Source organism: Cynocephalus volans, chromosome X, assembly GCF_027409185.1.
Source record: "Cynocephalus volans isolate mCynVol1 chromosome X, mCynVol1.pri, whole genome shotgun sequence".
NCBI classification, from domain to species: Eukaryota; Metazoa; Chordata; class Mammalia; order Dermoptera; family Cynocephalidae; genus Cynocephalus; species Cynocephalus volans.
Genome location: NC_084478.1, coordinates 109,055,056 through 109,127,107, shown reverse-complemented (window position 1 = coordinate 109,127,107; position 72,052 = coordinate 109,055,056). Strand labels below are relative to the sequence as shown.

Sequence of the window (72,052 nt, the reverse complement as noted above, 5' to 3'; positions counted from 1 at the left end):
AAATGATTCTAAATATATATCAGTTGTTAGTAGAACAACACAAAGAAGAATTAATCCAGGTTACTTTAAAGCACAGTAATTTCAGTAAACTGGTGGGATATACCCCAAAGACAAAAAGAATCACAAAGAAATCTCAAATTGCATTCAATATCCATACTTGTTAGTAAGAATACTGGAACTGTTATTTTAAAACTATTAGAAATATATTGTAGGATAAAGTAAATAATTATGTTAATGTCATTAGCAACCAAGATTTTCAGCATAAAAGAGACAGGAATGTAAAATCAAAGCTGAGTAAAAATTCTATAATCTTAATTTTGAACTGGAAGTAAACTGATTTATTTTCATGTTTCTGAAAGTTATATTTTTAATACTTATACAGTTGAATAGGTCTATCTCTTATATAAGTTTGGATCTTCAGTTTTTGTTAGAAAGATTTCCTTTGCCACAGACTTTCTATTTTTACCATTTTACTTTCCATTTTTACCACAGACTTTCCATTTTTACCATTTTACTTTTATAGCAAGTATTAATCCATCTGGAATTTATTTTTCTAAATTGTGTAAGAAAGGAATGCATTTTTATTTCTTCCAAATGGATAGCCAATTGTGCCAGAATCAATAATTAAATGATCTATCCTTTTCCTGATGAACTGACCTACTGCCTTTGTCACACATTAACTTTTCACATATCCTGGAATCTCATTCTAGATTTGCTCTTCTGTTCCACTGATCTATTTGTCTAATCTTATCTTAATATTATGTTGGTTTGATCATACTGTCCTAATCGTTTTTCTAACACCTGTCAAGGCAAATCCTCCTTCAGTGTTCTTACTTTTCAGACTTTTCTTGGCCACTCATTTTAATCCAATCACAAAAAAAAAAAAGAAGAAGAAGAAAGAAAAAGAAAGAAAGAAAGAGAGAGAGAGAAAAGAAAGGAAGGAAGGAAGGAAGGAAGGAAGGAAGGAAGGAAGGAAGGAAGGAAGGAAGGAAGGAAGGAAGGAAGGAAGGAAGAAAGAAAGAAAGAAAGAAAAGGGAAAAAACCCCTGCTGGGATTTCAATTGAAATTGCATTGCATTTATATATTAATTTGGGGAGATTTGAATTTTTATTATAAACTCTCCTCATTCAAGAACACTGCTTGTGCCTTTTCATGAGCTCAGAGATTGTTTTATATTTATAAAATATTTATAAGATTCTATAGTTTTCTTTATAAAATCCTGTGCCTTTCTGGTTAAATTTATTCCAAAATATTTAATAAGTTCTTTTTTTCTGCTATTGTAAATGTAATATTTTTTTCCATTTCCATTTCTAGGCATGTACAACTATAATATAGAACATTATTGTTGTGTATTTATTGTGAATCCAAATTCTCTTATTAATTATAGATTTCTTTTTACTAAAGCCCCTTGGGTTTTCTATGTATACAAGCTTACATTAGTGAAAAGATACATCATTTAATCTCATCTTTCTCACTAAGTATACAGATTTTCTTGTCTTAATTTATTCTCTAGAACAGCATTGTCCAATATAATTTTCTGTGACGATGGAAATGCTCTATAGCTGTGCTGTCTTTTTGGTAACCACTAGATACATGGGGCTATTCAGCATTCTAAATGTGGCTAGTGAGACTGAAGAACTAATTTTTAAATTTAATTTTGATTAATTTAAATGTAGATATCCACATGTGGCTAGTAGCTACTGTATTGAACAGCACAGGTCTAGAATATCCAAAATTAAATAATAATGACAATAATATGTCTATATAGTCTTTGCTTCTAATAATAAAAATGATTTTAGTCTTTTGCTACTTAGTCTTTTGGTACTACTTGCTGTTGCATTTTGGTAAATAGACTATTATATTTAGGTAGTTTATTATTTCTATTTTACTTAGAGTTCTTATTAGGAATTCCTGCTGAATTTTATCAAATTCCTTTTCATTATTTATTTATGTGATCACAGGGTTTTCTCCTTTAATTCAATTTTAATCCATTAGGATTATAATGACAAATTTTCTTATGTGTAACTACCCTTGCATTCCTGGAATAAGCTGTGCTCAGTTATAGTCTAACTCGTTATTAAGTGATTTTAAAATAAAAATTAAAAAGCGATTTTAAAATAAAGATTATGCCCTAGTTTCTTCATCAGTACCTGGATCTTTCAGTTTCTCAGCTATCCGTGACAAGGTAAATATTTATGCCCCCTGTTGGGCATAGATCATTACAGTAGAGCCCAGAACACTTTGGACTCATTTCAAATCTTCTCATACATACTCAAGTGGTTATTCAAAAGGTGAGAAGATAAAATTGAACTGTGGGAACTGAGGTTGCCAGGGATGGGAAAGGGGGAGAGGGAAGGGAGAAAGGGAGGAATCAGTAAAGGGCCACGAAAATCAATTACACTGTATAATGATAAAAAAATGATAATAAAAAACACAATAAAAAAATTGAACTGTGGGAAAACAGATAAAAGGTTCATAAGCCTAGAATTCCTTTTCCAGACTTAGACTAAGCAATTCTCAGAAAAACAGCAAAAATGACCAAGTTCACTACAGTGTCCTTGTACCACATAAAATTTTTCTAGTGTTTCAATAGGAATGAAAATGTCTGTTAGTTTAATCTTACTGGGCAGCTCCCAGGAACAAAGAAGTAACAGAGGGCACATAAGATAGATAAATTAAACTAAAGAGAAATGATAGCAGAAGCAACAATTCAAGCAGTGTTACAGCTGATGGGCTTTATACATGGAAAAATATTCACTGAAATATATAGTATCTTCCAAACACCCTTAAAATTAAAATTTCGCCTAAATAAAGAAATAAGGGAAACTAAAGACCATTCTCAGCAGAAGTAAAATATTATTGGTTAGGACTAATTTGGGGGGATAAGAATTAAAAATAATAATGAAGAAAAATAAGGTAAAATGATGGTGATATTAACAGAAGGGCCAAATAAAGCATCTTAATTCTGCTCATACACTTGGTGCACCCAGCGGAGTTACCGGCATTGCTGAGGCAAAGGCACAGGCTGCAAAATGAGCAGCTTCTCTAATTTCCACGCAAAGGAGACACAACGTTCCTGGTCAAGCTAGGTAATATGACTATAAACAGAACTTAGCATATCTATATTAATTTTTACATATGCTACAATTCTTTAAGCCCAGCCCATGTAAAGAATCAAAAGCTCTTAAACATAGACTTGGTGCTGTATAAACTCTGAACTTCCACCAAATTCCAGTTTAGCCCTACATTTTTCTAATTAAATAAATCCCACTGCAGCTATAAAACATGATAGTTCTTACTGATGTCCTAGTAGTTTGTATCATTATTCCAGTGAGCAAAGATTAATAGCATTTTTAGGTTGATAGTTTCTAATATGTTATGACCCACTAATCAAAACATCAGGAGATGTGTACAAATGACTGGTAAATAAGGACCAAGTGTATCACATTTCCCCAAGATGAGTATCAGATGCATTTAATTTCTATCTCACTATGATTAGGAAAGTACTACTTCTGTCAGAACAGAAGACCAAACTGGCAGGACTTTACTGAAAGGCTTGCAGACAGTCCCAATTTCTAGATCTGACATCAACTTTATCCTTATCTCTTTCTGTTGTTTGTTCCCAGGATGCTCCCTCATTTGTATCACTTTCTTAGGAAAGTTGCTTCCCTACAGTATAAGCCTTGAGCAGTGAGATTCACCTGTAACTCTAGGCCAAGCAATAGCAGATGAGGTTAAATTTTCTTTTGACTTAGCCACATAGAAAGTGATCAGAATATAGGGTAGAAACAGAAATATATTTTTGAGATCATTTTTATTATAGAAAAGTAAGTAAATATATACTTATGCTTATGTGAGTGACTATAGCTCTGTATGGGATTATTCATGTAATTATGGGGAGAAATGAAGTTTTACTGAAAATATCTGGGAAAATGAGAAACCCTGAATGCGTGTTGGCTTATTCTAAAGCTGAAAACGATTTTTGAGTAAACAAACATGTTTTTTACATGAGCATTGGGTTAAACATAATTCCAAAGGTTCCAAAGTGAATACTTACTGAATATTAGTCCAGCCTACCGGGACCATTTCTTCAATGTTACTTTATTATATTGCAGTGTTATAGAATTGATGTTTTTATGCTTTTCTTTAGTTAATAGTGGCCTTGTGGGGTGGACTAGGTCAACAGTTAAGTATTGTATATTACATAATATCTAGAAGAGAGGCTTTTGAATATTTTTACCACAGAGAAATGATAAATACATGAGGTGATGGATACATTAACTACCCTAACCTGATTACTATACAACATATATATGTATCAAAACATCATATTGTACCCCATAAATATGTATAATTACAAGGTGTCAATTAAAATTTTTTCAAAAAAAGAAAAGAAACTGTCCCTGAAGAAGCTGAGACATTGGATTTACTAGACAAAAACTTTATTTATTTATTTATTAATATTTTATCATTTTATTAGGAATAATTCCAAATGGGTTATGAAGAAAACTTATTCATTGAATCTGATGAGTTTTGCAAAAAGTTTTAATGAAAATATGTTCATCATAAACAATAAAACATTAGCAGAATTATCATATACTGGGCAAAGAGGCCGATACCAAATGCAAAATGCAACATAAAAAAGATACACTATAAAGGAAGACAACCTGCTATTAAAAACCAACTCAATATGAACTCTTTGCAACCAGCACAGAATTAATTAGGTTTAAATCCAAGCCACGCCAAGGTTAAGTTTGGCTGATGAAAGCCAGGAGTCAATAATGGGGGAAAAATAAGTCCCTCAGTGCAAGACAGCTGAATAGGGTTTTGGAGTATTTCCCTGGCTGGTACAAGCAGTACTAAAAAATACTTTTGGCAAGGGAGAGAAATAAATACAAACGGAACACTACATTTTTAAATCAGCAGACTGTCCCAGGAATGATAAAAGTATCAGTAAAGTAGCAAGGGGATAACTTTAAAACCTTGTTTGTTGTGGGCTCAAAAAACATTCAAAACAGATTTATTTAAAGGTATCACAATAACTATGTCCAGGCATTTAGGTTTAAGGGAAGTAAAATTAAAAGAGAATACTTTTTTCCCCAAGGAGAATTTCTTTAAAACCAAGTGTATTGCTAAATAGCAACATTATACTTGGTAAACAATAATTGGCACCAAAATAAGTTTAAACGCTGTAATGTGCCGTCCAAACCAGTCCCAGATAGTTTAATAACCAAGATACAAACCAATTTTGTTGTAACAAGCCTAGATCAATTCTATCAAATGTGTCCTTGGTTAGATATCCAGTTTCATTTAACGTTCTGAAAGCTCATTTGACAGCCCCTCACACAGACCATTTCCTGATATAGCACAAGTGGCTTGAACATACCATGTTCTGTGATGAAGAGACTGAAGACCTAATTTATCTGTCATTTCACTGATGGCCATAGCATTTGGCAAATCCTGTTTGTTTGCAAAAGCAACAGCACTGCATCTCGCAACTCATCTTGCTCAAACATTTTCTGCAGCACTTCTTCTCCTTCCTGAATTCTTTCATGATCATTGTTATCTACCACAAAAATAAGACTCTGGGTATTCTGGAAAGAATGCCTCCAGAGAGGCTGAAATTTATCTTGACCACCAACATCCCATACTGTGAAACAAAGGTGCTTATATTCTACTGTTTCCACGTTAAAACCAATGGTAGGTATGGTGGTGACTATCTTCCCTAACTTCAGTTTATAAAGAATGGTCCTCTGGCCAGCAGCATCCAATCCTACCATCAAAATACGCATCTGCTTCTTGCCGAAGAGGCAGGAGAAGAGAGATGAGATGGTGAGGCCCATGGCAGTAGTGGCACTTGCGATGGGCAGAAGGGGTTTGGGGCATCCCCAGGCCTCCGCCTTTCGAGCTCACCACAGACTGAGCTAGACGGAAGAGAAAGAGCGGAGGAAAGAAGAGGGTGGCAGGGACGGCTTGCTGGCAGGCGTGTCCGATGAAGCTCTGGGACAGGGATTAGTTGGGTGAGGACCTGCTGGGCAACTGGCGCGGCAGCTCCAGCTCTAGCGTTAAGGCTGCAGCTGTGCCTACTAGACAAAAACTTTAAGTTAACTGTCTTAAAAATAGTCAAAGAGCTAAAGAAAACCAAGGGCAAAGAACTAAAGGAAACCAGGAGAATGATGTGACACCAAATAGAGAATGTTAATAAAGAGACAGAATTTATAAAAAGGAACCAAATAGAAATTCTGAAGTTGAAAAGTACAATAATGGCAATAATAAATTTACTAGAGGAGTTCAACAGCAGATTTGTGCAAGCAGAAGAAAGAATCAGTGAAATTGAAGGTAGATTAATTCAGATTATCCAGTCTGTGGTGCAGGAAGAAAAAAAAAAAGAAGAAGAAAAATTAATATAGCCTAAGAGGCTTGTGGGATGCTATCAAGAATATTAACATAAATATAATGAGATTCCCAGAGACAGAGGAGAAAGAGAAAGGGGTGTAAATGGATGATAATTTCCTAAATTTGATAAAAGACATAACAGATCAAAAAATCTCAACAAATTCCAAGCAGGATAAACTCAACAGATCCATACTGAGACACATTATAGTTAAATGGTTGGAAGCCAAAGATAAAGAGAGAATTTTGAAAGCATGAAGGAAGAAGTGACTCATGATGTACATAGAATCCTTAATAAAATTAATGGCTGATTTCTCCTCAGGAACTATGGTGGCCAGAAGGCAATGGGATCACATATTCAAAATGCTGAAAGAAAAAACTATCAACCAAGAATTCTACATTTGGTCAAACTATCTTTCAAAAATAAAGGAGAAGGGGCCAGCCTGTGGCTCACTCGGGAGAGTGTGGTGCTGATAACACCAAGGCCGCGGGAAAGTTTACAGCTGTAAATAGTTGTAAATGGTTACATTAAAAAAGAAGAAACAAGGGCCAGCCCGTGGCTCACTCGGGAGAGTGCGGTGCTGATACCACCAAGGCCACGGGTTTGGATCCCATATAGGGATGGCTGGTTAGCTCACTTGGAGAGCGTGGTGCTGACAACACCAAGCCAAGGGTTAAGATCCCCTTACCGGTCATCTTTAAAAAAAAAAGAAGAAGAAGAAACATCTCAAACAAACACCTAACTTTACACCTTAAAAAAGTAGAAAAAGGAGCCGCTGCCGCCGCCACCAGAGGTGCAGCCGTCTATTCTCTTTCTCCACGGCGAAAGTGCGGAGCTGCTCCGGCTCGGCCCATGGGGGAGCCCCTGGAGCTGCAGGATTTCTCTGTGACTTTCATTTTGCGCCCTGAAACCAGAGCCTTCCCTTTGCTCAACACTACAGTGGAGGTCAAGATGGCGGAAGAGGAGAGCTGCCTGCCGCTTTTCTGCCACGAATAGAAGCAGCCTGAGGCCTGCACCAGAAGCAGCTGTAGCAGAATTGGCGCAAAGGAACGGCTTGGAAAGGCTGTCTTTACCCTGCTGAGAACTGGGAATCTTCCCCCAACCCGTGCGTGCGACCCACTGGTGCGGCACGGCCGGCATCGAAGCCACAGCTGCAGACTGGAAAGTGGAGGCCTGAGCCAGCGTGTGTCAACCCGGGCTGCAGCGGTGACTGCGGCTTCTGGCCCCCCGCCCCCACCCGCCTGTCCCTGGAGCTGGAAGCGAATCAACCTGCAGCGGAGACAGGGAGACGTCCAGCGGGAGAGGCAGAAGCTCCACGGAGACCACACGCCCTGCGGGCCGCCACTGCGTGATCCAACAGGTAGGCTTCACCGCAGCCACCCGGCTTCATTCCCAGCCCAGCCCAGTGCACACAGAGCGGGGAGACATCCGGCAGGGGAGGCAGGAACTCCACAGGGTCCACGCTGCTGCTGCGCAATCCAGCAGCAGATAGGCTTCACCGCCCACCCGGCCCCATCCCAAGCTCGGCCTAGTGCGCACAGAGCAGGGAGACATCCTGCAGGGGAAGGGGAAGCTCTACAGAGACCACACACTCTGCGGTGCCTCGGCACATCCCAGCAGCCCGGGCCAGAGCGCAGGGAACAGGGAGTCACTGAGGTAGCCATACGAAATTGGCAACCACAGCAACATCTTAGTCAGTCAATAGGGTCAAACCTGTGGACTGTGAAACCCCCTGCCACAATGAATAAACATCAAAGAAAAGGTACCAGAAATACGAAAAATCAAAAAAGTACACCACCAAAAGAATAAATCTCAAGCTCTAGATCCTAAAGAACAAGAAGCCCTTGAAATGACTGACAAGGAATTTCGAGTGATAATTCTAAGGAAACTGAATGAGATACAAGAAAACTCAGCTAGACATCATGAAGAAACGAGGAAAAGTATACAGGACCTGAAAGAGGAAATGTACAAGGAAATCAATGCCCTGAAAAAAAATGTAGCAGAACTTGCCGAACTGAAGAAGTTATTCAGCGAAATAAAAAACACAATGGAGAGTTTAACCAGCAGGCTTGTGGAAGTTGAAGAGAGAACCTCTGAACTTGAAGATGGGCTGTTTGAAATAACACAAGCAGATTTTAAAAAAAAGAAAAAAGAATCAAAGGCATTGAAGAAAATCTGAGAGAGATATCAGACAACCTTAAGCGCTCAAATATCCGAGTCATAGGTATTCCAGAAGGGGAGGAAAAAGGTGATTGCATTGAAAAACATATTCAACAAAATAGTGGCAGAAAACTTCCCAGGGTTAGGAAAAATCACAGATCTTCAGATCCAGGAAGCTCAACGATCTCCAAACGTATTCAACCCAAAAAGGCCTTCTCCAAGACATGTTATAGTCAAATTGGCAAAACTCAAAGACAAAGAGAGAATCTTAAAAGCTGCAAGAGAGAAGCGTCAAATCACCTGTAAGGGAGCCCCAATCAGGCTAACATCAGACTTTTCATCACAAACCCTAAAAGCCAGAAAGGACTGGAATGATATATTCAAAATACTAAAAGACAGAGATTGTCAGCCAAGAATACTCTACCCTGCAAGGCTATCCTTCCGAAATGAAGGGCAAATAGTATATTTCTCAGACAAACAAAAACTGCGGGAGTTCACCACCACACGACCACTCTTACAAGAAATTCTCAAGGGAGTACTGGGTTTGGTTCCTGAAAAATAATTACCACTGCCATAAAAACCCAAGAAAAATCTAAACCCACTAATATAATAAAAAAGGCATTCATGAAGAGAAAACAAACAAACAAAAAGGCTATCTACAACCTAAGGAACCAACAAACACAGAAACCAAACAGTAAATCAGAAAGAAAGGAACAAAAGACACCTAAGACAACCAAACAACAATCAACAAAATGCTAGGAATAAATCAACACTATTCAATAACAACTCTTAATGTAAAAGGCTTAAATTCCCCAATCAAAAGACACAGACTGGCTGACTGGATCAAAAAGGAGGACCCAACTATATGCTGCCTTCAAGAGACCCACCTCACCCATAAAGACTCACATAGACTTAGAGTGAAAGGATGGAAAAAGATTTACCATGCAAACAGAAAAGAAAAACGAGCTGGAGTAGCTATTCTTATATCTGACAAAATAGACTTTAAACTAAAAACCATAAAAAGAGACAATGAGGGACACTACTTAATGATAAAAGGACTGATCCATCAAGAAGACCTAACAATCATAAATTTGTACGCACCCAATGTTGGAGCAGCCAGATTGATAAAACAAACTCTATTAGACCTAAAGAAGGAAATAGACACTAATACCATAATAGCAGGGGACCTGAACACCCCACTCTCAATATTAGACAGATGATCTAGGCAAAGAATCAGTACAGAAACAAGATCTAAACAAGACTCTAGACCAATTGGACTTGGCAGATATCTACAGAACATTCCATCCAACAACCTCAGAATATTCATTCTTCTCATCAGCACATGGATCATTCTCCAGGATAGATCACATATTAGGTCACAAATCAAGTCTCAATAAATTCAAAAAAATTGGAATTATCCCATGTATTTTTTTAGACCATAATGGATTAAAATTAGAAATCAATAACAAAAGAAACTCTGGAAACTATACAAACACATGGAAATTAAACAGCATTCTACTTAATGACATATGGGTCCAAGAAGAAATCAAGCAGGAAATCAAAAAATTTATTGAAACTAATGAAAATAATGATACATCATACCAAAACCTGTGGGATACTGCAAAAGCAGTATTAAGGGGGAAATTTATTGCATTAAATGCTCACCTCAGAAGAATGGAAAGATGGCAAGTGAACAACCTAACACTTCACCTTAAAGATCTAGAAAAACAAAACAATCCAAACCTAAAGTTAGCAGACGGAAAGAAATCATTAAGATCAGAGCAGAACTTAATGAAATTGAAACCCAAAAAACAACACAAAAGATCAATGAATCAAAAAGTTGGTTTTTTGAAAAGATAAATAAAATTGACAAACCATTAGCATGGCTAACAAAAAAAAGAAGAGAGAAGATTCAAATAACCAAAATTAGAAATGAAAAAGGCGATATTACAACTGATTCATCTGAAATACAAGGAATAATTCAAGACTACTATGAATAACTATACGCCAAAAAGTTTGAAAATCTGGAGGAAATGGATAAATTTCTGGACACACACAAGCTCCCAAAACTGAGCCATGAAGATGTAGAAAATCTGAACTGACCAATAACAATAAAGGAGATTGAAGCTGTTATCAGAAAGCTCGCAACAAAGAAAAGCCCAGGACCAGATGGATTCACAGCAGAATTTTACCAAACATTCAAACAGGAATTGACACCGATTCTTTACAAACTATTCCAAAAGATTGAAACAGACGCAAATCTCCCGAACTCTTTCTATGAAGCAAACATCATCCTGATACCAAAACCAGGTAAAGATATGACCAAAAAAGAAAACTACAGGCCGATATCCTTGATGAATATAGATGCAAAAATCCTCACTAAAATACTAGCAAACAGAATACAGCAACACATACGTAAAATTATTCACCATGATCAAGTGGGATTCATCCCAGGGATGCAAAGTTGGTTTAACATACGCAAATCAATAAATGTGATACACTATATTAATAAAGTCAAACACAAGGACCATATGATCATCTCTATAGATGCTGAAAAAGCATTTGATAAAATTTAGCACTCATTCATGACAAAGACCTATACCTATAAGTTAGGTATAGAGGGAAAGTATCTCAACATAATTAAAGCCATATATGACAAACCCACTGCCAATATCATCCTGAATGGGGAAAAGCTGAAAGCTTTTCCTTTAAGAACAGGAACTAGACAAGGATGCCCACTCTCACCACTCCTATTCAACATAGTGTTGGAAGTACTAGCCAGACCAATCAGAGAAGAGAAGGAAATAAAGGGCATCCAGATTGGAAAAGAGGAAGTCAAGCTGTCCCTGTTTGCAGATGACATGATCCTATATATCGAACAGCCTAAAACCTCTACAAAAAAACTGTTGGAATTGATAAATGATTTCAGCACAGTAGCAGGATACAAAATCAACACACAAAAATCAGTAGCATTTCTTTTCTCCAATAGTGAACATGCAGAACGAGAAATCAAGAAAGCCTGCCCATTTACAATAGCCACCAAAAAAATAAAATACTTAGGAATTGAGTTAACCAAGGAGGTGAAAAATCTCTATAATGAGAACTACAAACCACTGCTGAGAGAAATTAGAGAGGATACAAGAAGATGGAAAGATATCCCATGCTCTTGGATTGGAAGAATCAACATAGTGAAAATGTCCATACTACCCAAAGTGATATACAAATTTAATGCAATCCCCATCAAAATTCCAAAGACATTTTTCTCAGAAATGGAAAGAACTATCCAGACATTAATATGGAATAACAAAAGATCACGCATAGCCAAAGCAATGCTGAGCAAAAAAAATAAAGCTGGAGGCATGACACTACCTGACTTTAAACTATACTACAAAGCTATAATAACCAAAACAGTATGGTACTGGCATAGAAACAGACACACTGATCAATGGAATAGAATAGAGAATCCAGAAATCAACCCACACACCTACAGCCATCTGATCTTTGACAAAGGCACCAAGCCTATACACTGGGGAAGAGACTGCCTCTTTAGCAAATGGTGCTGGGAGAACTGGATATCAATATGCAGGAGAATGAAACTAGACCCACACCTTTCACGATACACTAAACTCAACTCAAAATGGATTAAGGATTTAAATATACACCCTGAAACAATAAAACTTCTTAAAGAAAACATAGGAGAAACACTTCAGGAAATAGGACTGGGCACAGACTTCATGAATATGACCCCAAAAGCACAGGCAACCAAAGGAAAAATAAACAAATGGGATTATATCAAACTAAAAAGCTTCTGCACAGCAAAAGAAACAATTAACAGAGTTAAAAGACAACCAACAGAGTGGGAGAAAATATTTGCAAAATATACATCTGACAGAGGATTAATATCCAGAATATATAAGGAACTCAAACAACTTTACAAGAAAAAAACAAGCAACCCAATTAAAAAATGGGCAAAAGAGCTAAATAGGCATTTCTCTAAGGAAGATATACGAATGGCCAACAGACATATGAAAAAATGCTCAACATCACTCAGCATCCGGGAAATGCAAATCAAAACCACACTGAGATACCATCTAACCCCAGTTAGGATGGCTAAAATCCAAAAGACCCTGAACGATAAATGCTGGCGAGGTTGTGGAGAAAAAGGAACTCTCATACATTGTTGGTGGGACTGCAAAATGGTGCAGCCTCTATGGAAAATGGTATGGAGGTTCCTCAAACAATTGCAGATAGATCTACCATACGACCCAGCCATCCCACTGCTGGGAATATACCCAGAGGAATGGAAATCATCAAGTCGAAGGTATACCTGTTCCCCAATGTTCATTGCAGCACTCTTTACAATAGCCAAGAGTTGGAACCAGCCCAAATGTCCATCATCGGATGAATGGATACGGAAAATGTGGTACATCTACACAATGGAATACTACTCAGCTATAAAAACAAATGAAATACTGCCATTTGCAACAACATGGATGGACCTTGAGAGTATTATATTAAGTGAAACAAGTCAGGCACAGAAAGAGAAATACCACATGTTCTCACTTATTGGTGGGAGCTAAAAATAAATAAATAAATTCACACACACACACACACACACACACACACACACACCCACAAAACCCGGGGGCGGGGGAGAAGGCATAACAACTACAATTCCTTGAAGTTGATACGACAAACAAACAGAAAGGACATTGTTTTAGGGAGGGGGTAGAGGGAGGAGGGAGGGAGGTTTCGGTGATGGGCCACAATAATCAACCACATTGTATACAGACAAAATAAAAAAAATTTTTTAAATAATAAATAAATAAATAAATAAAGTGTGACAGAGAAATGAACACTTGACACTAGCGTGTAATTTCATTTCATTAAAAAAAAAAAGTAGAAAAAGAACAAACTAAAGCCAAAACTAGCAGAAAGAGAAAATAAAGATTAGAGCAGAGATAAAGAAAATAGAGAATAGAAAAACAAGAGAGAAAATCTATGAAACCGAAATTGGTTCTTTGAAAATACAAACAAAATTGAATAACCTTTAGCTCGATTGACCAAGAGAAAAAGAGAGAAGACAAATTACTAAAACCAGAAAAAGAGGGGGGACACTACTGCTGATTTTACAGAAATAATAGGGATTATAAGATAATACTATTAACAATTATATGCCAGAAAATTGGACAACCTAGGTGAAATGGACAAATTCCTAGAAACGCACAATCTACCAAAACCAAATTGCGAAAAAATAGAAACTCTCAACAGACATATAACTAGTAGGGAGATTAAGTCAGTAATCAAAAACTTCCCAACAAAGAAAAGCTCTGGACCAGACGGGCTCACTGATTAATTCTACCAAACATTTAAATAAAAATTAACACCAGTCCTTCTCAAACTCTTCCAGAATATATAAGGAGGGAACACTTGCTTCCTAACTCACTCTTATGAGGCCAGCATAACTCTTATGAAACCAAGGCCAGACAAAGACACTACAATAAAAAAAACTACAGACCAAAGAAGACATAAATAATGGAAAGACATCTCGTGCTGATGGATTGGAAGACTTAATACCGTTAAATGGAAATACTACCCAAAGTGATCTACATATTCACTGCAATCCCTATCAAAATCCCAACATCATTCTTTGCAGAAATTGAAAAATGCACCCTAAAATTTATATGGAATCTCAAGGGACTTTGAATGGCCAAAACAATCTTGAAAAAGAAGTAACAACTTTGGAGTTGCACTTCCTGATTTCAAAACTTAATACAAACTCAAACAACTCAATAGCAAGAAAACAAATAACCCAATCAAAAAATGGGCAAAGGACCTAAATAGACACTTCTCAAAGGAAGACAAACAAATGGCCAACACAGTTATGAAAAATGCTCATCATCATTGATCGTCAGGGAAATGCGAATTAAAAAAACAATAAGATATTATCTGATACTTGTTACAATGGCTATTATCTAAAAGATGAAAAATAACAAGTGTTGGTGAGGGTGTAGAGAAAAGGGAACCCCTGTGCACTATTAGGGAAGATGTAAATTAATACACCCATTACAGAAAACTGTATGAAGGTTCCTTAGAAGATGAAAAATAGAATTACCATATGATCCAGTAATCCCACTTCTGGGTATACTATAACCAAAGCAATTGAAATTGCTATGCTGAAGAGATACCCACACTATCATGTTCATTGCAGCATTGTTCACAATAGCTAAGATATGGAAGCAACCTAGGTGTCCATTATCAGATAAATGGATAAAGAAAATGCGGTATATACAGGTATGGAATACTGTTCAGCCTTTAAAAAGGTAGAAATCCTGTCATTTGCAACAACATGGATGAACCTAGAGGACATTATGCTAAGTGAAATAAGCCAGGCACAGAAGGACGAATACCACGTGATCTCATTTACACGTGGAATCTGAAAAAGTTGAACTTATCTAAGTAGAGAGTAGAATGATGGTTACCAGAGGCTGGGAGAGAGGGGTGCTTGGGCAAAGGGAAGATATTGATCAAATGTTACAAAGTTTCAGTTAGGAGGAATAAACTTTAGTGATCAACCTATTACACAGAATGGTGATTACAATAAATACTACGTGTTGTATATATCAAAATCACTAAAAGAGTAGATTTCAAATGTTTTTACCACATACAAAAAATAAGTAGGTGAAGTAAGACATATGTTAATTAGCCTGATTTAATCATTCCAAATTGTAAACATATATCAAAACATCACATTGTACCCCATAAATATATACAATTATTCGGGTCAGCTTTAGCTCAAGCGGTTACTTCCTCAAGCCAGACTTCAATATATACAATTATTATTTGCCAATTGAAAATAAAATATAACATAATTAAGATCAGAAAACTTAATACAAAGCAAAAGTTATCAAAACAATGTGGTATTGGCATAGGATAGACATATAGACCAATGGAACAGAATAGAGAGCCCAGAAATAAACCCTTGTTTATATGGTCAATCGATTTTCCACAAGGGTGCCAAGACCATTCAATGGGGAAAGGACAGTCTCTTCAACAAATGGTGTTGGGAAAACTGGACAGAATATCCATATGCAAAAGAATGAAGTTGGACTCTTATCTTACACCTTATACAAAAATTAATTAAAAATGGATCAAAGACCTACCTGTAAGACCTAAAACTATGAAACTCTTATAGAAAAATATAGAAAGAAATTTTTGTGACTTTTGATCTGGCAACGATTTCTTAGATATGACACCAATGGCACAGGCAGGAAAGAAAATAGATAAACTGTACCTCATCAAAATTAAAAACTTCTGTGTATCAAAGGACACTATCAAGAGAGCAAAAGACAAAACCACAGACAGAATGAAAGAAAATATTTGCAAAGGGCTTAGTATCCAGAATATGTTAAGAACTCCTACAACTCAACAACAACAAAAAGTAAAAACCAAAGACCTAATTAATAAATGGGCAAAGGACTTGAATAGATATTACTCCAAAGAAGATATACAAATGACCAATTAGCACATGAAAAAATGCTCAACATTCCTAGCAATTAGGGACTTGCAAATTGAAACCACAATGAGATACCACTACATATCCATTAGGATAGCTATTATTTTTTAACGAGTGTTGGTAGGGATGTGGAGAAATTGAAATGCTTGTGCATTGTTGGTGGGAATGTAAAATAGTACAGCCACTATGGAAAACAGTTTGGTGAATGAAAATAAGGGGGAAATTACATATGTATATGCCTATATCTCTAACTAGATTGTAAATTTCTTAACGGTAATTTTTGCCTTCTTCCCATGAAACTTACTACATTTTAAGCATTTAATAAATGTCTCAAATCAAGTCCAGCACATTAAATCCTCAGTTAAGATTTGTTGGTCGATTGAATTTATAAGTGAGCAGATACTGTGCTCTCCTTCTCCATGCATAGGGATGCTCTCGAGACATTTTTGTCTGAGCGCTATTCTCGTTTACCTAACATTTGGTTTTGAGCAGCTTTCAGTGTTATTCACTGCTCAAGATAAAAATCATTAGGGAACTGGGGGAGAACGCAGTTATTTAAAAGAAAGGTCAACATATGCCAATAAGGTTCATATTTATTAGAGGTGGGTTGCAAATTTGGTTCTGAGCTTCGTACCAGCCGTGGCAAAGGATGTTAATTACATAACTCACATTTTCCATAGGATTCAAAACAATTACTCAGCTATTTCAGTTACCGACAACAGAATTTTTCCTTTGAGCTCTCATTAACTTTAATTTTGACATAACAAATCAAAAATTTTTTGATATAACAAATGCCTTCAAAAATTTTCTACAGTAAACGTAAAACTGGTCTCAATGGTCCATTTTGCATTACAACCCCCGATGTCGCCCCATGGCATAATGCTAAAATAAAGATCAGTGGATGGATTCTAAAAGGGACCAAAACAATTTTGTCTAGATCTGAAGCTCTGATAATCTAGCTTAATTGAATAAAAAAAAAAAAATCATGTATCCAGAAGAAATGGTTGTACAGTAATTAGTCTTCCAGAAATATTTATTTCTCACAATTAAATTTAGGTAAGTGTTAGGCACTTAAGTAGAGACTTCAGGGCTGCAATCTTTAACGGGAACCTGCAATGTCTCTAATAGCATCTTTAGGTCTTTAAAAAAGATACCTCTGATAACATTTTATTAACTTTCTGGACTCTACCAGATCACATGACTTAAAGAGGAAGCCATTTTGCAGACTCCAACGACTGGACCATGGAGTGCCATGTGGAGCGGCTGCCCGATTCCTCAGAAAATGATCCAACACCAACAACTTCAACATTGGAAGTAACGAACGACCAAGGGCTCCAAATTCTCGTAGACCATGGTGCCGAAACCATCTGCCACCGCAGCACCCAAAGTGCCGGCGACCGAGACACCCAAATTCTCGTCAGCCACGACGCTCAAGCTGATGCCGACAGCGGCGCCCAAGCGGCTGCCAAAACTCCTCTGGAAAAGTTACCGGAAGGGAAAGGTAGTTAGTTTTTATGTTTTTTCACAAGCCGAGGCGCTTCTTTGGGAGAAGCCGAGCGCTAAAAGTCGCGTAAACTGCTCGGGGGTAAATAGGCGTAACCGGTGCCCCTGTGCGGGGATGTAAGATAGACCCTGTTGGGAGAGGAGCGGCTAACTGTGCTAGAGACGTGGATTCTAGTTATTCAGTGGGTTTGAGCCGCAGCATATTTGTCACCAGATACGCGAGGTCGCCTCGCGAAGGGACAAATAGTCCAACCCGACGGATTCGAGGAGCAACTAAATGCGCCTCACCTTTTTAACTTTTTTGAAAAAAAAATTTTTTTTTTGGCCGCTGGCGGGTGTGGGGATCCGAACCCTTGACCGTGGTGTTACAAGGCTGCGCTCTAACCGGCCAGCCCCGCGCCTTGTACAAGCGTCGCGGTGTACTGGTAAAAATCCTCTGGCACTCCAAAAGTCGCCCCTGCGTAAAGGTAACTTGTTTGGAAGCCTCGTAGTGTTCCTCGATGTCCCTGAGCGGTCGCCTGCCCTCGCCGCTCCGCACCTTTGGAGCCTTCCCGCGCCGCCACGCGGCGAGCCGGCCGCCGCCTCCAGGCTGAGGGCCGGTGCGCTGGGCCGCCGGCCGCGGGGGCGTGGCGAGGAGGGGCGGGGCCGGCGAGCACCGCCCCTACCTGTCGCGGCGCCTGCCGCCTCTGCAGCCCGCAGAGAGCCCGCTTGCAGTCCGTCCGGAACCCACCGAGCGGAGAGGCGAATACCAGTCCGCACAGCCTTTCCGGGGCAGGCGCGAGTCCGCGGAGGAGCGGGTGAGTCGGAAGGTCGGTGGGGCTCCCGGGACTGAGTCAGCGCCGCGCGGCAGCTCGCCTGGACGGCAAGGCGCGAAGGCTCGGGACATTTGGTCCAGCGGGAGGCTTTCAAAGGAAATGGGATCAGAGCCGAGGAGCTGAACTTTTCCGTTGGAAGCTTAGAGTAAGGTTAGAGTCCGTGGTCACTGCCTCCAAACTGCAGCCAGCGGCTGTGAACTTGGAAGAAATGCCAAGTTAGGCTTGTGCTGACTTGCGCTGCCTGGAGCTTGCTGCCAGGCGCCATACAGCTAGTTATAAGTCCAATTGTAATTCCGCTAGAGCGAGATGGAGCTAGGGGGCAGTGGTGGAAAGCGGTCCTGTTAATTTAATTACGTATCAAAGAATACTTGCTGGAAAAAAGTGGATGCCTCTTCTTAAAGTAAACACCATACAATCAGTTATTTGGGTAATTGCCCGTAACAGATTTAAAGATAATTAAAACATTTTAACCAGGGTTGTCCACCTTTTCTCCCACCGGACCTTTTATTAGGGCGGTTTTCAAGCAACTGCTTTGAAATAGTTTCAGTTCTTACGTTCTTTCTTCCATAAAAGAGGAGTTGCCAAAAAGGCACTGAAGTGAACAAAATGCCCTACTCTTAGTTCTGCTGAGAAATCTAAAAGTTACCATTGATCTGATAAAATCTTGCTTACCAGCTAATTCTTGAAATAATATTTCTGCTCCCAACCTTGTGTTCATTACTCTGTTCCATTAGGCAATGTGCCCTGACCCCAGATTTTTATTTCATTTACTTTACTTTAATTACCTTTTTCCTTACGTTTTTGTTTTGTATTTATATATATGTATGTAGGCATATATACATATATTTATAACTGCATGAAACAAGAAGAGAAAAAATGACTATCACAAATAATGTGTCCTTCTGCCCCCTCCCCATCCTGGGTGCCTGCTTTTCCACTGCTGACCTCTTTGTGCTTTCTATGCCTTTCTGATAGTCATACTAAAGAATTGAAATCATAACTGTGAATGGTTTCACCCTATAGGGTCCAAGACCCATTCGTATGTGTTTTTAAAAGGTTCCAGTGCTTTTAAGTGAGATTCAAATTCAAAACTCAGAGCCCAGTTAATGATTTACAGAGTAGTAGGGACTGTATATTAACTGGAGTTTTTACTCATACTTAAGGTATAAGATTTTATAACTTGGTGTAGAGTTTTCTTATGTCCTTAGAATATAAGAAAACTTGGTCAGGTTTCATATATGTACACATTGCTTTCTTTCCATCTTTGAGAAAAATCTTCCTCAGAAGAAGTGTGGGCTCTAAAACCCAAAATGCAAGCCACTGCAGGTACATCCCAAATAGATAGAAAAGAAGATTAAAAATAAAGATTAACTTGGGATCCAGCAATCCCACTTCTGGGTATATATCCTAATGCCTTGAAATCAGTATGTTGAAGAGATAACGGCAATCCCATGTTCATTGCAGCATTATTTACAATAGCCAAGTTATGGAATCAACTTAGGTGTCCATCAGTGGGTGAATGAATGAAGAAAATGTGGTATATACATAATGGAATACTAGTCGGTCTTAAAAAAAGAAGGATATTCTGTCATTTGCAACAACATACATAAACCTGGAGGACATTATGCTAAGTGAAATAAGCAAGGCAGAAAAAGACAAAAACCACATGTTCTCATTTATATGTGGAACCTAAAACAATCAAATTCATAGAAGCAGAGAGCAGACGTTACCAGAGGCTAGGGGCTGAGGGGAATCAGGAGATGTTGGTCAAAGGGTAGAAGGTTGCAGTTAGACAGGAGAAATAAATGGTAAGTATTTAAGGTGATGTATATGTTATCGATCATATGTTTGACAGTGTGGAATGATCATCCCACGCTGTGCACATCTATCATAATATCACTGTGCACCCCATAGTTATATATAACTACAATTTGTCAAAAAACCAATTTGGAAGAAATTACTCACTTTACCAAAGGTGTATTTTTTTTAAATAAAGGGATCCATCTTAGGATTCGTTTAAATAGCTTCTAGGGTTATTTCAAATAAGTGGTGGTTGTGAGGATTAAATGAAATAATAGACTCAATACACTCAATGTAGTGCCAGGCACATAGAATGCATGCAATACATGTTAGTAATGAATAAATCAAATCATATTTCAAATTCTATTCAGATCATCCCTTCAGGAATGCATCTATTCCATGAAGTTAGTTGTACTCATATAGAGAGAGTCTAGCTATAAGAACTGAACTCCTAACTTTTCCCCCGGGTAGCTCAGAGCTGTTGATGCTGGCTCTACAGCCATAAAAAGCCACCTGATGTCCCATGGACTGCTTAATTTCGACCAATTCATTAAGGTGGATGAAATATAAAAAATTAAGCCCTTGTTTACTTCAAATCATCGTAAAACATTTCTCCCATCCAAGTACTAACCAGGCCCGACCCTGCTTAGTTTCCAAGATCAGGCATGTTCAGGGTGATATGGCCATAGACATCATAAAACATTTCTGCAAGTGGTTTCCGGGTTGACTTAAGCCTTTGGTGTGTACTCTTCCCTGCAGAGGGCATGCAGTTTGCTTAGGTAGCCACCACTTTGTTGTTGAATTTTAGCCCTGAGACTCTAAGAATATCATTGAGAACACTAAATCATGTTTTTTTTTTTTTTTTTTTTTTTGTTTTTTTTTTAAAAGATGACCGGTAAGGGGATCTTAACCCTTGATTTGGTGTTGTCAGCACCACGCTCAGCCAGTGAGCGAACCGGCCATCCGTATATGGGATCCGAACCCGGGGCCTTGGTGTTATCAGCACCGCACTCTCCCGAGTGAGCCACGGGCCGGCCCTAAATCATGTTTCATAACAGCTTACTTCATTTTTTCATCAAATTAAATTGTGTAATTTGGATTGAGTTTGGAAAATCTGTACATATTGGAGGGTAGATAAGGTGACTTTTAGAAATAATCATGTTATGTCAAATAAGGTATTGCAGAACTGTGCACATCATTCCAGTGAGGATTATGGGCAAGATCTTATATAATTTAACCAGTACTACCAGAAGTGATCAGCAGAGGGAGCAAGAGGAGGTTTTAGTAACTTTCTGTTGGTTTTTCTTTTTGTTTGTGTGAACTCAAAAACAAGAGATGAATAAAAGCCAGGAAGAACTTCCTTATGAACTTGAGAACCAGTTTATATTGCGTCTGCCTCCGGTAAGTAAGAAACCTTTGTATCTCAGAACAAATATATTCAGTGCATAAGTATAGTTCTGCTTGGATTGTATAACATTTCTATTTCAGGTAGCTACAAAAACTCAGAACATTTTTTTCCCAGGAATTGCGTTCTATTAAACAGTCCTATCCTAGTGTGTACTCTTTTAGCAGCATTTCTGTCCTACTGTACATACCACCTATCTTGTGGGTTGATTTCCAGGCAAAACTGCTGTAACAATGATGGATCCATTCACTTATCACAGATGCTAACAGCCTGTTCCCTGGACAGCCAAGATAGGACTCTTCTGAAATCCTTTCTGTCACCTCAAAAGGGGCAGTGAGAAGGACCAGCACTGTGTCTCCTTTAAATTCATCACCATCCAAGGCTGTCGAAGCTCATCTCAGCCTTGTGTTTGGGTCTCTTCTCCTATTGATACCTGTATTCAACCATTACTTGGTCTAGGAAGCTGTGTTAGGGATGGAGTTCAGAAAGCTATTTCCCCAGTTAGAGTTAATTAATATACCCAGTCAACTGCAGCTAAGCCTTTCCTTAGCAACTATAACTGAAGTGTAGCAGTGAGAGGCAGGAATGTAGAGCTAGAAGAAGGCATTAACTGTAGCTGCTAAAAGACAATGATGAGATTAGAGTTAGCCTCATCCTAACTTGACTTATACAATGCATGGTATCTCCTGGTATGTGGCATTGCTAACTTTTTGGAGGTGTGTGGTTTTAATTAAGGGAGGGCTTTCTTTAATATGTCTATTCTATTAGTTGCTAAGTAGACAATTAATCCTAGTTTTTCATTTACCTCCCTTTTAGGAGCATGCTTCTGCTGTCAGGAACATAGTGCATTCTAGATGTGTCACCATGAAGGATAAACTAAAAATTGACTTAATTTGTAAGTAGTTAATATCCATTCACCATGCACTGAATAATAATTTATTAAAGGATTGCTATGTGCCAGGCACTGTATTAGGTACTAAGGATGTGAAAAGAATAGAATATGGTCTCTGCCTTGATGGACTTATGGTATAAAGAGGCTTAAGTCACTGACACCTCTTCTTTTAAGAGAAAAGGAATTATGAAACATTAGGTGAATAATTATCATAGTATATATAAGCAAGAACATGGGGGTCAACTGTAGGATTTGTATACTGCTGGTAAGTCTCCTATATAAAAGCTTTATGATTTCTGAATGTCCAAGGGAATGACAAATGAATATACTGTCCTTTGGTTACCTAGGTGACATATCTTTCTTTTAAATAATATTTGTTATATTTGTAAACCATATATCCAGTAAGGGATTAGTATCCAAAACATAAGGAACCCGAACAGTTCAATAGCAAGAAAATAAATAACTCGATTGAAAAATGGGCAAAGGACCTGAAGAAACACTTCTTAAAAGCAGGCATACAAATGGCCAACAGGTTCATGAAAAAATGCTTAGCATCACTAATCATTAGGGAAAGCCACAATGAGATATCACCTCACACCTGTCAAAAAGAAGATAACAAATGCTGGTGGGATGCAGAGAAAAGGGAACCATTGCACACTGTTGGTAGGAATGTAAATTAATAGTCATTATGGAACCAGTATCTCCTGGAGTTTCCTCAAAAAACTAAAAATAGAACTGCCATATGATCCAGCAATCCCACTTCTGGGTATATATTCAAAGGAATTGAAATTAATATGTTGAAGGGATATCTGTACTCCCATGTTCATTGCAGTATTATTCACAATAACCAAGATACAGAATCAACAACCTAAGTGTCCATCAATGGAAGAATGGATAAAGAAAATGTGGTATATATACACAGTGGAATACTATTCGGCCTTAAAAAAGAAGGAAATTCTGTCATTTGGGATAACATGGATGAATCTAAAGGACATTATGCTAAGTGAAATAAACCAGACACAGAAAGACAGGTACCACATGACCTCACGTATATGTGGAATCTAAAAAAATTGAATTCATAGAGTAGAGAGTAGAATGATGGTTACCAGAGGCAGAGGGCAGGGGAAGCAAGAGGATGGGGAGTTGCTGGTCAAAGGGTACAAAGTTGCAGCTAGAACAGAGGAATAAGTTTTGAGATCTAATGCACAACAGAGTGATTATAGTCAATAAGAATGTATATTTCAAAATAACTAAGAAAGTAAATTTCAAATGTATTACTACAAAAAATGTTAAATGAGGATATGTTAATTATCTTAATCATTCCACATTATATACATATATCAAAACACATTATACTCCATAAATGTAATACAATTATGATTTGCCAATTAAAAATAATAGTAATTTTAAACAGCATAAATAAATAAATAAATAATAAATGTTTTCGCATAAGGTTTGTCTGCGTGAAACACACACAGTAAAATAAATATATAAAAATAAATAAATAATAATTGTTAGGTTTTTTCATTTATTTTTTTAACTGAAACATAATACATATTTGTGGGGTACAGAGTTCAACATCAATGCCTATTTACAATTGTTAGTTGTTGTTTTTTAGTACAGAGAAGTATTTAAAGAAGAAAACAGAGTGGCCCATAATCCCACCACTCAGTTAACCCTTGCTTTCATTTTTTAAAAAAAAGTAAGACAAGTTCATGGTTAGAAAATTGAAATAAAACAGGAAAGTTCAAAAGGAGAAATGAAACTCTCTTTCTCCACAGTATTCCAACCTCAGTGCCAAATAGAACAATATTAGCCATTTGTTCTTGTGTTTCTTTACAGACAAAACTTTTATGCATAATACAAGAATTTAAATAATCCCTCTCTCTTTTCTTTCTTTTTTTTTTTTTTTTTTTTTTTTTTTGGCAGCTGGCCAGCACGGGGATTCGAGCCCTTAACCTTGGTGCTGCAAGGCAGTGCTCTAACCAACTGAGCTAACTGGCCAGCCCTATATTTTTAAAGTTAATTCACACAAAAATGATTATGTCAAACGTGGTTCTGCATCTTTCCTTTCTCACTTAGTATTAGATTACACCTGAATTCTCTTGTGTCAAAAGACATTCATGTTTGAGACATCTGAACAGGATTCAGAGTTCAGTATATGACTATTGTATAGAATTTTATCTTTCTGAACCTAAATAGAGATTTTAACGTGACACTTACTAGCACCATTCCAGGGTCAACCCTTCCCTCATCCAAGCTTTTGAAAACACACATGTACAATGACATGACTGAATGCTTCTAACAAAAAGGAATGGATTTAAATGAATGGAATTTGCCTTTCAGGATAAGAATGAAACATTTACCACTTCACCCACATTTAATTCACGACCATTAACAAGAAGCTTAGCTACTTTTGAATGAATGACATGAACTGGGAAAAAGGAGCTCCATATACTCTCCCTTCTTTTCTCTGGGAAGTTACTAATTGTGTACACAATTCTAGCATCATGAGAAATAGTAGGTTTCACTGAGAAACTAGTCTGTCCTATGTAAGTCTTCATTATTGAAACCATAGGAGGCTTAAGAGTTCATTGGTAAGGTGTCAACTTTAACCTTCTCTACTTATCTTCAGCTGATGGGCGTCCTGCACGTGTTGAGGTAGGCGATGTTTCTCTAACTGCTGAGCTGGTTGATTTGCCTTGTGTTATCGGAAGCCTGAAAACTGTTGATAAAAAGATCTTTTATAAAACAGCAGATATTTCCCAGGTATGAACTAGTTTTCTTAATCTACGAGCTCTTACATCATTCAAGGAATCCCTTTCTCCTCCTTTTTTCCTTCTTTCAGTACTCCATTTGGTGAATGGCTGCTTGCCATGTCGAATTTCCAGATCAATTGCATAGGAATAAAATGTCATTTTCTGGTTTGGTGTATGATCCTTAACTTTTCATTACTTTATTTAATTCAAATAGCTTGTAGAGCCCCCTGTTTGCCATTGATAGTGACTTTCACTAATTAAAAAATATGAACAGCTGGAATTTTCTTCTGAATTTGCTGAAGCAGTATGCTGTTAAACTCTGGAGGTTTAAATTGGTTCTTATTCATAATCTTTTCTGTTGATTTCTTATTTCCTCTCTAAATCAAAATGCTAAGATATATCTATTTTCAACAAATTCCCTCTGCAGTGGTAAGCACTCTAGCTAAAAAAAACCTCAGTCCATATACAGTACTGCTGAGGGTGGGGGAGAGAATATGAATGAGAGAATATGAATGTGTATTGCGTAATACTTGGTTGTCTGAAAATGCCAAGTATTAGTTTCTTCTGTGCTCCAGGATTTTTGGTGGTAAGAATGATCATGGTTCATTACTAGTCCGAGATTTGGGTCCATAGTCAACTTCTTTGTCTTTGTTAAATGTAGATGCTTGTATGCACTGCTAATGATGATCTCCAGTCTTCTCCAGAAGAACCAGACACCTCTACTGATCCTAAAGAAATGGAGAAAAATGAAAAGACGAGAGAGAAAAACTATGCCTGGAAGCACGGCAGTAAGTCACCAGCCCCTTGCTCATTCTGGCTGACTACATTTATCTGCTGGATCCTAATTCCTTGTGAACCAGGGACCTCTTACCACACCTAGGTGTTTGGATCATTAGGCTCCTTCCACTTAAAGGAAGGAGTCATGTCATGATCCAGTGGCATATAGCATGACCTTTCTCTTTATCAAATTCACATAGATAGATATGTGACTACCATCATATATACGTTTCACCATGTTGTATTTATTTTAGTTACTCCACCACTCAAGAATGTCAGAAAGAAAAGGTTCCGGAAAACAGTAAAAAAGGTTAGTCGCATGCTATTTGCGTGTCTGCTGGGTAGCTTTGAAGAGGATTATGAGCAGGAAGGACAGGGAGAAAGTCAGTTGGAAATTAATTTGTTCATATGTTCAATAAACATTTATTGAGTGTGAGCTAAATGCCAGGCACTGTATGCTAGCAGTTGGGAATATAGCAGCGAATAAAAACTGATCTGATCCTTGAGTTTATAGACTAGTCGTTAGGGATCTAGAAGGATCATAAATTTGAAACTTCTGCTAATGCCTTTAGTTTCTGATTGCAAGATCTAGTTTTAAAGTGAACCCATCCAGAACCTGAGAATTGGGAATTGTGGTTATATTCTTAACCTTACTTCAGGCTGGTAAAACCTTGGGAAGCTATAGGAGTCCTGTGGCTTGGCTTCTTTTTTTAAAAAAATTGAGCTTTTTATTTTGAAATAATTGTAGAATCACATGCAGTTGTAAGAAATAAGAGATATCATGTACCCTTTCCCCAGTTTTCCCCATTGTAACATTTTGCAAAATTATAGCACAATATCACAAACAGGAAATTGACATTATTACAATTCACCAATCTTAATCAAATTTCTGCAGTTTTACTTGTACTCATGTGTTTGTGTACGTGTGTTTAGTTCTATGCAGTTTTATCCCATATGTAAGTGCGTGTGTCCACCTACACAGTCAAGATACTGAACAGTTTAATCACCACAAGGATCCCTCATCTTTCCCTTTTATAACCATACCCACCTTCCTCCTACCTCACATCTCTGGTCCCTAACACCTGGCAATGACTAATCTGTTCTCCATCTCTGTAATTTTGTCATTTCAAGAATCATATAAATGGAATCATATAGTATATAAACATCTGAGACTAGCAGTTTCCCCCACTCAGCACAATACCTTAAGATCTGTGCAAGTTTTTGTATGTATCAATAGCTTCTTCCTTTTTATTGCTGAGTAATATTCCATGGTATGAATGTACCACAGTTTAACTGTTCACCCAATGAAGGACACCTGAGTTGTTTCCAGTTTTTGACTATTATAAATAAAGCTGTGAACAGGTTTTTAATGTGAACCTAAATCTTCAATTCTCTGGGATAGATGTCCAGGAGTACAATTGCTGGGTCATATGGTAGTTGCACGTTTAGTTTTATAAAAAACTGCCATTTTCCAGAGTGGCTGTGTCATTTTATATTCCCACCAATAAAGTATGAGTGATCCAGTTTCTCCACCTCCTCACCAGCATTAGGTGTTGTTATTATTCTTTATTTTAGCCATTCTGATGTGTGTGGTGATCTCATTGTGTGTATTAATTTGCATTTCTCTGATGGTTTATGATGTTGAATATCTCACGTGCTTTTCCATCTATATATCCACTTCAGTAAAATGTCTTTTCATGCCTTTTGCCCACTTTCTGAATGGACTTTTTTATTGTTGAGTTTTGAGATTTCTTTTTGTATTCTAAATGCTAGTCTTTTGTTAGATATACAGTTTACAAATATCTTCTCCCCGTCTACAGCTTGTCTTTTCATCATCTTCACAGGGTCTTTCGAAGAGCAAATATTTTAATTTTGATGAGGTTTAATTTATTAATTTTTTTATGTTAAGGATCTTGCTTTTTGTATTAAATCTAAGAACTCTTTGCCTAACCCAGATCCTGAAGATTTTCTCCTTTTTTATTAAAAATTTTATATTTTATATTTAAGCCTGTAATCCATTTTTGAGTTAATTTTTGTAAAAGGTATGAGGTTTAGTTCAAGGTTCATTTTTTTGCCTAAGGATTGCTCCAGCACCATTTGTTAAGAAGGCTATCCTTCCTCCAACGTATTGCTTTTGCACCTTTGCCAAAAATTAGTTGGGCATGTTTGTGTGGATCTATTTCTAGATTCTCTAATCTGTTCAACTGATCCATGTGTTGATCCCTTCACTGATATCACAACATTAACTGTATGAAAGGTCTTGAAATCAGAGGACTGGTTGCTCCCATGTTATTTTTCTTTGTCAAGATGTTTTAGCCATTCTAGAGCTCATACCTTTCCATATAAATTTTAGAATAAGCTTGTCTATGTCTACAGAAAACCTTGCTGGAATTTTGATAGGAACTTCATTAAACTTATAGATCAGTTGGGGAGAATTGACATCCTTACTATGTTGAGTCTTCCAATCCATTAACATGGTTGCCTTGGCTTTTATATGCCGTCTGTCAAGAGTACTTACTGAGTGCCCACTAAATGTAAAACTAAGTTAAGAATAGTTGTAGAGCTCTTTAAGCTTTACTGAAGTAGAGCAATTATAACTTCATTGTTTATTGTGTTTTATTTCATATATCATTGATTTTTAACAATTTGAAGAAGTCATCTTTACTGAAGTAGAGCAATCATAATATAACTTCATTGATTACACTTAGTGATTTATTTAATAACTCATTAGTTCCAAACAAATTAAATAAACCATAAAGTTTACTTTCAAGCCTTCCTTCTCACCTCTAACCCCTACTCCCATACACATACACTGAATTTGATTCACAGAAAAATGAGTTCATTGTTTAATGTCCGATAACTCCTAGAGGAAGAGATACAATTTGGCCAGTGACCCTGTGTATTCCAATCTGCTTTTTTCTCTGAGATTTATTTCAAAGGCCCTTCCTTCAAAACCAGGGCTCACTTTTACCAACAGTTGTTTGCAATTGCTTATTCCCCCTCCTAATTTCTATTTGTAGCATGATGAACTGGTTGCTGTGGAGATAATTATGTAAAACTGTATTCAAGGGAGAACATGTAGCTAAGATCCAGTTTTTGTAGGAACATCTCTAATAATAAAGATGTAGAGAAGGGAAATCTGGGAATTTGTATCTGTAAACCAAATTACTTCTAAATAACTAACAAGGAATTATAGTTCTTTGCCGGTATGAATTGAGGCAAGTAATAACTGAGACCTAAAGGTTGTACCTCTAAGAAGGTCTTTACCATAGAGTTGCAGATTGCAAAGATTAAATAACTCAAGTAATTTGTTTAATTGGGAAAAAATAAGCTTACTCTACAAAAACCTAGACCCTGATTTAAGACTCTTTCATAAATAACACTACTTAGGGCCGGCCCCGTGGCTCACTTGGGAGAGTGCGGTGCTGATAGCGCCGAGGCCGCGGGTTCAGATCCTTTATGGGGATGGCTGGTGCGCTCACTGGCTGAGCGTGGTGCGGACAACACCAAGCCAGGGTTTACGATCCCCTTACTGGTCAAAAAGAAAAAAAAATAAATAAATAACACTACTTAAAGTAGAAATTTGCTTAGATGGGCATCTAAAGAGAACTAGCCATTTGAATTCATTGGTATATAGGAAAAGGGCATTCCTGCCAAACACAGAGTGTTAAATGACAGTACTGGTATTTCACCCTTCACTTAGATTCAGTGTGCTGAACCTGCAGATGTGGAAAAGGAAGTGAAGAGACTTCTGTGTTCAGATGCTGAAGCCGTCCATGTCCATATCCTTTATACCAAATATTTTCTGCATAGTCCATTCCACCCCATATGCATGTGCTGACAAAACCTCACTTCTGGTGCCAGTTTTGATGTGTAGAAGTTAAGATTTGGGGGAATGTTACTTTATAGCTAGGAACAGTAAATTCATGTAATAGAAATTTGTTTAATTGTGTAACTCAATATAAGGCACTTCTCCAAACTAGGAATCCAGACACAAATGGCCTAAAGTTGGAATAAATTAAATAATACTTTTAACCAAATAGCCTCTTCCCTTTCAACTGTGCCTTCTCCTTTCCTTCTGTGTTTTCCTTGACTGCCCCTCTTGTCAGGATGGGAAGTCACTGGTGAAGGTGCAACCAAGGATCATAACATTCCAGGCTTTAAGATATCCCCAGGAATGAGTGGCTACAAGCAGGATCATAACACATTAGGTACTTTAGTAAAGGCAAAGCAGGAGTTTCAGATAGGGCAGGTGTTGACTGGGTGTCAGATCATTCTCCATAGACTCACAGGCCAATCACAGAAAAAGGATGCCTTTGCCCTTCTTCGCTCTTATTGGTCCCTCAGCACTTTAGCAGTCTTCGATTGGTGTTCCAATCTTTCATCCATCTCTGGTATTCTAACTTCCTATGGACACTTAGACTCTCTAAATGTCTTGATCATTGAATACATGGATGGATGTTACAGCATTTTGCATTTTCTGTCCCTGTTTTATGAAGGGAATAATCTTTCTGCAAGAAAAATGATTTATAAAATTCAGTGGTTGTTCAGTGAATTTGAGGGTAAGGAGCATAATTGTCTGTGGAGTGGGAGTCATCTGCAAAGCTTCAGATAATTTCATCTGCCTCTTGCTTAAAACCAATAGGATATGATATGCTTTGGGAGATGTTCAGACATTCTAGCAGTAACGATGATGAGGAAGACAAGGAGAAGGAGGAGGAGAAGGATGAAGACAAGAAAGATGATGAGAATGAGGATGAAGATGAGGAAGTGGAGGAGGAACATGATTTTGAAGAGGATCTGGAAAGGGAGCTAGAGGCCAGGTTTACTGACTCTGGCCAGTATGAGGCAATGGAAGATGGCAGTTCAATAGGTAAGTCGGAGGAAAAAACAAAGAGACGAGCCAGGGATCGGTGGCAGTGCTAAAGGCTGACTCTAAACACATATTAAATGCAAGGCTAAGTTTGAGAAGTTTTTGATCAGATGTATAGTGGAGTTTTACTAGATTTGGATCTTAGTCCGTTAGTTTAGGCTGAATTTAGACACATAAAATTTCTGTCTGTCTCTGTCAGACATAGAAATTCACAAGCAGATTTATTACACGGAGAAAAAGCTCCAAGAGATTAAGAACAGAGCACAAAGACAGAAGACTCTCATCATGAAAGTAGAAAACCTGATGCTCAAGGTAAGTTCTTATTGGCTGGTATAAACAAATATTTATATCTTACTTTCAAATCTCATCTTTGTGTGTGTGTGTGTGCATGTGTGTGTGTGTGGCTGGCCAGTAATATGGGGATCCAAACCCATGAACTTGGTGTTATAAGGCTGTACTCTAACCAACTGAGCTAACCGACCAGCCCTCAAATCTCATCTTTGTGTTTCCACTCATGTCATCTCTATGCAGCATTCTTGTTCATTTATGAACCTAAACAACTTCATAGAGACCCCCAATTAAAAGATAGCCCTATTTTCTTTTACCTGAGTAATTTTGACCATCTAATGTAGGCATTTTGGGGAAGTGACCAGATGATTTGAGGTAATAATTGCCAATATTGAGCATTTACTATGTAAAAGTCACATGGCTAAGACTTATACATGTATTATCTCATTTCATCCTCACATCCCTGAAACATAGGTACTGTCACCATTCCCATTTTATAAAGAATTAAAACTCAAGAGGTTCAGTAACTTGCTAAGGACCATAGTGAATGACAGGGCATAGATTGAACACTGTTGTTTGTACCAAAATATATTCATTGCAGTGAGAGAATTAACTACATTTGTTTTATATTTTTATGATGCATGCTTGAACAAGAATAAATATCTTGCTTTATTTTTATTAATACATGTTTAAGAGCTTCAACAAAAGGAAATGTATGTTAGGCCATAGTTGCTTCCCTTTATATAATGAGGGAAATTCTGAAGCATCTGGAGAATTTCTTGCCAGATTTCATTTTCTGTAGAGCCATAATCATCAAAAGGGGGCAACTAGATGCACAGCTATACCCATTTTGGGTGTTGTCTTTTAGAATAACCAAGTAAGATGATAAATACGGACATACCTTTGAAAGATATAGATATATGGTACTATCGTGATTATTGTTGCTTGTAGTAGTAGTTAGGAACAGTAATATTCTGCCCTAGTGAGGAGAAATGGAAGAGGCGTCAGCACCAGATTCCAAGTCAGCTTCTTTAAAGGCCACCACAGCCAAAGGATTTGTGCTAACTAGCAAAAGGTAACATGAAGGCATTCCAACCATTTATTTTAGGTCAAGAAAAAAATGCCATGTAGGATGTATAAAAATATAAAATAAAAAATTCTGTGTAGGATGGCACTGTAGTCAGGGGCTATAGTTTTCATACTCTAAATCCTTTAAAAACAGTGCTCTTGCGTTTGACAGTTTTCTTACTTATCAAATTATTTGCCAAATTGTTTGTCTCCCTGGGTTCTCTTTTCCTTTGAGACTCAGCATTCATCATTTGTACAATTTGTTTTCCAGAATCATTTATACTCTGTGCTGGAGCAGCTTACATTACAGGAAAAACAGAAAAATGAGCAGGTGAGACGTATGTTTTCAAATTAACCAGAAAACATTCGATACAAAGAACCCCCCACCTCCAACCGCCGATATCATTTCTGATGGTTCCTTTCACAGAAATAGTGGTGGCCAAATCTTCTAAATGAGGGTAGCAGGGCAGAACAAGGTCTTTGTGAAAATTCACTCATTCAGCAGATATTGAATGCCTGCAAAATGAAAAGGACTGGATGTACAGTGTTGAATAAGCCAGATATAATACTTGTCCTCATGGAGCTAACAGTCTAGCAGGGAAGATTGACAGTAAACAAATTATCATACAACTATAAAGGTACAATTATGAAGAAGTGCTCTGAAGGAAAAAAAAAAGTCATTGGTGCTATTAGGATAAAGAGAGTCCTGAATTACATTGGGGGATCATGATAGTCCTCTCCGAGGAGGTGACATTTAAGCTGAGACCTGAAGGATAAGTCCAGGCACAGTGGGTTGAAGAGCTTCCTGGGTGGAGCTCAAGAAGGTCCCACACTGGAAAAGAACTTGGCCTCCTTGAGGACCTCTGGAGTATTTAAAGCAAGGAAGAGAGTGGTTTAACATAAGGTTGGAGGAGTAGGCAGAGGCATATGGTTCCTTGCAGGCCATGAGAAGGAGAAGGGATTTTAGTCTTAAGGGCATTGGAAGCCCTTGAAGAGTTTTAAGCAGGAGAATCACATCTAATTTAACCTTTTAAAAGATAAACCTGATTATTATCCAGAGAATGGATTGTAGGAGGGCAGAGGTAGAAGTAAAGGGGCCAGTTAGGAGCTGTGTGGTAGTCTAATAAGAGATGATAGTAACTTGGACTTAAGGTAGTGCCAGTGGAGATGGAAACGATGTAGATTTTTAAACTGTGATAAAAATGTTTTAATAACAGCTTTATTGAGATATAATTCATATACCTTACAATTCAGTCATTTAAACTATACAGTTCAATGGCTTTTAGTATATTCACAGAGTTGTGCCACTATCACCACAGTCAATTTGCAAGTGGAATCATATAATACGAGGGGTCTTCAATAAGTTTATGGAAAGATTCATATTATTTTTTAATTCCATTTTTCCACAAACCTTTTTTTTTTTTTTTTTTTTTTTAAGCAGCTGGCCAGTACAGGGATGGAACCCTGGACCTGGGTGTTATCAGCACCATGTTCCAGCCAACTGAAATAACCAGCCAGCCTCTCTGAACTTTTTGAAGTACCCTCGTATATGGCCTTTTGTGTCTAGCTTCATTCACTCAGCATGTTTTCAAGGTTCATGCATGTTGTGACATGTATCAGTACTTCATTCGGTTTAAGACTGAAATATATTACTGAAAATGTGATATATTCCATTGTATGGATAGATCACATTTTGTTTTTCCATTCATCTGTTGATGGACATTTGAGTTGTTTCCACTTTTTGGCTATTATTAATAGTGTTGCCATGAACATTGATACATGAAAGAATGTATTTTAAAGGTAGAATTGACTTGGGGCTTGGGTCAATTACTGGGTGTCGAAGGAGAAGGAAATGTTAAGAATGTATGCCAGATTTCTAATTCGAACAACTGTATTATTCACAGCCACAAGAGAGTGTACAGAGTGAAAAGAGAAGAGGGCAATGGGGGTGAGGGTCAAGCAGCTGTATAGAAAATGTATGCTGACTCCAGCCCTATACTGTTGAGGGTAACCGTTTTAAAGGACTGGAGGTTGTATTAAGAGGATGGGCTTAGCGGGGGTTCTTAAGGCAGAAGCACCGCTCCTCACCCCCATCCCCACAAGGCCAGGACATTTTTTATGTTCTGTATATTCCCTTCTCTCAGCAAATCACTTATCCAAGTACTGCTTATAAACAACCAGGTGAACAGTTAATAACAAGATTGCTTTAGTGCCTACCAAACATCTCTGTTTTTATCTGTGTAAGCGGTTAGTATTGGAGAGTGCTATTTTCAACAGAGATGTAGCTGTAAATTTTATTTACTCAGAGTCCTTTAATGTTAGCTCATTTATTCAACATAGCTTTATTGGGTGCCTACTTTAAGCTAGGTTCTGCAGGGAGCTATGAAGTGCTTATGAAATAGTCTCTGCCTTCATTTGGGAGAAATCCATAACAGGGGTAGGGATTTAAAGGAATGAGAGCTCATTTTTGTCTGTGGAGATCAGAGAAGGCTTCATAGAGAAGATGATGTTTGGGGCCTTAAAATACAGGTAGGGTTTTCATGAGGAGATAGGGAAAGGAGGGCATTCTGTGAGAAAGCAGCATGCATGATGGCGCAGAGGTTGTGATACCGGGCTAAAGAGTTTAGGTTTTTGGTGTAGGTCACAATAAGCCATCAAAGCTTTTTTACCTGTAACTCAGGAAGATTTCTCTGCCAGCAGTATATGAGAGGTCTTCAAAAAGTCCATGGAAAGATTCATATTATCATTTAATTCTATTTTTCTAGAAACTTTTTGAAGTATCCTCATATAGCAGAAATTGGAGAGGGGGGAGACTAGAGGAAGGTGCAAGTCATAGAAGAATTGGATTTACAGGGCAAAGAGAGTGAACAAAGATGAGTCCAAAGCTTGGGTAACTGCGAAATGGTGTGCCATTCATTGAAATGAAGACAACAGGAAGAGGATTTGGGGGTGGGGGGGGACAAGGATGAATATAGTTGGAAGTGCTTTTGAAAATGGGAGACAGGAGAAAGGCTCATGCACAGAAATGATCATTGCAGCTGTAGAGCTAGATGAGTTAGCCAGGTTGACTATTCAGCAAGAAGTCTGAACCTAGGGGAAAACTTACCTTCAGGGAATAGTGGGAGAAGAAAGCCCACAAAGGAGAAAGAACTGGAGCCGTCAGTGGTTGTAATCATGGTGATGTAATCATGGTGAGATGAGGCTCTAAATTACTGCAGATAGCAATTATAGCAGTTTGGTAGGTGATGTGCAGCATAGGATTGTTTTATAACACTCCATTCCTTTCATTTCATAGACTAAAAATCCATACTGATATGGAGTGACCTAAATTGAATAATATCCAAAAACAATCTTTGTCCCAAAGACAGCATACACCTCTGAATGTTATTAAAAAAAAAAAAAACTTCAAGTTAAAAAAAAAAAAAAAACTTCTATACCACAAAAGGTTCAGGGCTTCTGACTTAAAAAGCATAAGTAGAACATCACCAGACTCCTCCGTCAGGACTCTGACCCGGTTTCTAAGTGTCTCATAACATGGTAAGAAGCAGCAGATATGACTTGGTATAAGACCCAATGTGTTCATTGGGACAAGAGACTATCCCAACTGCCTTATCTTCCTTCTCTGATTATATAGATGGCAACAGTGATCCCATCTCCTTTGCCCCTACAGTGACCTGTGACCTGTGTATATTCTTCACAGAAGCACAGATTCTTAACAGCAAGCATATTCAATTTCTTAAAGCATTTTTAATTTTAAAGCTTCCTTTTATAAGTTTGGCATAATAAAGGACAGCATCATGGCCATGGCATTGTGCATGCATTCTTGACTGTGGCACTGTTCTTTGGAACATTGTAAGACTAAGATAACCTTATAAATGCCAAATGACAGTAGTTCTTTTTGGCTCATATAAGTAAATTCTAGATCAAGTAATGGAACTTAAGATTTCAGATGAATTTTTCACGTTTTTCTGCCTCTCCTTACAGCTCATTTCCCTACAAGGAAAATTGAAATATTTTCTAAAGAAGTGAGGAGAGCCTTCAGCCTGGCATACAAACCTTGGATTCACCATCCCAGTTGAAGACTGGATGAAATTGTGTACGTTTCTGTACCTTCTGTTGCCTTATCAACTGTATTTGTTTCTCTGAACCTTTTGGGGAGGTTATAATATGTTCGAAGTTTGTAGTCACGTAGAAAGGGACAGTATAAAAAAGCGGTAGACTTAAAGACCCCATTCAACCTCAAGACTTTGCTTCTCTTCCTCAATTTGAGAATTACTTATATTGCGTCTGTGCTGTGGTGCCATCAGATGATTCAGCCATGCTTGCCAAAGGCAGATAGTCTAGCCTCAAGGCCATATAGCTGGTTTGCGCATGTTTTAGCTTTGCCAAACTCTTGTTTAAGTATTTCCTAAAACAGGAAAAAAATCAAGCCATTTATACCAAGGGCTAGGACCTGCCACAATGAATTTAAGTGCCTACCTTGCAGCAGTTAATACTAGGTTGTTTCCTGTCTCTGTTCAGGTAACAGGGCTGCTTTCCTGCCCAGGGATGATTTCTTGCTGCTGCTTATGTTTATTCTGTTGTGTTTTTAGGACTGTGGCTGGTTGTTATTCACCAGCTAAGGGAACAGTTAGAGCAGAGATGAAGAAATTCCTAGCTGTTATCCTTATTCTGAGCCTTCTTATCCTAACCCCATTAGAAAAGGTTAGGAAAAACCATATGCCTGCAACACCTATGAAGACTTCCTTCACAACCCTGGGTTGTTTTGTTTTGTTTTTACCTGTATTATTAAGGTGTTCTAGTCTGTGTTCTTCAAGCAATAAATAAATTCTTCCTTTTAAATGGATTGTTGTCAGTTTATTAAACTGCCCCCATGGTGAGCACACTCATATCCAAAAGGAAACTAGGAGACAAGCAATAAATTCTATGTCTTGGTCTATTCAGGCTGCTATAACAAAAATACCATAGACTGGGTGGCTTATAAACAACAGAAATTTATTGCTCACAGTTCTGGAGGCTGGGAAGTCCAAGATCAAGGCACCAGCAGATCTGATGTCTGGTGATAGCTCTGTCTGCTTCATGGATGGTGCCTTCTTGCTGCGTCTTCACATAGCAGAAGGGGCAAATAAGCTCCCTAAGGCCTATATTATAAGGGCGCTAATCCCACTCATGAGGGTGGAGCCCTCATGACCTAATCACCTCCCAAAAGCCCCACTTATTAATACCACCACATTGTAGATTGTTTCAACATACGAATTTTAGGGAGACACACTCAGACCACAGCACTCTGATTAGGAAATGACAGAAGATGCTATCAGTCCTGGGGCATCCTTCCAAAGAGTTCTTAGGAGAACTCCTAATGAACTAGAAATCATCTCATATTAACCATATAGCATTGGGATATGGAGAGAGGGAGTATAGAGAAGTGATACAAATGGCAGTGCCAATATTTGAATTAAATTATTATGTTGTAGTAGAAAGAACACAAGGTTGGAATCCCAGTTTTGCCACTTGCCTTGGGCAAGTCCCTATACCTCTTAGAGCCTCCATTTCCTCCCGTGTAAATTAAGAAGGTGAAGCTTATTACCAAGAGGCATCTGAGGACTTTCTGGAAGTAGCTCAGCTAGCACCAAGCTGGTCCCAATTGACAAAGTCAGTGCTGCTCTAGGAAATGTACTCCCAAATTCTCTGCCACTTTCAGTGTTCCTATGCCAAGTTGAAGATAAGCCACGGGCAGAGAAGAAGAGGTCGATATGTATGGGCAGGGCCTAGGGGGGCAGGAGGAAGACAGCAATAGTGCTGGGGGAAATGCAGAGGAAGAAATAGGACCAAGAGAGATAGGCATGCTAAGGGCAAACAAAATCAAGCCAAGATTAGCAGAGAAGTTAGAGAACAGCTTCAAAACCAAGATGATATAAAAAAGATTGTTTCTTCAGAAACCCAGAACTTAAAAGATGAGAATAAGGAGAATGGGGAAAGGAATTAAGTATCAGAGGCAGAAGGCAGGGGGGTGGGAAGAGGCAGAGTTTGAAAAGAAGGTAGGTCTTTTCAGATAAAGGCAGGCAGGGAACTGGGGCAGAAACATAAACACTACCCTGTTGCTCTGACTCAATGCCCAACAGCCCCTGCCCCTACCTCATTTAGTTTTCCTTTGCTATAGCTCAGTGATTCTTTTACATGTTACAGACCTGCACTGTCCAATATGGTATCCACTAGCCATGCATGGCTTTTGAGCACCTCACATATAGATAGTCCCAACTGAGATGCGCCCTAAGTGTAAAGTATACACCGGGTTTCTGCAGGGGAACTGCTTGGTGCTGGGCCCTGACGACCTGGCACTATTCACATAGGCCACGTAGGCAAGGCTCAACTGTAGGCTGACTCAGGTCTTGGAGGAACACCCTGTGATCTTCCCAGAACAGGGGAAGACAGTCTTGTGGGGAGTCACTACAAGACAGTTTCTCACTCGCCTCCGTATGTTGAGGGAGATGCCATGAGGCAGTTTCTCATTCACCTCCCTCATTCCAGTAAGGTACAGGGCTTTCTGAGTGCCCCCACCCCCATAGGGCACAGCTGCAGGCCATAAAACTGCTTAGCTGCAGGGTGGCATTAGCTACTCAGTACCAGGAGGGCCCAACATTCATGTCACGTGCCATCTGGCCCCTTTTCTTTCAGTGTCATCCTGTGAGACGAGGGATTCAGGGAGCTGATACCATTGCTGATCTTGCTTTTGCTGTCTCTACAAGTAATAACTGTCTGGACCTATCTGGGTTTCTCGTTTCTTTACCAGCTGAATCTGTCAGCCTTGACTATTCTGAAGACTTAGTTTAAAATATATATATATATATATAATATCTCATTAGTAATCATTTTATACTGGTTACATGTGGAAAGGATAATATTTTGAATATATTGGGTTAAATATAAAATTAATTTCACATGTTTATTTTTACTTTTTTAATATGGCTGCTAGAAAATTTTAAATTACATATGTGGCTCACATATTTCTATAGGACAGTGCTGCTATAGATTGGTGAGAAAAGAAAAATTGGTGGTGGGGAAGAGGGATGGATAGGATTTTATTTTGCTAGAAAACAGTATTTAAAAACTATCACCATCCATTCATAGGGACATTTTAACACCAAAAATATATATAGCCAAAATCTCAGAATAAAGAATAGACCTTTAATTAAATAAATGTAACTTTATGGAAACTCCCTGCATTGTCCTGATTTTTCTTATATTGCTTCATGCTGGTGAAAAATTCCTCAGATTGATGAAGATGGAATTTGGGAACCATTGCTATATAGAGCTCATCCCGTGAGGTGATAACTAGCTAATTTGTGTGAGAAGGCTTGAGAGGCGACCAATCCAGGTAACAGTGGTGGATGAAACTAATGAGGGTGTCCTTTTTTTGTTGCATAAGCGTTATCCTCTGGTGGCCTTATGTTTTGCAGTGCTCCTGTGGCTTCTTGGTCCACCCTCTCTTCCCGCCCCAAATAAGGGAAAGATGTGAAATAGAGTCAGAGAGTATAACCAGAGGAACCAAAGTAAACAAATACAAATTTATTCTTTTCAAAGCAGAATTCAAGGGATAGGGGGAAAGCACCACAGTGAGTGGCAATCAAAGTTATCCAATTTGTTCCCAGCCCTGCCCCACTGTCCCAACTTTTCTAGATTTGCATGCCACCTTTGCCACTGCCCCTGAATCCCTTTCCCAATTCCCATCCTTGTGACCAGTTCTTGCAGCCAGCAAGCAGCATTGCCGGCTTCAGTCCGGCCTCAATTCTGTCCTGGGGACAGCAAGGACATTCAGCATGTCCCCTCCCAAATGTAGCAGCTGTGGGAGGAGATGGACACAGAGCTGAGCCCTGGCCTTGAGCCTTTCCCTCTCCCACAGCCATTGGTGTCAGAAGAGTGAGAAGTGGCTGAAGTATTCCTTTGTTCCCAGGGCCAGTTTTTGGCAGAGAAACCCAGAGATAGTGCTTCTCAGCTGAGGAGCTAAATCCCCACAGCCCTAGGGCAGGGCCCCCAGTTTCTCTCCCAAGACTGTTCCTGTTAAGGCAGCTACTTTCTTGATTATCTGTCAGCTATGTCAAGGGAAATTGGATGGAATTCTTGGCCTGAAATGGTCCCAGAGGCCATGACTCTGCCACTGAGAATGCGAATTCAAAGAATGCTCTAGCCTGAAGCTGGATATGGAGCCTAAATCCCAAACACAGCACCCCAGGCAGCACAGGTATTCCTTAAAATAAATCTGGAGGGAAAACATCTCCCAGTATTGGCCTCTGCCTGGCCCCAGGGTTTCTCATTACTGTGGCCTTCCAGCCCAGTTCCTGGAGCACCAAAACAAGCATGTTTCTCTATAGAGAAATAGTTCCCAACTTTAGACCTTGAAGGAAATGGGCACTTGAGAGCCTCGATTCCAGCCTTTCCATTCTGGAAGAAAGGGCACATGTCCTCCTGGTGGGAACTTTCCTAGAGAACCATACCACAGCCTAATGTCCTCCAGCCAGTCAATCTTCCTGGACAATTCCTAAGCAATGCGAATCCACGCTGCTCTAGCTGGGAGCAGAGGTACCCTCGTAATGGCTTTTGGTCTCTACTGAATTCTGTTGCGAATAAGTTACCTATCAGTTCTAACTGTTCCCTGATACTATTTGAGGACAACCCAGCAAACACTCACATTCTTTATTACTGATGCTAATCCCACAAATCAGAAGGTTTTCCTTAGGCTACCAACCCAGCAACTCCCTTCTGCACCACCCTTCCAGTACAGGGCCACAAACTACACAGCACCACACATAATACCTTTAGGAGACATGATACACAACAGATGCCTAACAACATACAGCACATTTTTGGTAATTCCAACCCCGATTTGGGTTCACAGTGCCCAAAGATCCATTTACCACTGTGGACAAACTGCCCACACACGCTGCAGTGACTGTCACTGGACCCCTGAGTAATATACTAACCTCAGGTATTAAGGTAAACATAGGACCACAAAGTGTCAGTGACCCCCCTAGAGAGAATTCAACTTGACCTGCTGCTTCGGTCCATCTACCACGCAAGTCCTACATGACGAGATCTACATCTTTTCTACCATGCCTGGCCCACTGCAGTTGCCACAGGCCCTCAGCAGCCCAAAAGCTCTCGTGTGGGGTGGGGGTTATAGAAAGGACTTTCCTGGTAAAGGACTGTTCCATAATATCTGCCCTCCTGAGACTTAGGCTTAGGCAGACACACATCTCAAAGTCCTTGAGCCCTCTGTCCCACAGAAAATTTCTCCTATCCCATTCCTGCCCACAATCTAGGCTTCTACAAATATGCCCCCACTCCGAGTGACACCCAGGCTCTGTGATGGATGCCTGGTTATCACCTGCTCAGCATATTTCCAGATACCCAGTTTTCCTGCCCAGAGACCTCCTTTGTGATGGGAGTTCTGACACCCTAGACCTGTGGCTTAGTGGGGGAGGAGGCCATCCTGGGCTTCTGGACCCAAGCTGTTGCCTTCCCTCCCCTGGAGCAGATCAATCTAGGTTCCAGCAGTCCTACCCGCTGGCCCACTGCTTGATTAGAACAAAGTATCCCAGCCACCTCGCTCCCTCCTGATCTTGGTGGCAACTGGTCCTTTCTTTAAGGCCCTGAGCCAGACTTTGGCAATCAGAAGGGGCCAGGGGATATACTCTGTTCTTAGCCTGGCAAAGGTTAATATAGGCCTATTTGTTCCTTCTTTCCTGTGTGGGGTGGGTAGAGCTTGGATTTACTATATTTTGGTACCTGAACCATTGTTTAGGTAGGCCCAGAAAAATTCGTTCAAGGCCCAGGTCTCAAGGGGACAAGATTTGGAGTGAGTGAAGAGAACAGAGTGACTCTTCCAGTTAGATTCCTCTGTGCCCACAGGCTTCTGTTGCTTTGGTCTTGAGGAAAGCCCACCCTAAATATCAATGGCAAGAGACATCCTAGGGAGGCAGCCAGGATGCATCTATTGTTCCAACCAGAGGCTGGGGCTAATAAAGAGCAATGCAGAACACTAATACTTCAAGAGGTATTAGAGTTTAATGTGTGAGTGAGCTGGGAGAGCACTGATGTATGGTAGCTATGAAGAGTAAATATGTATGTATATAATCTTCGGCAAATTAAGTCACCTGCAGGGCTCTAGGTTATAAAGCTCCCCTTGGTAGAAAGCTGACTAAGTGGGCTTGGACTCTGTTCACAGTTCCAAAGCCCACTCCCCCTAGCACCCACTGTCTACTCTGAACAGTTCCTGGATAAAGGGATTATGATATATGTTGCCTAGGAAGAGTTAGTTCAGTTTGAGGATTGGGTTCACCTTCCAGAGTTAGAAAGAACATTTTTATGCACAGGAAAGCCTTGCTGTTGTCTGGGTGGAAAGTGGTCAGCATCCTGATTCATGGCCAGTGGCTTGTAGAAGGGGAGCCACTCAGGGTGGCCAGTTGCTACTGCCTTATGATTAGCTGGGGGCAATCAGCCACATCATCCCATTCAGCCTAAGAGCTAGAAGGGTCACAGCCTGGAAGGGTGTTGGGCTAGAGGGTGGCTTCTCCTTTCTCACCCAAGGAGAGCAAGATCCCTTTGCTGAGCAAGCTGCCACTCCTGCCCCAGTTCTATGAAGACAGACTCAAAGGAGTAAAGGGTGGCTTCAGCTGGGTTTCCAGAGCAACTTAGTAGGTCTCTCAGGATGCTGAGGCCTTCAGGAAAGAGGAGGATCAGGGGCAAAAAGTCTAAACCTGAAGTATTTCTTTAATGTTTCCAAGTGTAAGGTGGGAGTAGGAATCATAATGAACTGTTGCCCCCTTGAGGAAGGTCTGCCAAGGACTGAGGCAGAAGGAACTAAAGATATTCGAGGAGGAAACAACGTCTTGTAGCTAGAGATCTGCCCTGGAGCTGAAGTAACAGTACACACACTGCCCAGACTTTTTCAGGGGCACTTTGGGAGGATAGTGTCTCAGGGATACCCTTTTTCCTCCCTGAATTGGGCCAGCGAGTAGAGCTAACCCCTGTGGACTCATAATGTTGGAACCCTCGGGTCGTTAGGCTTCTCCTTCTCCCATAACTCCACAGAGAAGGGAAAGGAGCCGATGGGCACTGCTTAGCTCTGAAAGGCAGCTTATCTGCTCCCCGTCTGAATGGCAAGTGCTATATACTTGGGCTGTGACAGAAGGGTACTGGAGGGACTGGTCTCAAACTTGAGGATTAAAGGGCACATTTGTAGAGTCAGAGGAATCATGCCTCCCCTTCCCCTGACCCCACCTCCCACCTCACATATCACCAGATCCGTGCTGCTGCCCAGAGCCCAAATAACTCTGATTGAGGAATGTGGGGCCAGTGGGGACTGGAAAGGTTGGCTGAAGGCTGAGGGAAGGCTTTGACCAGGACCAGGAGAGGACTATGGATTATAGGATGGGGATCTGGTTCCATCAAGAGGCCAGCAGTGTGTTGGCAGTCACATCAGAGCTTCGTACACTGGGGAAGGCATGGCGGAGCTTCTCCATGATGTCCTCCAAGCACAAGCTGACATCCTGGCTCTTTGACCCCACATCATCTGAGTTGGAAAAGAAAGATTTGGGAAGAGAACTAGAGACTCCCTTGTGAGGCCAAACAGCAGAGATAGGATGCTGCCAGCTGAAAGGCAGACCCACAGCATTTGCATCCTCCCAGCACAATGCCTAGTACATAGGAGGCACTCAATACACATCTGTAGAATAAACACATGAATGAATGAATCAATAAATCAATCATCCCTGACCCTAAGTTCAAAGCCATGAGGAGAAACCAGTCCCAGCCCTAGCAGAACATTGGGCAGGAAATCTAGGGCAGGACAAAGCCATGGAGAAAGGGGCTGGGAGGGGCCAGGGGAGCTCACCTGCAGCCTCAGTGTCTGGAGTAGTCTGTCCCTTCTCCCGGGGGTGACTGCCTTCTGACTGCTGTGGAGAGGATGCTAGAGACGAGCCTGGAGAACCATTGCCGTCTGATTCAGTGGATGGCTAGGAGGAAGTAAGGCATGACTCAAGCAGCTTTACTTTCATGACCTTTAACAGATTCCTGAGCTTAGAAGGGACCTTAGAGACCTCATGCCCATCCCTTTGCCCTTGGACTTTAAGGAGCTTTTGGCAGTGCCCCAAAGAGTGACTTCCTCTTTTAGGAAACTTCTTAAAATATTCAATTACCGATTACCTTCTTCTTTCAAAAACATGTGTCAAAGGCTCCTTGCTCTTGTAAGGATGGCATCATACCTAAAGGTCTCTTGGTGTCATTTCAGTTGTAATGAAGCTATTTAGAACCCAGTTCTGCCTGGAAATGTAGAATTGCACACCTGGTCCTTGGTTCATGACATAACAGCCTATGTTAGAAACCTGCAGGAATCCATTTAGAGGCCATCCCCTGGAGGACCTGAGGAAGAGGCAGGGGTGTGGTATTGCCTGCTACATATAATGACAATAATAGATAACATTTATGAAGTGTGTACTATATTCCTGTATTGTGCTAAATTCTGTAAATGCATTATCGAATTTTATGTTCTCTACAATTCTATGAAGTTGGTACTATTATTATCCCTGTTTTACAGATAAGGGAACCAGGACTTAAAAAGGTTAAGTAACTGTCCTAACCCCCCACAGCCACTAATCGGAAGAGCCACATTCAAACCCAGGGCTGTCTGACTCCACAGTTACTCTACTTCATATACACCACCTCTCAGAGATGAAAAGGGCAAAAATTTTTCTTCTGCCAAACATGTACAAACCTGCTTCTTTCTTCAAACACCATGCCAGCAAAATCAACATTTTGGATGATTTTTGAAATTTGTTCTTTCAATACTAGGTTCCAGTGGGTTGTCAAGAAGTGAGCCCTCAAAAGTCCTCCCTCTGCCCCAGGTTCCACAGTGGCTTGAGAGTGACACACAAGGGTGGCATATAGGTGAAAGAGAAATGGCCAAGAATGTGATCAAACTAGCCCCTTCCTTCCTCAACTGCCAAGCCCAGTTCTCTTCAGGAAGTCACCTGATAGCTACTGCCACGGAGCTCTTTCTTGCTTCCTCTTTGCCCCAGCCCTCCCCGCCTGTGCTCAGGGGCTACCCTGGTCCTTTCCCTGGCTCCTGCCTCACCTGCAAGAGCAGCTCCCTCAAGCGCTGCAGCTGGGACTCCAGCTGCTTGTTGTGGTCTTCGAGGATCTGCATGCGCGTCTCCAGGCGGCTCTTATGCTGCCGAAGAATCCTGGCCTCAGCCAGAAGCTCCTCATTACGGTGGTCCTGTGCTGCCTCAGTGGACCCCTCAGCCAGGGTGGGTGCCTCGGCAGCCTCCTCGTGCTGCCACTTCAGGCGCCTCAGCTCTCCCTGGAGAATCCTGCCAAGGACAGAAAAGCCAAGACCTGTGGTCCTAATAGAGTACTGACTGTCCAAGTCCCAGATGTCCCCTCGTACCTAGGTGTAGTAACCCCTGGGCTTTCCCACCCCACCCACCCTCACCCTTACCCCTACCCCCAGCCGTGCTCTTGCTTGGATGGACACATTCACTTTCTCTCCAGCATGTATGTCATTTATTCTGCCATCCTGAGATCTCAGAACAGAGAGAGCTGACATTTCACATAAGAAATGTCTCTGGACTTTGATGTGCTGCTTCAGGGATTAATTCTGACCTTAAAATCAGGCAGAAACACAGTCTGCAAATAAATGAGCCATTAGGGCCACTGACTTACCTACTCCATTTTTTTTTTTTCACCTACTCCATTTAAAAATTTTTAGATTCCAGGGGAAGACATGATATAAACAGGAGATCATCTGTCATGCTTCTTCTCTCCATGACCCTCCTCTTTGGCCCACTTTTGAACACCCATGCTGGGTCATCAAGAAAACAGATTCCATAGAGGTGGCCTACCTTTGGGGACATCACATTTTGAGGGGGTGGGGGGCAACAGAAAAGAATCACTCTCTGCCCAATGTTTCCCAGGGACTGCCCACTGCTCTTCTAATACAGTGTTCCTCAAACTATTTGCAGTGAAAAAACAGGTGTTTATTTGTTTTCGTTTTTGTTTTCCATTCCATTGTGGACCACTATGTGGTGATAATGCGCATGACTAGTACACAGCTCACACCATGCATGACTCGCCCTGGTCTGCATTCCACACTCTGAGCAATGCTGTTCTGAAGTAGACTTGCTACTCCAACTGTGGTTGTGGGCCAGCAGCATGGGCATCCCCTGGGAACTGGCTAGAAACATAGAAACCTAGGCCCCGCCCAGACCTGTGAATCAGAATTTGTATTTTACCAAGATCCCCAAGTGACTTGTGTGCACACTAATGTTTGAGAAGCGCTGCTCAAGGGGTATTATGGATTCTATTTCACACCTCCAAAGTGGCTTGGACCCTCCTCAGGCCGCTGCTGCTACCCCTGCTTTATGGAAATTAATGCCATCCCTGTAATCTCCTTCACCTTCCCTCTTCCAGTCCTCAAATGCTCTGCTCCATATAGTATCATCATCCTCCGGAATACTTTCACTAGGTGATAAATATCTTTCTATTTCCAACACTGAAAGTTCTCTGAAGGCAGAGACGTGTCATACTCTTCTGTATTCTGTGTTTGCATTCACTCTGTTTGCATCTAGTGGGTACTTGGGAAAATCTGGGTTAAACGTAAAGAATTCAAATAATTATTATAATAGCTAGCATTTATTGAATCTTTACTATAAGCCAGGCACTGGACTAACACATTGTACTCATCACATTTGGTCTGCACAAGTGAGCATAGGAGGTAGGTACGATGATCATCATCCCCATTTTACAGATGAGGAAATGGAGGATCACAGAATAGCAGCAACTTGTTCAAGGTCACACTGCTAAGATGTGGAAGTGCCAGGACTTGAATTTTAGCTGTCTGCCTTGAGAACCCACATAGATTTGTGTCATCGTCACACTCACCGGTTCTCATCTTCCAAGTGGGCCAGGATCTTCTCGAGCTCCCCCTTGCTCTCTGTGGCCACACTGCACAGAGCCTGCTGTCCAAAGGCTGGCTCCCGGTCTGTGATGGGGCTGGAGTGCCGCAGCAGGTACTGGTCCTCGTCTCTGCATGGGTATAGGGAGGAGGAGAAAGGAGGTGGCCAGGAGCTGAACGGAGAAACAGCTCAGGGCCTGAGTTTCAATTCCCAACTGAGGCCCCAGGAGCAGCATGCTGGAGGATCCTCTTCTAAGTCACATAGAGAGGGAAAGGCCATATATTCAGGCTTGAGAGGGATATAAGTGTTCAGAGCTGGCAGAGGCCATTGTTGGGAGTACTGGGAAAGAGTGTTCTCATGATGTGGGGGCTTCTGGGTTCTACTTACACCTCCCTGGAAAACAATGAGCAAATCACTTCCCTTCTGTGCTGCTCCCCCACTCTACCCCACTTTGCTTTCTTGCTCCCCAGAGGGATCTGAGTCTCAGTTAGGGCCAGATTGATCCACATAGCCAGCAGCTCCTAGGCCCTCTGAAGAGACTAGGGACCTCCCTAGAGATGCAGGGCCCCTTCTTTGGGCTATTGCACCAGGGAGTCCCTTTGGCCTTATTTCAGTCAAGTCCCTGATGACATCGCCCAGGGTTGGTGTGGCACTAGATGGGGCTTTGTCATCCTGAGCACAAGATAACGGCTCCTTTCTGCAATTTTAGATAAGGGCAAATTCTTCTTCCCTCAAAGTTGGGCACTGAAGGATGAGATCTTGCAACAGGAAGGGGCTTGGGCAGATGGCAGGGAAATAGTACATCATTCTCTCCCCAGCTTGGTTGATAAAGGAAAGACTGCTTCTCTTCCTAAACACTGTGCCCCAAGAGCAGCTTTCCTTCCTTAGGGAGTCAAGGACCCTAACTACCACACTCCCCATCCCCTTGAGGATATACCCTTTCCAACCGGTAGCAGAAGGATCTCAAGGAGATCTATTTCTGTAAAATAAGCAGCTGTGGAAACTCACATGCTGTCATCTGGGGACAGGCTGTCATTAAAGAAGGAGCAATTCTGACTTTCCATCTCAGCAAGCCTGGGGAAGAAAGAGCAGAAACAGGAGGGAAAACAGGATGTGGGGCCTGCTTTCATCTCAAGGACTCTAATCCTGCAATAGGATCATTGGCTTTGGGAGCTACTCTGACCACCCCTAAGAGTTGGGCTTCTCTGGCTGCTGCATACCCTATTATGCACATGCCCTGGCCCTGACTCCATTCTCCTTGCCCCAACTGGAAACCCCCGTCCCCTTGGAGTCCCTACTATCCATACCCTTCCGCCCCCAACAAATGTGGTGGTACCTGCTGGCAAAGTGCTCAATGCGGGAGTGTGTGTCAGCATGTGGCAACATCGGGGAAGAAGCCGGCCTAGAAGAAAGCAGCAAGACTCAGAGGACCAAAGACTGGGCAGCTGGGCAGCCTGTTTCCTCAACTTCCCCACTCCCACATTACAGAGATGGGCAAGTGCTGATGGGAACAGGATACAGAGACTGGATTCTAGTCTATTTCTTAGGCCAGAATCCAGGTCAGGCCCAAGCTGATCTGCCTTGTCACTAGTGGGATTTATCTAGAAACACCCCCCTAGCCCACCTGGGACTCAGCTCCTTCACAGCACATACTTGGGCACTCAGCCACTGGTACTCACGTCTCACTGTAGTCAGCCTCCAGAACTGATTGCACAGGCAGATAACCTCGCTGAGGGTGTTTGCTGAAATAATGCTTTGAGCGGAATTTGTTCTTTAAAGTTGTGGCAAAGTCCCTCATGTTCTCACTGGATGTGGTCTGGAGGGGAGACAGGGTAGAGGGACTCACCCTACTGGCTTCTAGATACACTGGGAAGGTGTGGCTGCTCCCCTAGAGCGCAGAGCATGCCTGGCAATCTACTCTTGTTCATGCCTACCATGCCCTGCTCCTAGAAAAAGGTCTAAGAGAATACATGCTAAACTGTGAACACCGGTTGTCTCTGGGAAGTTGGACTGGATGGGTGGGGGCCACGATGAGGAGAGAGGGGGACTTTTAAAGTTTTATACTTTAAACACCTCTATACAATTTGAGTCTTTTAGAATGAGCATGTATTTGTTAATTTTTAAAATACCTTTTCTATAAATTCTAAGGGTATAGAGGATGACCAAGAAGTAGAAGATTATTGGTCCACCATTTCCAGCCAGTTTTCTAAGTATGACTCTTTTAATGTTTTCTTTAAAATGATAATAAATGAAAAGTAAAGGACATGGTCCCTGCTCCCACCAGGTCACATATGTTTCTGTCCCAATAGAATTTGGAAAAGAGATCACAGCTTGGAAAGATGGATTGTGGGGAAACAGGCTGAAAGATGGGAGGTGGGGTGGGGGAGAGAGTGGTGTGGGGAGCTGGGGATATGCTTGGGGCTTTGGAGGAATGTGTGGGGCAGAAAAGAATAAAGATGTTTAGGAGGAAGCAGAGTCAGCTCAGGAAACAGCATGAAGCTGGGGGTGTTGAACACAGCACACGAGCAATTCCATGGCTGGAGTTCAGGGATGTTGACCAACCTGGGCTCAGGGAGCTAAGAAGGGCACAGTTGTCAGTGAAAGCCAAGTGGAATTTGGGGGGCCAGGCAAAGAACATATCTTTTATTCCCCCCAAGGGGCTGAGCACAGTAATGTACTGCATAACAATGTTTCAGTCAATGACAGACTACATATATACCATAGACCCTAGATGTGTAGGAGACTATACCAACTAGGTTTTGTGTAAGTACACTCTATGATGCTAATACAATGACGAAATCAACTGCCACCACATTTCTCAGAATGTATCCCTGTCATTAAGCGACGCATGACTATAATTAATTCGAGTACAAACTTTGGTATTAACTAGAAGGGTAGGAAACAAGGACAAAGTAGCAGGGAAAGACCAAGTAACCCAGTACAAGAGCAATACAGGAAACTAGCCAGAAAAAACTCAGGTGAGCAATGGAAGGCAAATCACGTGGAACTGGCTTGCTCTCTCTGTGCTTTTCCTGAGAACTTTCTCTGTAGTAAAACAGCAAGTGCCCTTTGTTTATTTTTGGTGGCTGGCCAGTACAGGGATCCGAACCTTCAACCTTGGTGTTATAACAACATACTCTAACCAACTGAGCTACTGGCCAGCCCGTAAGTGCCCTTTAAATGGCTGCAAATGTTCTAGGCCAGATGCAGCTGGTAAGGGAGAAGCTCTACTGGAAGAATAGAGAGGCCTGAATCCCCAAACCAGTGAATCACCTGGATCATTCAGAGAATGCTCCTCACAAGAGAGCAGAATACAGTGAGCCAATGCTGGGCAAAGTCGACTGAGGTCTAGTACCTGAGGGCTGCCTCCCCCGCCCACCTGCCTGGCTCCATACCGGCGTGTAATACTCCATTATGGGGTAGTGCAGCTTGTTGCCTTTGCTGGCCCTGCCTGTCAAGAAGCAGGTCTGGCAGATGTCCACGTTAAATTGTTTCAGACTCCGGTACCTTGGAGAGAGGAGACATGGTAGGAAAGAGAATCCAGTGTGCCACAGCAACCTCCCCTCATTCCCCTAACACCCAAATATACACACACGTTAGAAGGGGTGAGGCACAGAGCCACAGCATGCTTGGCCTCCTACACATAGCAGTGGTTGAGTCCTCAACAGACGGTAGCCTTATTCTAGAGACCATAAATTCCACGAAATCACAAGCCCATATACCCAGGAAATGTGGGAAATAGCACGATCTCATCGCCTTTTTTTAAAGGGGTGGGGGAACCAGGTATAGAGATTTCATTATACCAAATAGCTTTCTAAACAAGAATGGCTCAAAAGGGTCCAACCTCCCAGGTCCCACCCTGTACCCGAAAGAAGTTACACTTCCAGTATGAAGGCAGTTTATTCTACCAGCCTTTGGCGAGCTCACTAACAGTTATTTCTTAAGTTTATTTATAAAAATAACTCTATTATTACAGGATACAGAATAGCCCTTCAGATCCACTTCCAACACCTAGCTGAACTGCCCAGACCTAATAGCACAGAACAGTGAAGTACGTAGACTTAGAGGAGTCAGACCACCTAATACTAACTAGCTGTGTGAATCTGGGCAAGTCACATTCTACCTCTGTGCCTCATTTGCTCATCTTATAAAAAGAAGGGTGGTTGTAAGGAGAGTTTATATGTTAGTGCTTTAAAAAGTTAAAAAGTTGAATGTTCTATGACGAAAGTTAAATTCAGGCTAGTGGTTACCTTTGTGGGAGAAGGAGAGGAATGTAACAGGGAAACTTCAAATGTATTGTGATAATGTTTTACTCCTTAAGCTTGGTCATGGGTATACATTATGGTGTGCTAGAGCTAGCTCACACCAGCTCACAAGAGCTGGCTGTTAAAATCTCAGGGATTTTCTAAGCCAGTTGTTAAATACAGCCATTATTAAAAATTAAATTATATAAACTTACAAGTGATATTAAAAACAAAGGTAAAAAATACTCAAAATTCATCACTTCCTAATTCCTATTCCCTATGCTCTAAAAGTTATTTACATTTATTGTATCTGCATGGTAGAAATATTATAAATGGTGTGCGACTAAACATCTCTTCCAACTCTGTGCCCAGAGACCTCCTGTAGGTAGCCTGACATCAGCCATGGTGGGAGTATTTACATCACGGAAATTAGCAAACCCTACAAATCATGTTTCCTTTTTTCTTTCTGGAGAGTCGGTTGTGAAACATTTGCCAGCACACCATTTGGTACATAGGTATTCTTATGGTATTCTCTATATGTTTTTGTAGGTCTGTAATACTTCATAACACAACTAAAACAATAAAATATTTCATAAATTCCAATTTATTTTAGAAGTTAAACATTCTGCAACAGAAAGGATTATAGCAATATATAGTAACACACAATAGATTAGCTATAATTATATAATTATGTAATACACTGTTTTGTAATATCTGATTTTTCACATAGCATATTTATTATTATCATCCCAGTAGCTATTGTTTTCCCTACCTGAACCCCTTGATGGGGCACTGCCTACAGATAGAGCACTTGGTCTGATGCTTTACTTGCTCAGCAATGGTGACCCGATGCAGAACAGCCAGCCACACCATGGACTGGGGTTCCAAGTTGACCCACTCCAGGAACTGAGAAGCTTCAATGACTGGCTTCCCAGTGCTCTAGGGAAACAAGAAGCCCAGTGGGAATGACTGAGGCCCAAAGTGCCTTGTCCCTCAGAGAAGCAAGGGAACCAGCAGGGCCTGGGTCAGCCTGTTCTCTAGAGGTGTCCACCTTCTGTCCTGCCCTAGTTGAGCTAGCACCCTCCCCAACAGGACTCTGACCCTAGAGCCCAGAGATTCCTCTGCCCTGTTGTCCCATCCCAACAAATTCCCTTACATCTGAGCACTTCAGATCAAAAGCTTAGCTCTTAGTCCTTCTTGCTTTCTTCCTACCCTCTCTTCCATATCCCTTTCTCCCTCCCTTCCTCCCTCCCTCCCCAATTCCATACTCACAAAACGGAAGCAACTACGGACACTGGGCTCCACATTGCTGCCCCCAAAGGCTGCCACTTCACCCAGTTGACGGGGCACCTGAATGGCCTCATGAAGCAGGACACCAAGGTGGCGCTGGTCGCACTGGCTGCCTGAGTTGGCCACTTGGCTGAAGAGGTCTGCTGGCCCCACCATCAAGAATGGCCAAACCCGACACAGGAATGGCAAGAGAATGGTGCAAGGAGAAAGAGCAGAAAAAGGAAGACAGGGAAATAGCATATAGACTGAGCTAATGACTTGTGAAACTGGAATATCTAGAGGTCCATCCCTGACCTTCTAGAAGCCCAGGAGTTCTAAAAAGAGCATTCTCTGAGTTCAGAGAGAAAAAGTGAGATAGACAGAGAGCATCAGGGAAGGAGAGAGAGAGATGAACAGAGAGAGAGAGCTGTGTGTAAAAGCAGTACCAGACACAGATATGACACTGCTGGGAAAACAGATTCCTCAGTAAGCAAGATGAGAAGGTATGGGCTCAGGGGCATCTGAACATGAGTCACAGCTGGGCTGCTGGATGCTCTCCTGCCCATGTAGCTCATGTAGTCTGATACTACAGTCATCTCTCAATTGTCCACACAAATGGAAGGAAACCCCAATGGATAATCCAAAAATAGGTGCTAATTCAAAGCATCTGATCATCTAAAAATTATCTCTAAGTGGTTGTGGAATATACTATGATACTTTTATTTAAATATGGGCTACATTGGCCCTTCTAGGACCTTCCCTGTCCCGATCCAACCTTAGCAAAGCTCCTCCAGAGGTTCTGTCTGTCTACTTCATACCTTGCCTAAGCCTTAGAAAATACACTGACTAGCTGTAGAATCTTAGGTAAGTCATGAGCGTCTCTGTGCTGCAGTTTCCTTACTTGTAAAGTGAGGATAAATAATCACTGTCCATCTCACCTCAAAGGAATGTTGGGAGAAATAAATAACATCATAGCCATGAACATGCATGAAAAAGTCTCCTTCCCTGTAAAGTTTTCCCAGACAACTGTCATTTCTCTTCTGTGATCTGCACATGTCCTTTGCCATTTGGATTATTCTCATTAGTACTTTTAAAAATGCTTTCTGTGTACTTCTGTCTCTTCCTCTGGACTATAAACCACTTGAAGCAGGGACCGTGTCTAATTTAACCCAGCATTCACCCCATTAGCAGAGTGGACAACACACATTAGGAGTCAACAACAAATGACACTGCTGCAGAAAGTCAACAACAAATGACACTGGTTCACAATACTGGACACAAGATGGAGGATGGAGGAAAAAGCAAAGGTATTGCACACCAGAGAGGTGAAAAACGACAGAAGTACAAACTATCCACCTCCTAGATAATGGTGATTACTGCACCCTGCCCATGTGGTAATACGAGAAGTCTCCAGTAGAATGTGTGACATGGCTTGAGCTTCAGACTGGGAGAGGGCTAAGTGCAATAGGCCAGAGAGGGATAAAACTAGAAAGTCAGGGCCCTGGGTACCCCAGGACACCAATGCAGATCCTAGCTATGTATTTACATCAGATCAGAAGAAATCAAATGCCTTAGAGTGACACTGGGAACAATAACAGGCCTTAGGCCCATCTTGGCCTTTGGCTGTCAATGTGTTCTTTACAGTAGCCTGAGCCAAGAAGCATTATAAGGTGGCCTGAGTAGCCCTCTACCAAGTCACAAGACCCACCTTCTGCTTATCTTACACCCTTCCTCCTCCCTACAACACCTCTCACTCCACCCAACACCACTCCAGACTTTGGAGTTGTACTCACACTGAAGTTTTTCCTTCACTTCTGTGCCACAGAGGCATGCAATGCCAGTCTTAAAGGACAATGCCCGCATCTTTCCACTGCGACCACTAGGTTTAAAAGAAGAGACTGAGAATGTGAATATATGTAAAGGGTTAACAACTTGGTAGTCATTTCCCTCACAGAGTTGATCCCAGCAGGGCTCCGTGCCAACCATGCTCCCAGCTGAGTTGGGTCCAAGTCCACCATGGGAGCAACCCCTTCCCACCATGCCCACTCATGATGTCCCATTGCACTTTATCCTGGAGGCTGCCAGGGCTGAAAGCCCTTACCTATCAAAAACATTGAGGAGCCAGTTGAGGCTCATGTCCACACAGAGTGGCACATTGACCAGGATGCCTCTTTCCTCCTCCAACCGTTCATATAAGGCAGTCAGGCAGTGAATGACCTCCACCACATCCATCACATGCTCACTGGCCTGCAGATCGTGCTCACTGAAGATCTCCAGAGCTGTGGTTAAAGTTACCAGGTCCACTGGGAAGGAAAGGAGAGAAGGAAATAATATAGTCAAAAGTAGAAGCCCAGGGATTAGAAAAGGCCACCAGTGTCACCAGATTTAACTCAATCTCCAGACCAACTGTTTGCAAGTATGATACAAGCTTGGCCTTTACCAAGACCCTAATCCCAAGGAAGGGGAAGGCAGCAAAAGGTCTCCTAAATTAACCCAACATGTTTCTAAACCCATGTTCTTTTACATGAGCTTCAAAAAGATGGTGTGATGTAAATAAACTCACCTCCTACGTTAGATTAACTCCCAAGGGATCAAATCCCATTTTAAGGTGCTCGCTTCGGCAGCACATATACAAATCCCATTTTAAGTTTCTCAGTCTTTTCACAAGTTCTAACTGCAAATAGGTTTGTCTGTGAATCTTGTTCTGAGAACCTAGACACTGGCTATGAAGGCTCATGTATGGCTGGGTAAATGTAACATATATCAGGAAGACATTTTAATTACCTCCAATGCTGGATCAGCCTAGCCAGACCTGCCTGGGCCAGAAAGCCTGAATGAACAGTGCCCCCAAGAAAGGCCAAAAGGCCCATTATATCTGCAGCCACACTGTCTCCTAACTACTGGCATTTGTTTAAACAGTTCTGTTGCTACATTCATTAACCCCAAGGTGGCAAACCATAGGCTGGGATACTTCCTGTCATGAACAGTTGTTTGGTTATTCATGTTAGACAGGGGGAAAGGGAAAAGGAGGAGGATAGCTCTGGGTTTAGTTTAGAAACAAGTCTGGGGCTTGGGGAGATTAGAAGGCCCTGGAAAGAGCGGGTTCACAGCCAGCACATTTCAGCCTTTGGAGAGTTCCCACCAAGCTAATCAACAATCCTTGTCAAGGTAAGATGAAATTGGGAAAGAGCAGACAGATGAGCAACGGGGGTGGAGTGGGGGATGAAGGCCATAGGGAGTACAACAGGAGACGTACAGCGCAGGGCCTTCTGGACTCTGCGGAGCTTCATGGCAGTGCGATAAGCTGAGAACTTAATGTTGTTCAGATCGGCTGCAAAGAACAGAAATAGACCCACTCAGATCAGAGAAATGCAAATTAAAACCACAATAAGATACCATCTACACCTACCAGCTCGTCAAAAAATAGAAGTCTAAAAATAGCAAGTGTCAACAAGGATGTGGATGAACGAGAACTGCCAGTGGAAGTATAAACTGACAGAATCACCTAGGAAAACAACTTGGTATTACCTAGTAAAATGGAATAGTCATGAATTCTACCACCCAGCCAGCTATATATATCCCAGAGCAGTGACCCGCAAACATTTTATGACCAAGAAATTCATTCTATATCATGATCCAGTATACATACACGTGTGAATGCATAAATAACTGAATCAAACATTTCAGGAAGTAATTCCTTTCTAGATTTGACAAAGTAAAAACACAACAAAATTAATTATCAAATATGACTCTTGCTTAGGATCTGTTGCACATTGATATTTTCTAGTCTATTTCAGTTTTTTAAAATGCATATCACAAGATACTGAAATAATGTTATAAGCTGCAGACTGAAAAACATGCCCTGGAGAAACCCCTATGCATGTGCAGTGGAAAACATGTACAAGAAATCCTCAGCAGCACTGTTTGTATTAGCTCCAAGCTAGAAACAACTCACATGTCCATCAACAGTAGAATGGATAGACAAACCGTGTTATATATAATGGAATGCTCTACAACAGTGAAAATGAATGTGGTCACATGATCAACATGGATAAATTTTGCAACACAGTGGTGAGTCTCTGTTAGAAGGCAAAGGTAAGGCACATAAAAGTCACACTCATCATAGCCTGGACAGTGTTTTGCAAAGCAGATCAAACTTCACATCTACAAGCATAATTTCCTAATGTGATAATAAAAGAGTCCAAGCGAAAATGCAGAACCTCCAGTTGAGGAAGGTGCAGAGAGGAAAGGAAGAAAGGCTGTTGAAGAAAGCATGAGGCATTCACTTCCACTCCCACCTGCTTATTGACTGGAATTCCCTTCTATTCTTTTTTTTTTAAAGCCACTTTATTGAGGTATGATTGACATACAAAAAGCTGTACATATTTAGTATATACAATGTGATGAGTTGGAAATAAATATACACCCGTGAAACCATCATCACAATCATACCTCACCTCCAAGTTTCCAACCACCCTCTTTATTATTATCTTTTTATAAGAACATTTAACATGAGCTCTACTCTCTTAGCAAATTTTTAAGGATACAATTCAGTATTGTTAACTGTAGGCACTATGCTGCACGGCAGATCTCTATGACTTATTAATCTCGCATACTCGAAACTGTACCATTTGACCAATACTTCCCATTTCTCCCTCCCCTAGCCCCTGACAACCACCATTCTACTCTCTGATTCTATGAATTTGGCCATTTTAGATTCCTCATATAAGTGAGATCATGTACTACTTGTCCTGTGTCTGGCTTATTTCACTTAGCATAATGTCTTCCAGGTTCATCCATGTTGTCTCATATGGCAAAATTTCCTTCTTTTTTAATGCTGAATAAGATTTCATTACATGGATATACTATATTTTCTCTATCCATTCATCCATTGATGGACATTATAGGACACAAGCAGCTATATAGATCCCCACCCTATACAGGAACACCACATCCTTACCTAGGGTTTGGTATAATTCTGTCATCTTGGGATGGTCCCAGCATGTGGTCTGAGCCTGGTGGCTAAGAACAAAATCATCAATAGCACCAGCGTCCACACCACCTACCCACCTCCCCACATGTTGCAAGCACCACTCAGTGATATGTTGGATGCAAGAAGCTGCAGGATCTGAGGGTGAACCCTAAAGATAAAGCGCAAGGTTTCACCTTTACCCAGGTAGAATCTTAAGCTCTTGAGATGAGTAGGAGAAAAACTGGACTGGATGGAGGAATCCCAACAGACAAGGAGTGACAGGGACAGGTAGCAAAAAGACAGGTGAGGGAGGGGGTGGGCAGGTGACTGACCCACTTCTGATTCAGACAATCACTCACTTGATGTAGTAGGGAACTTTATTAGGTGAAATTGCTCTTTCCCAGGGAACCTGGACAGAGGCTGGTAAAGAAGAGAAAGAGAAAGAAAGCTGGCCACTAATGCTCTTCAGGCCCCCTGGCCACTCCCTGCTCTGTCTTCCCAAAGAGGTGGTCAAGCCCAAAAGGGGATGCCTGATGCTCATTGCCAGCTCTTCACAGCCCCTGAGAGTGGGGCAAACACTTCTAATGAACACTCTTATCTCCTTAATGTTAGGGCAAAGGAAGGGGAAGAGGTTGTCACTGATACCCTAACATACTAGACATGTGGCAAAGGCATGAACAGGAATACCAGGCCTCGGCCATCATGACAATCTTCTCCCCCAGCAGGCTCATTTCTGTCTATTCAGCTGCAGGCAGCAGAATTGCTCCTGTGGATATGAAGTGAACCCTACTTTCCTCATGGGGCTCAAAGCCCTTCCCCCAGAAGGACAAGCTTCTCAATCCTCTGTGACAGTGGGGAATGGTACTGCCCATTTCTCTCTCATGAGGAACTCCAGAAGCTCATGCCTTTCTCTGCCCTGTGTATTTATCTTCTGGATCTTCCAGGAAAGGCCCAGGTTACCTGGCCAATGTGCTCACTGCAGTTTCCCTGGCACAAGAGTCCTCTGCAGGTATAGCTGCATGCCAGTGTTTACAGTAGCGGTTATTCTACTTATAATTAACATTTACTGAGCTCCTACTACGTGCCAGACACTATGCTCAGTGCTTTGGGTGCATATCTAATTTTCCTGTCTGCATATTCTCACCATCTCCACTGCTATGCCCTTGTTCTAAGTCACCATACCCCTCACCTGGATTATTGCAATGTGCCTTCTAACAGGTCTCCCAGCTCCCACTCTCGCTCCTAGCAATCTAGTCTCAACCCTGACTCTGTTGAAACATAAGTCAATTATGCCATACCTCAGCTCAAACCCACCAGAGGTCCTCCATTCCATTCGGAATCAAATCCAAAGTTCTTCCATGGCCTACAAGGCCCGCCCTCTGAGCTCCGGCCTCCCCAGCTCCTCCCCAACGTTGCTCTCTTCCACACTGCACAGGCCTCCTTGCTGTCCTTGGACACACCCCTGCCTTAAGGTCCAGGCAGCTGATGTTCCTTGTACCTGGCATGCTCTCTCCTCAGCCATCCACAAAATTCATTCCTCCTACTCCTTTAGGCCTCTGCCCAATGGCCAGCCTCTCACTGAGGCCTTTGCTGACCATCCTATTCAAAATTGCTATGCCTCCCCTTAAGTCCAGCATTCCGTATCCACACCTTCCCTACTTTGATTTCTTTCCATAGCACTTGTCACTAATTGACCTGAGATATATTTTATCTATTTGTTCCTGGTTTGGCTTCCCCAACTAGAATGTAAGCTGTACAAGTCTAAGGATTTCTGTCTGTTTTGCTCACTGATGCAGCCCCAGTGCCTGGAACAGTAGCTGGCCCACAGTAGGCCCTCGATAAATATCGTTGAACAAAATTATTTAAGTCCCATAACCTGAGGTTCAGAAAGGTTAAACTATTCTTTCAAGCTTGCACAACTATAAGTTGAGGCGCTGTGACTCAGACTCAGGTCTGTCTGATTCAAGAGGCTGTTCTTTTAACCACTATGCTACACTACTTTATCCTTACTGCTTCTTGGAAGCCAAGGTACACTGGACTCCCATCAAGCCCCCAGGAGACAACAGTAGACTCTTTTGGAAGGTGGCTGAGGTTCTGCTAAGTGAAGTCCAATTTGGCTCACGTACAGGACAAGAAGTGCTGTGACCCAGGCCCAAAGTCCCGGTGGGCATCTTGGAGCTGCTTAAGCCTCTCACCAACTGACACCTATGAACAGAACAGATAGGGCATCAGTGGATTTATTCCAGCTATTCAGTGTGGGATCCCCAGACAACTCCGGGCATCTTTAGGCGCTCCTTCATAGGCTGACTTCTCTCTGGTTCCGGCCCCTCCCACCATCACCAACTCCTAGCCCTTACCCAGCACTCCCAAAGGTCAGAACAGAGCATCCCTAATTCCAGGCCACTCTTCCCCTGCCCCTGTCTCCCCTGAGTGGCCAAATCTAGACAGGCCCCTCTCATTTCTTCATTTCAATCATTCTCTGCAGCTTAGAGGTTGAGAAGCCCATTTCCTGGCCCCACATTCTCTACTACTCTTTTCCCATGTAGGTCCCATTTCAATACCCCTTCACTTCCTTTGGGCCTGAAGAAGTTTCCCCCAAGCCTAGTTATATGGAGGTGCCTCCCCACAGTTCTGTCCAGGCTGCTCTTCTACCTGTAGCTGTTTCCACCGGATGTTGATCTGCTCCAGAGCCCGGGAATTCTCCATTGATAAGTGCACATCAGAAATGGCAAGTTGGTGGGCCAGATCATTCACCAACTTCACTCCATCTTTCATGGGCAAGAATTCTTCTTTGAATAGCTGAGAACCAGGGCCCACGGGCCATAGCAGACAGAGAGTGGGAAAGAGGAACCATTAGTTATTCACTGCAACTCCTCTCTCTTCACCCAGAAGTTTTATTTCAACAACACAACCTAGGTGCTTGCCTGTTAGGGCGACCAGACTAAGGTGTGGGTGGCCACTGTCCTTATCCTTTTCCTCTCCTCAGAAAATGCCAGGAAAAGATTAGAAAATAGAAAAACAGAAGAGACTCCAGCCAAAGCAGCCCTATATCCAGCATATAAACTGAGAGAGGCTCAGTTACAGTCCAGGCCAACAATGGCACCTCAGCAGCAGGAACATTGTCAAGGTCTGGAGAGAGCATCAGGTCTTGGTGTAGACTGCAGTCAGGGGAGGGGGGCCTGCATACCTTAATAGCCTGGATGTGCTCTGGGAGTGAATCAATGAAGAGATCCCCAATGGGCTCCCAAGTGGCTCGGACTCCTTCAGCTTGGGTCAGAGTCGTGCCTAATTCCTCCATTGCCCCTTGGATCTCCAACAGCTGCTCCAGAGTGCGCTCAATGTGGCGGTGTTGGTCCACACAGCGGGCTGTCAGTTTCTCCCATAGTTCACTGGCCACTGTCGCCTGCTTCCACACAAAGCGGCTAAGATTCTGGATCCGCTGTCTGGGGGAGGTATCTGAAAGGGCAGGCAGGAAGCCAGGCCACGTCAACCAGGCAGGGGCAGCCCAGAAAAAGACAGACAAAAACAGCTCTTTGTAAAATGCACATACATGTGTGTGGGCACACATACACACAAATACATATTTTTCCATGGTTGAGCTACTTTTGCGCATTCAGGTTTTTTGTTATTGTTTTTTATTAGTTAAACTGTGTATTTTGAGGTCACTGTAGACTCACATGTAGTTGTAAAAGATAATACAGAGATTTCATGTACCGTTACCCAGTTTCCCCAAATGGTAACCTCTTGCAAAATGACAGTACAATATCACTACCAGGATATTGACATTGACACAATCCACCAATTTTGTTCAGGGTTCCCCAGTTTTACTTGTATTCATTTTTTGTGTGTGTGTGTGCACATGTGCTACAGTTGACGCTCCCTATCTGTGTGTTCCGCGTGTGTGGATTCAACCAACCAGGAATCAAAAATATTTTTTAAAAAAACAATAAAAAGTAATAGTACAACAATAAAAAATAATATAAATTTAAAAAACAATATAGTATAACAACTAATTACATAGCATTTTGTATTAGGCATTACAAGTAATTTAGAGATGATTTAAAGTATATGGGAGAATGTGCTTAAGTTATATGCAAATACTATGCCATTTTATATAAAGGGTTTGAGCATCTGCAGATTTTGGTATGGGGGGGTGGTCCTGGGACCAATCCCCAGGTATGCCAAGGGATGGCTGCATTTAGTTCTATGTAATTTTATCACATGTTGATTTATGTATCCACCACCACAGTCAAGAAACCATATTGTTTTTTTCCACTTAATATATCATGAAGATTTCTTCATATTTTTTTTAAATGGGCAAGGTAAATAGTGAGTAAAATATTTTAAGAGGTGTAGTGAGGTGACCTCTCCAGAGTCCTGTTTGCGTGAGCCTGGAATGTGATTTTGCAATTAGTGTCAGCTGCCTGCTTCCATCCAAAGAAGGGAGGCATTTTATGAAGGCTCAGCCTGAGAGAAGTTGATATAATGTGCCCAGTGTTTTATACCTAGGCTCCTAATTTATAGGTTCCCTCTTTCTCCCTCAGACCTCCCCTTAAGATTCAGAGCCCCCAAATCCCAGGCTAACTAGAACTATTCTGCTCTCTCCTGAGCTTATCCTATCTGAGGCACATTGGGTAGCAAATTAGGTACAAGCCCTCCTATTGAGGGGCTAGAAGTAAACTGAGAGGGTAAACTGCATTCACAAAGGGCTCAGTTAATGAAGGGTCCTTCCAGGCTATTCACAGCTATCTCAGAGGGTTGAGAATTCTTTCTGGAGAAGAGAGTGTGCTGGACCACCACTCAGACCTAATTGCCATGGATACCACCCTGCAGCCTTACTTGAATCTAGACTGAGAGTGGCCCTCTCTATCAAGAGAAGGGGCCAGAAGTCACCAGCGTCAGGATCAAAGAGCCACAATCAATTTTCCTCTGAAAAGTCATCATCTAACTTTTTAGATGATTTTTTATTTACTGGTTGATTAGAGAGCACACATGTCCCTTTATGTTGGAATAAAGCAGTAGATTTTTAAAGGACATACTGTCACTTTTATTCACTAACTCAGATCAATTCGTTTGAGTGTTTTGTTTTCTTTTTCATACATTAAAAGGCCACAAGTGAGGCTCCAGAGAGCCACAGACAGCTTTGCACCATACACTGGTGACCCCTGCTCCAGGCTCTGTTCTCTTTGCTTTTTCCTGCAGTATGAATCTTGCTTCTTCCTAACTTCAGAGAGACTTCTAGGAGAAAACTATCCTCCCAGATAACAGCTGAGAAGGTGAGTTTGGGGAGTGCAGGAAGGTGTTTATTTAGTGGTACATAGCTCAAGAAGAATAGGGAAGAGCGGAAGACCACCCACCTTTGCTCTCAGAATGAGGCTCCTCTAATTCCTCAAATGGGTGTTGGGACAGGAAGGCCTGAGCTGACTCCAGCACAGAGTAGATATAGGGGCCCCGAGACTTGACTTCTTCCATAAAGGCCTGTGAAGTTTAGCAGTATGGTCAACATCCTGCAATTGACAACCATCTTCTCCTCAGTGTAACTGATTCATTGGCATTATCAGGTATCTTTGGGCTACCCAGACAAAAAGAGGTGCAGTCCTCCCTGTATGCAGAAGAATAACTCTGATCCTGGAAGGTCTATTTAGTATGAAATGGTCTATGCCACATGGTAGAGAGAAATGTGGGGATCTTGGTTATCTGAAAGACTTAGAAAGTTCCCTATAGACTTTCTGTAGAGAAATCAAAACCAGGATGGGCAGGATTTATGTTAAAATTTTAATTAAATTTTTTGTTGAAATATATACAGAGTACACGAATCAAAAGTGCACAGTTCAGTGAATTTCCATAGAATGATTTCATCTGTGTAACCAGTACTGAGATCAAGAACTAGAACTCCACCAGCATCCCAGAAGGCCCCCTGGTGGCCCCTTCCCGTCACTATCTCATTCTTCACCCCCCAAAAATGACTATGATCCTGACTTGTGAAACCAACTATTAGTGTTGCCTATTTTTGAATTTCATATAAATGGAATAGTACAGTGTGCACTCTTTTTGTATCTGGCTTTTTTTTTTTCATTCAACATACTCTGTAAGATTCATCTATGCTGTGGCATGCATTATAGTTTATTTTCTTACTGTATTATATTCTGTTCTATAGTCATTTTAAAGAAATGTTTATGGTTATTTTCTGATTATAGAGGTAATAAACAAGGGTACTTCAAAAAGTTCATGGAAAAATAGAATTAAAAGATAGTAATATGAATTTTCCATGAACTTTTGAAGATCCTTCATATGTCATGAAAATATTAGAAACGTCAGGACAGTATGAAGAAGGAAATTAAAAAGAACTCCAATTTCATCACCTAGAATTAACCATTGTTAACATTTTGATATAGTTCCTTCTTGTGTTGCTATATGTGTGTATACATGCACACACAGCTATATACATTTTTATACAATTGCAATCCACCTGTACATAGTATTGTACCTTGTGTTTTTTCACTTAACATTATATTATGTTAATTTCCCCGTGTCCCCTTTAAAAATCAGGGGAGGATTTTAAGGGAGGCCGGTATTTGATGGGGGGTAGGGAGGAAAGATTTGACAGTCTGTGGAGTGCTAGCCACAGACTAATAGAACTGCATACAGCCTCTTATTACTTTAGGTGTCTAAGCAGAGCTGGGTGCCTATCTGTCAGGGTGTTGCAGAAGGGATTCCTTTCCGGCTGAGAGGCTACACACCACAGCCTCTATGATTCTAACCTACCGCGTGTGTCTCCTTCTCCTGTTGCACCAGGGCCACATCCCCTTGTAGGGGCAGCTGAGCTGACAACTCCTCATCCTTTTGGCTGAGCCAGTCAATAATCTCTTGGAGAGGGAGCTGAAGCTTTCCACTGTGGTCTGAGAAGGCCTCTAGGCGAGCACTGCACACAATGGGTAAGACCAGTGATGTTCAATCTTCTTTTTAAGTGGCAAAACACTTTTTTCCCAATCAAACACTTATATGGAACCTCAACATACAAAAGATTCAAGAGGAACTGCTCTGGTTGTAGTGGAACAAGGCGGGGAGCCCTCCCTCTTACCCACCCACAGAGGTTCCTGAGGCAGCTCCACATGGAGTGCAATACTAAAACCAATGGGGAGGGTCATGGGTGGGGAAGTATACCAAACTTGAATGGCTCAAAATGCCACTTTGTGGACCTCAGTTACGTCAGCTGCATGCTCGGCATAAGGCCAGGAAGGGTAGGAAATTGAGCAAGGGCATTAGGGGTGACAGCTGTTTGGTTCCCCTCTTGCCCTGGTAGAATTCAAGTCACACCAAACTGCTCATCCACAGAGCATGTGCCGAGCCCACCCTCTGAGTAAGAAAGCATGCAGTAAGTGGAAAGGGTAAGTTGGGTGGTTGAGTGTGGGCACACACATGTGCAAGGATGCATACAAATGTAAGCAGCTCGAGGGACCGAAAGGATGACAGAAACATCGGCTAGAGGTTTAAGATACGGAGGGAGAAAACTTTGTGTTGTATAATCATCTCTGTCTGCTTCTCCTCAGGCCCCAAATGAACCATTAGCTGAAGTCCAAGTGGTAGAAAGCTGGAGGCTGGCCACGGCTGTGTGCAGCCATCGAGCCCATTCCCCTTAGCTGACAATAATAACTATCATTATTCATTGCCTCCCTATCACCCGAGCCAAGCTCTTTACCTTAATTATTATTTCAACTAATTCTCACAACAACTTTATGCGGTAGGCATTACTATTGTCCAGAGAGGTTAAGGAGTTTGCCCAAGGTCACATAGTTAAGTCGCTGGTGGAGCTGATTTGAACCCAGGTTTATCTGACTCCAAAGCGTGCATTGTTTCAACTTCTCCACACTGCCTCACCTCCACCAGAGCCCACCAGAGGCCAGGAGTTTGGGCTTTGATGATAGGGTGTGGAGAGGAAAAGTGGCAGGTATATGCAGAGGGGTAGGGGAAAGAACAACTAATATAGCAATTGCCTTTAGGCTCTTACTCAGTTGCCCTTAGTCTGGGGAGGAGTAGGTGGGCTGATAACCCATGGATAGGAGTAGAGGGCATAAAAGTATGGGAAAGTGAACAGATGAGACCTACCAAGATAGAGGACAACTATGAGAGGAAGAGGAGGGGGCGGCAATCATTTCTTTCATTTACCCATCGGCACTTTTAAGTTAGAAAGCCTTTTCACATCCTGTTTGAATCCTCATGACCACACTGAGTAGTTATAACAGGCATTATTCCTCTACAATTCTTTTTCTTAAAAAAAAAAAAAAACATCAAAAAACAAGTGGAAGCTAAAATTCTGAGAACTCAAACAACTTATCCAAGACAACACAACTACTCAAAACTGAGGCTCAAATCCAAGGCTTCTGACTTCTAACCCAAGGTTCTTTCCCCAGTGCCAGAGAAGGAAAGGGGAGAGGAGTGCATAGGGAGGCTGAGGAAAGGGGGGTGCACAGGCTGACAAGCTTCAGTAGCAAAAGGAGCCCAACACCATCCAAGCCAATTCCCTAAGGCACCTGTTTCTAGGGGCCAGGCCTTACCGAAGGTTGTGAGACTTCTTTTTGATTTCATTCCAACACAGATTCATGGCTGGTGGTTCCAGGGGGCCAACAGCACCAACAGACCCATTCAACAGCTTTGGACTTAGGCAGGGAACCCCAGTACCATCTCGAGGAGGTGCAGGGGCAGTGACAGCAGCTCTAACCTGGACAGAAACACAGACATCCTGTGATCTCTGGAGTGTGCCACACCCTGATCTGCAACAAGCTAAGAGTAAGACAAGTGTGAACAAGGTGGGGTGAAGGGCTGGTTCCAGGCTTCCGAAATCCTATCCACTGTGTGTGTGTGTTTGGGGGATGAGATAAAGAAAGACTCCATGGCAAGGTCTTCTCTTGGTACAGGTTAGTTGCATAGAGCGGCTGACTACTATTATTATTACTCCTATTATTGTAAATTCTGCCAGGACCACTGCCCAGATGGGATCCTGGAAGTACGTGCATTATATAAGAAGCTGCTCAGAATTGCCCCAATGCTGGGCAACCATGGCATTCAAGGTGAACTGTAGGCTCATACTTCAGGGTCCCACAGTCTACCCAACCTTCTAGAAAAGAAAACTGAGGGGATGTCCCACAAAGATTCAGAGAGGAAGTAGACCAGCCAGAGAGAACTATCAGTAGTAAATGTCTTACTTCCCAAATGGACCTAGGCCTTAATGTCCCCTCCCCTACTCCCTACCTGCACTTCCCGCCACAGTCAGGAAGCCTGGAAATAGTCCTAAAGAGCACTGTTCATTTTCCTTGGGCTGAGAAAAGGCTAAAGCAGCATTCTGGATCCTGATCTCCAATGGACTCTGACCAGAGTCAGCAGCCAAGAGACAAGCCATGGAGCCTGCCAACGTCTAGCCTTGGGCCTGGATGCTCAAAGTCCATCACTTGTTCTCCCGGGAACCAGTAGGAACCTATGGGGGTACTGCAGAGCTTGGGGGAATGGTGGTTATGCCAAACAGCCCTTGAGAAGGTAGCTACCTATAGTACGGTTCTAGAACGGCCAGCCACGGTCAAGGAGGGGGTTCGAGGAGGGGGAATTGGAGGAGAAAATCTCAGACTGGGCTGCTCCACCCCAGCCTAGGGAGACTACACACCTGCCTACCTGCCTGCCTGTCTACCTGCTTGCCTTCATTTGGAAAGGAAACGACCCTGCTAGTGGCCCAGACTCCTCTACTCCCTCCTCCCCAAACCATACTTCCTCCCCACACAAGACTCTCCAGACAATTTAGGAAACCAATCATCCAATTAAAACCACAGCTTGCAACCACACCGTTGAAAGGAAGTGAGGGAGCGGCCAAGTTCTGGGTAAAACTTGGAACTCAGTCACTCTGCAGCCCCATGAGCTGACCCTACCTGTGCTGCCTGGGGAATCTGCAGCAGGATCGGGCAGCTCCATGATTATCCCTCAGAAGGAATCCAGACCCACTGTTTGGTGAGCCACAGGCAGGCAGAGTCCTGATGGGCTCTGAGCAAGTCTGCTCAGGGAGGCAGGCAGAACTGAGCCAGGCCAGAAGGTGGGGGCTGTCACCCTGTTTGTTTTCTGACCCCCCAGGAATCTGGAGGGGGCGGCTATGTCAGGGTCTGGCCTGTGAATCAGAGCTTTGTCCCTCGGGAATTCCGACTGGCTCCCAACTGGGCCTGCCACACCAGGGCCAGGATGGCCCTCCCGGGCTGGCAAGGATGGCAGGAGTGGGACTGGGCATTCCATGGTGCTGAGGAGGGGCACTCAGAGGGTAGTTTCTGTTGATTTACTTTCCCTTTCCATGGATGACACAAAGGGCTCACTCTGCCTCCAGGCCCACCCCTCCCCTGAGGTGGAGGAAAGGTTTAGACCACTTTGGTGACAAACCTCTGGTAAGTGATTTCCCCAAGGCCTGACAGGAGGATGGGCTTGGGAAATAAGCCTTGTCCTAGACTAAGTAAGCCTTGGAGGCAGTGAGGAATGTGTGGGGCACACCTGGAGACAGAGCCATGGGATGGCAGCATCAGGAAGCTGGGGCAGCAGAGTCCCTCTGAATTTGATTATGCTCAGATGAGTGCAGGGGTCCGAAGATTCATCGGAGCCCACTGTGAAAATGAGGGAGCACTCTCCCCTGCCTTTGTGAGGCAAAGAGGAGTGGTGGAGAGCCATAGCCCTCAGAATCTTGCTGTACCCTGAGGCCAGAGGGAAAGGGATGGTCTGTGGGCATCCCCTTGGACCTCTGCAGAGCAGGAAGAGGGAACAATGGAACCCAGCAGCTCCATGCAGGAAGCCAGTGCCAGGGAGGCTCCTGTGCCCCAGCTGTGCTACCCTGGAAGTGGCTGCTCTTCTCCTCTAGCAGACTTGCATGGCGAAAGGTTAACATTCCTGAGCTGGGCCCCCACCCCTCAGCACTGAGGGAAAATACTTCGTTTCTACCAGAAAAGGTTCTGTTCCCATCCTTATTTATCTCCCACAGAGTCTTCTGGGCTTTCCACAGTTCCACATTGTTTCCATGCTAAGGCCCACCTACAGGAATAGTTGGAACAGCTGCCTGACCCTTTCCAGGGGTCTGAGGTGGAGCCAACTGGGGTGGCTGAGGGATGGCAGGGGACAGCATCTAGCTCCCAGCTGCAGCTTCACTTGTGCTGGGATAACTGGATTTGGGCCAGTCTTACACAGTCCTCTGGACTGGGAATGCCCCAGGGTTAGAAATGCCCCCTTGTGACCCAGCCACGACCAAGCTGTCCTGGCTCTGGGGAAAGCACCCACGATGGGCTGGTCTCCACCCATGTTAGCCTTTCACTCCCTCTAGCCTTCTTTGTTTCCTAAACCCCCAACCAGCACCTATACTAGTCTCCATCACCCTGTTCTCTCTGTCCTAGCTCCCCTGTATGCCCTCAAGTCCCACCCAGCAGAGCCAGGCACATAAGAGGGAAATAATAAAGAGTAATTGTTTTCTTTCCCTTTCCTTATCAATTGCCTTCTACTCTGGTTTGTGTGGCCAAGATGTTTGCTTCTCACACCCCACTCCCCACAGGGCTCTCTACCCACCCCTTGAAGCTTTGAGACAAAGGCTATAGGGAAGGAAGAGAAACTGGCCTGTCGAGGTTGGGCCATGTCGAGCTAGGCTAATGTCGGAATCCTGCCAACTGGGCCAATCGTCGAGCTCTTTTACCTGCCCATAATCCTGCCGACTGGGCCAATTGTCAAGCTAGGGCTGGGTCTGGAGCTCACAGACCCCGCAAGCCCGTTCACAGACTAGGTTACAAACCCATCACATGCCAGGCTGGGTCCCCAGACCCCTCACATGCCAGGCTGGGTCACCAGACCCCTCACACAGAGGTCTATGAGCTAGATAACCAGCAAACAGATCCTTGGAAGCTGTAGGTTTGAGAGCATGGCCGCACAGAGCAGCAGAGGCCCAAGGCACTAAACACCAGCCATCAGCAGTACTGCACATACACACTAACTCCACCCACACACAACTCGTTTACAAAGAATGCACCACACCACCCCCAACCAGACCTGAAGCGAGGGGCCCTAATTAAATTATTTTATTTTCCAAACAGGCCATACCATTCACAGTCACAGAATGAAGCCCTCAGATCCCCCTGTCTAGGAGGTGAAGCTTGGAAGGGGTGAACAAGGGGCAGGGCAGGCATGTTGGAAGGGCCCAGGCTTCTTGATCCCTGAATGCTCTGAAAGTCCCACTGTAATGAAGGGGTAGGTTACTGGGGAACTTTAAGTTGACCTCTGGCTTTGAGAATATGTTAGAGGCAGCAGTTTCTCTCTGGCTAGATGTGGGAAAACCATTCAGGAGAACCCGGCCCTCATGCCTCTCTGGACCTTGACTTCTCCTCATTATTCTCCCCCAAATGGCCTCCTCAGCAGCCCCATTCTTCACCCCCATTGCCTTTCTCCCTCCCTCCTTCCTGTATATCCAGCTGCTGCCTGCTCCCCTCACATTACTCGGCACTGTAGCCCACCCATGAGGCTCTAAGAGACATAGCACTTTCTCATGCCCCCATGGCCTCTGACACCAAAACATTGTAGGGCAACCCAAAGTATGCTTATGTATCTCCCTTCTCCTGCCAACTTTCCTGGATCTCACTTATTGTCTCTAGGTTACTGCCTCTCACACATCTTCTATCCACCTTCCAACACACACAGGCAGGCACACACACCACCACCATTGCACTCCTAGCGAGGAAGATAGAGAGGAGAGGCAGGTGTGAAGCTCAGGGAGTTCTAAGTGCAGCTGAGCCAGGAGCTGTGAGGAAGACTAGGGACTTGAGAGGAAGAGCCAATGGGGAGAGATACCTGCAGAATGCAAGGTATGCCACAGAGAAGCTAGGGCAAGGGAAGGTCCCGCCTTGTCCTAGGCCATGCCCTGAAGGATCACACTCCTCTGAGACCTCCCCAGATCTGTACTCCTTAGAAGGGTAACATGGAACCAGCCCTCCTCAGCCACAGTGGGCCTTCTGGCTTGTCTAGCCCAACAACCTTCCTTGCCCTATGCCCCTCATAAAAGGCCTCATGAGTGAACAGATGGACCTGAAGGAGGCCCCATAGTATCCAAGGGATTTCACATATACAAAGAGTACCCCTGAGCCTTAGGAAGCATGGGCACCTCAAAGACACACACAGACCCCATGTCCACTCTTTCTCCACAGGTCTTTCTTCTATTATTGTACTCTCACCTGAGGCTGGGGGCAGGTGCTTCGCAGGCTGCTGCTGTGACGGAACTTGTCAGCTGCCCGCCACTCATGACATCGTGGGAGGGTATAAGGGCATCCCTGCATGACCATAGGTTGCATCAGAACCAAGGCTCATGGGGAGGTGAGGATGGGCAGGCAGTGCACTGACTGTTGAGCATTAAGCACCTAGAAGAGTAACAAGGAGAGATTTAGAGTCAAGACCTAGAAAAGGCCTATGAATCCAGCACCTACCCAGAACTGCCTTGACCAGTTACATAAATAAGTATTCAAAGCTTACTGACCTACCCAGCAGTTCTTCCCAGGCCACCATGGACCATAAAAGACTTAATTATTGATCAAGGAAGTATTTAATGTTTATCTATTATGCTTTGTGCTAGAGATGCAAAGATGAATTGCTGTCTGAGACCTCACAGCCTGGGGTTGGGGGTGGGGCCGATGGCTGGGGGAGGCAGTTGCGTAAGCTGATAATTATAATAAGATGCTTCTGTGGCAAATGCTATAATTGAGGTTTGGCCAGAAGGCTAGAGGAGCAAGAGTGGGGTACAGCTAACTCTACCCAATAATGTCACATATTTGAGAGAGACCACATCTGAGATGAGCCCTGCAGGATGAGTAGAGGTTTGCCTATGCAGAGGAGGGTAGAAAGGGAGAAGGGCATTCCCAGCACCTGTGTAATTGCTGACGTCACTGAAAGGCATAGCATGTTCAGAGAACAGCGAGTTCAGTATGGCTAGAGTTTAGGAGGCACAGAGTGTTATTTGCATTGATAATATAAGTATTTACAGGATGGAGTGAAGAGACAGATAAAGGAAAGCTGAGTTCTATCTAGTCATGTCAAGAAAAGTCTCCCTAGACGAAATGTGCTTCAGGTGAGTCATGAAAGAGAAATGTTATTAGGCAGAGGAGAGAAAACAAAAAAGAACATTCAAAACAGCACAAAAATAAAATCTATGCTGCGTTCGGTGTGACCAGAGTACAAGGTAGGTGCCTTGTGGGGAGTAGCAGGCGATGAGGCTGGAAAATGAGGCTGTGGCCAGATTGGGCCATGCCTTGAATGACAGGCAGAGGATTCTAGGCTTTATCTTGTAGACAATGGGGAGGCCCTGAAGATTTTAAGCAAGGGAG

General features: G+C 42.1%; 2 protein-coding genes and 1 pseudogene across 2 annotated transcripts; 1 reads left to right on the top strand and 2 right to left on the bottom strand.

The window, feature by feature from the left end:
* Window positions 1-5,310: 5,310 nt before the first annotated feature.
* LOC134367517 (ADP-ribosylation factor 4-like) lies at window positions 5,311-5,843 on the bottom strand (annotated as a pseudogene).
* Window positions 5,844-17,312: 11,469 nt separating this feature from the next.
* On the top strand, window positions 17,313-36,872 carry TAF7L (TATA-box binding protein associated factor 7 like). Its single transcript, XM_063084705.1, has 11 exons — window positions 17,313-17,571; window positions 21,522-21,589; window positions 22,410-22,488; window positions 25,121-25,254; window positions 25,906-26,032; window positions 26,276-26,404; window positions 30,131-30,232; window positions 30,667-30,894; window positions 31,094-31,206; window positions 32,522-32,581; window positions 36,843-36,872. Exons 1-11 carry the CDS (start codon window positions 17,313-17,315, stop codon window positions 36,870-36,872), a joined length of 1,329 nt encoding a protein of 442 aa, XP_062940775.1.
* A 6,822-nt stretch (window positions 36,873-43,694) lies between these two features.
* Window positions 43,695-71,026, bottom strand: DRP2 (dystrophin related protein 2). Its single transcript, XM_063083364.1, has 22 exons — window positions 70,910-71,026; window positions 66,242-66,405; window positions 64,452-64,608; window positions 63,044-63,164; window positions 60,874-61,142; window positions 60,339-60,485; window positions 59,813-59,891; window positions 58,046-58,106; window positions 57,675-57,736; window positions 55,971-56,045; window positions 54,816-55,017; window positions 54,508-54,593; window positions 52,718-52,875; window positions 52,218-52,384; window positions 50,597-50,708; window positions 48,881-49,017; window positions 48,538-48,603; window positions 48,210-48,275; window positions 47,188-47,331; window positions 45,380-45,617; window positions 44,141-44,261; window positions 43,695-43,819 (listed from the first exon to the last, which is right to left on the bottom strand). The coding sequence occupies exons 1-22, from the start codon at window positions 71,024-71,026 to the stop codon at window positions 43,695-43,697; spliced, it is 2,874 nt and encodes a 957-aa protein (XP_062939434.1).
* Window positions 71,027-72,052: the final 1,026 nt, after the last annotated feature.

Bases quoted from the DNA above. Each gene is read 5' to 3' on its own strand.
- TAF7L (XM_063084705.1), top strand. From the start codon at position 17,313: ATGGAGTGCCATGTGGAGCGGCTGCCCGATTCCTCAGAAAATGATCCA. The intron at 22,489-25,120 runs GTAAGTAGTTAA...ACTTATCTTCAG, and splicing joins ACTAAAAATTGACTTAATTT to CTGATGGGCGTCCTGCACGT. The intron at 30,233-30,666 runs GTACTTTAGTAA...TAAAACCAATAG, and splicing joins GCAGGATCATAACACATTAG to GATATGATATGCTTTGGGAG.
- DRP2 (XM_063083364.1), bottom strand. From the start codon at position 71,026: ATGCAACCTATGGTCATGCAGGGATGCCCTTATACCCTCCCACGATGT. The intron at 50,709-52,217 runs GTAGGGAAAACA...CCTCTCTCCAAG, and splicing joins TGCCCCATCAAGGGGTTCAG to GTACCGGAGTCTGAAACAAT. The intron at 44,262-45,379 runs GTGAGGCAGGAG...ACTTCCTCCTAG, and splicing joins TGAGGGAGCTGCTCTTGCAG to CCATCCACTGAATCAGACGG.